This window comes from Tachysurus vachellii, chromosome 9 (genome assembly GCF_030014155.1).
Source record: "Tachysurus vachellii isolate PV-2020 chromosome 9, HZAU_Pvac_v1, whole genome shotgun sequence".
In the NCBI taxonomy this organism is placed as follows: Eukaryota; Metazoa; Chordata; class Actinopteri; order Siluriformes; family Bagridae; genus Tachysurus; species Tachysurus vachellii.
The window spans coordinates 7,220,772-7,292,860 of NC_083468.1; the positions used below are offsets into that span (position 1 = coordinate 7,220,772).

General features: G+C 38.0%; 4 protein-coding genes across 7 annotated transcripts in view; 3 read left to right on the forward strand and 1 right to left on the reverse strand.

Moving 5' to 3' along the window:
* The first annotated feature begins 6,480 nt into the window (after positions 1-6,480).
* prrg4 (proline rich Gla (G-carboxyglutamic acid) 4 (transmembrane)) lies at positions 6,481-15,291 on the forward strand. Of its 2 annotated transcripts, none has more exons than XM_060877517.1 (7): positions 6,481-6,827; positions 7,166-7,278; positions 9,302-9,465; positions 9,717-9,744; positions 11,720-11,846; positions 12,570-12,755; positions 15,055-15,291. In XM_060877517.1, the coding sequence occupies exons 2-7, from the start codon at positions 7,176-7,178 to the stop codon at positions 15,080-15,082; spliced, it is 636 nt and encodes a 211-aa protein (XP_060733500.1). In that variant the 5' UTR covers positions 6,481-6,827; positions 7,166-7,175; the 3' UTR covers positions 15,083-15,291. The 2 variants fall into 2 exon arrangements, with proteins under 2 accessions (XP_060733500.1, XP_060733499.1); XM_060877516.1 differs by having other exon boundaries at positions 6,482-6,823.
* A 1,107-nt stretch (positions 15,292-16,398) lies between these two features.
* qser1 (glutamine and serine rich 1) lies at positions 16,399-37,977 on the forward strand. 2 transcript variants are annotated; one of them, XM_060877518.1, is made up of 13 exons: positions 16,399-16,703; positions 23,082-23,185; positions 23,295-23,456; positions 23,730-27,224; positions 27,317-27,603; positions 28,451-28,567; positions 29,224-29,357; positions 30,327-30,544; positions 32,161-32,298; positions 34,446-34,543; positions 35,800-35,946; positions 36,117-36,212; positions 36,555-37,977. In XM_060877518.1, the coding sequence occupies exons 1-13, from the start codon at positions 16,585-16,587 to the stop codon at positions 36,693-36,695; spliced, it is 5,256 nt and encodes a 1,751-aa protein (XP_060733501.1). In that variant the 5' UTR covers positions 16,399-16,584; the 3' UTR covers positions 36,696-37,977. The 2 variants fall into 2 exon arrangements, with proteins under 2 accessions (XP_060733501.1, XP_060733502.1); XM_060877519.1 differs by having other exon boundaries at positions 30,402-30,544.
* Positions 37,978-41,904: 3,927 nt separating this feature from the next.
* Positions 41,905-62,822, forward strand: depdc7a (DEP domain containing 7, paralog a). 2 transcript variants are annotated; one of them, XM_060877520.1, is made up of 9 exons: positions 41,905-42,070; positions 50,487-50,896; positions 53,064-53,194; positions 53,291-53,483; positions 54,695-54,915; positions 55,972-56,114; positions 58,876-59,001; positions 60,596-60,674; positions 62,261-62,822. In XM_060877520.1, the coding sequence occupies exons 2-9, from the start codon at positions 50,487-50,489 to the stop codon at positions 62,473-62,475; spliced, it is 1,518 nt and encodes a 505-aa protein (XP_060733503.1). In that variant the 5' UTR covers positions 41,905-42,070; the 3' UTR covers positions 62,476-62,822. The 2 variants fall into 2 exon arrangements, with proteins under 2 accessions (XP_060733503.1, XP_060733504.1); XM_060877521.1 differs by lacking the exon at positions 41,905-42,070 and adding an exon at positions 46,567-46,630.
* Positions 62,823-65,372: 2,550 nt separating this feature from the next.
* Positions 65,373-72,089, reverse strand: part of cstf3 (cleavage stimulation factor, 3' pre-RNA, subunit 3) — a 22,016-nt gene continuing 15,299 nt past the window's right edge. Inside the window, exons 15-21 of the mRNA XM_060877529.1 lie at positions 71,452-71,554; positions 70,802-70,871; positions 69,856-70,051; positions 68,991-69,141; positions 68,553-68,647; positions 67,398-67,458; positions 65,373-66,048 (exon numbers count right to left, since the gene is read on the reverse strand). Of these exons, the coding sequence (XP_060733512.1) occupies positions 65,846-66,048; positions 67,398-67,458; positions 68,553-68,647; positions 68,991-69,141; positions 69,856-70,051; positions 70,802-70,871; positions 71,452-71,554 (879 nt within the window). The 3' untranslated portion in view covers positions 65,373-65,845. The remainder of the gene's footprint in view (positions 66,049-67,397; positions 67,459-68,552; positions 68,648-68,990; positions 69,142-69,855; positions 70,052-70,801; positions 70,872-71,451; positions 71,555-72,089) is intronic.

The following is a 72,089-nucleotide window of genomic DNA, read 5'->3' on the forward strand; positions in this document are numbered from 1 at the left end:
AAAATGTGCCTTTAGTGAATTAAATGGAATACCACAAAAACTCCCACTATCTCTCCCTTGCTCTATTCCTGATATCTGGCTAGTGGTTACGATTGCAATGATGTGCCATTGAGATTTAGCAGTTGTGACATATTTCTCCAGTTTAACAGTTTCCACTCAACTACAAACATTTGTAGAAAGGACAATATTCACATTTACATTATTTTCTGTCTAGTATCACCCAAATGAGGATGAGGTTCCCTTCTGAGTCTGGTTCCTCTCAAGGTTTCTTTCTCATATCATCTCAGTTTTTCCTCACCACCATTACCTTAGGCTTGCTCATTTTAGATAGATGTTAGAGATAAATAGTAACCTAATTTGAAAATTCTGTTTCTATACGCCTATAAAGCTGCTTTGCGACAATGTGAATTGTTAAAAGTGCCATACGAATAAATTGAATTGAACTGAATTCATTATAGGTCTAATGTTCTAAAGACCAAGAGAGTCCGGGGTGTACCATCAAGCACAAATGTTCTTGTCTTGTCAATGGGTACTGACAGAGGTATTATGATATTTTTGCATTTAACTATCCAGGGTGTTCCAGACTGCAACTAGTAACCATTATATCCTACCTCAGGTGCACAAAGAGTGCACACAGCTTTTCTCTCACATCCACCACCGATATAGTGAAAAAGTATTTTTATAGTCTAAATACAACTTGGAGGTACTTTCTAAGCCAAAATAAATGTATACAATCCTAAAACAGGGGAAGAAATCTAGCCGAATCTACTCATAATTATACGAACTGACGTATGACCTAGACGTATGTTCGTAAATATTTTTTTTTTCCTTTTTTTGCAATATTTTTACTTTATCTGTCAACCACAGTATATAGGAGTTTAAATTAAATAATGATCAAAATGTATATGTTCAACTTTAATTAAATAGTATTTATATCTAATTCAGGCGATCAGTTTTTAGATTACAGAGCTTTGTGTATGTGGTTCCCCTTTTCAAACGGCCAAATATCATAGGACAGGTTGGTCGGCCAGGGGCGTGTTGTTTTTCTCTTTATTTTCCTTCGAACTAAGAAGATAAAGGGCTTAGATTTTAGCTAGAAGTTTAGTGTTTCTGTTTGGAATCTGTTGCTGTTAACGCTCAATATGAAGTCCAAAAAGCTGTCAGTGCCAGTAAAGCCAACCATCATTAGGCTGAAAAATCAAAACCGACCCATCAAAGAGATATCAAAAACATCAGGTGTGGCCAGATGTACTGTATAGTATAGACTTGAAAAGAAATAATGCACTAGTCAGCTCTGGAACACCAAAAAGCCCATGAGCAATATTTTCAAAGCCAGTTCAGATTGGCCAGTTACTTTTGGTCATGTAAAGATTGACGACATACAAAAAGTGTTGTAATTCACCTGATTTGGATGTTAATACCACTTTGAACTCATATTCATTATTTGATTTCACTATGATAGTCAGTAGAAATAGAATTAACTTTGTCAATATTCACATAGTCTATAGCCCAATGCTCTCATTAGGCACAGTTAGCTTAAAATATGTCCTGCTCCTAAAAACATTCATTCATTCATCTTCTACCGCTTATCCGAACTACCTCGGGTCACGGGGAGCCTGTGCCTATCTCAGGCGTCATTGGGCATCAAGGCAGGATACACCCTGGACGGAGTCTCCTAAAAACATTGCTTAATAAAAGCATTGAGGGTTAAGGGTCTTGCTCAGGGGTCCAGCAGTGGTGGCTTGGTGGACCTGGGATTCAAACTCACAACCTACCAATCAGTAGCCCGACATTCTAACCACTAAACAGGACTTCTTTACACAAAGAAACTTCTGACAATGTTGTCTGGTCTTTCTAAGATAAGGAAGATGGAATTCATTCATCAAACGGCTTCAGCTTTGGTCTTAACAGTGTCCAGACGCGCTAAGGGACAAGGTGAAAAAGTGCAGCTTTTCAATTGGCAACAGGCTCCAAGAGAGCAAGAAATCTATCATATCACTGAAAAGAGTGCTGGCTCAGGATTGTATATTTAAAGCTCTAACAGTGGGGCTACACAGTGGTATGTGATAATGAAGATTATTCGTACCAGGATACCGCATGGCTCGTTCTTGTTATTTGTAAGATTTACTTGTGTGGTTTCCATGAAGCAAGTCAACAACACTTTAATAGTGGTATTCCTTAGAAATATGAGACACAGCCAGAAATCCTGCTAGACAGAGACTTCATAACAAAACAAACCATAAGAGAAGAATACTTTTATAAAGCACAACTTATGAGAGACTAGACAGGTTTAAATTACATTGATCATATCATTAATCATTTTAAAATGTGCTTCAACCTTCATGCTCTACACATGTCTTGTTTGGTGTCTGAATATGACATAAGGAAAAATTGTGGGTATATTTGTTTTGTGTGTATTTTGAATTGTGGTTATTTTTGACCTTAGATTCAACTTTTGGCATTAAACCCACATGAATTTCATAAAATAAGGTTGTACAATCTGCAAGGGGAAAGTCGGTTATGTGACCATTCTGGACAATAAAAAGTGTTAATCATTTAGAAATTAAGATTTGTATAATGAAGGCTAGTTTATTAAGTGTAATAAAGGAACCAGAAGGAAATAAAAGATACAACAGGTATCTCATTAATAAGAAAAAATGCCATATGTTGAAGAAAGTGTCAAAGGCATCTATCTATCTATCTATCTATCTATCTATCTATCTATCTATCTATCTATCTATCTATCTATCTGTCTGTCTGTCTGTCTGTCTGTCTGTCAGTCTATCTATCTATCTATCTATCTATCTGTCTGTCTATCTATCTATCTATCTATCTATCTATCTATCTATCTATCTATCTGTCTGTCTGTCTGTCTGTCTGTCAGTCTGTCAGTCTATCTATCTATCTATCTATCTATCTATCTATCTATCTATCTATCTATCTATGTCTGTCTGTCTGTCTGTCTGTCTGTCAGTCTATCTATCTATCTATCTATCTATCTATCTATCTATCTATCTATCTATCTATCTATCTGTCTGTCTATCTATCTATCTATCTATCTATCTATCTATCTGTCTGTCTGTCTGTCTATCTATCTATCTATCTATCTATCTATCTATCTGTCTGTCTGTCTGTCTGCCTGTCTATCTATTTCCTGTGTGAAAAAATAATAGAGAAAAAGTTTCAAACTGTAAACAGACAGAAACCATTTTCATACCTTCAGTGACACCTAGTGTTTTAGTTCATGGTGTTTTAATTCTGTGCTGAGGTATTTAACCCTTGAGTACTTTTAGCTATTTAGCAATGGATAATAAATGGTTCATAGGTCATACTGTCTTGAATACATCTATCATTCTAGGGGCCAGTAAAAATACAGCTGGACATTAAAAAGGTTTCATGTTGAACATGTATTGTATGTTTCCACTTACAATGGAAAAATACAAATAAAAATAAACAGAACTCTTGAATTCTTAATTTTTATTAGACACTGATTGTGTATATGTATTATATACAGGGTAGAGTCTTACAAAATGTGTATAGAAACATAAACTTTATGTCCGAATGCGTTTGTGGACAGCTGACTCTATCATATGTGCTTTTTAAATATCCCATTCCAATTATAATCCCCCTTTCTTTTATAATCACTCTTTTAAAAATGTTTTCCACTAGATTTAGTAGCATGCGAGTGGGAATTAGTGAGGTCAGGCACTGAAATCAGTTGAGGAAGCCTGGGTGCAGTCAGCATTCCAGCTCAATCCAGTGGGGTTGAGGTCAGAGCTCAAGTATGTTTTTATGAACCTTGTTTAGTACAGGAAAACTGTCCTGCTAGAACGTTTGCACACCTTAATTCAACACATGGAAGTAATTGTAAAATGTCAAGAAATGTTGTGTCATATAGTGTCGATGTTATACATGATGAGATATTCTGCTGCCGTAAACTACCTGCTTCAAGGTTTGACAAGTGTGTTTATACTTTTCTGCTCATCACATTTTAAAGTGTTTTTGTCTTGTTTGTTGCTGTTGTTTGTTTGTTTGACTTTAATTTTTCTTCCTGTTTTCTTTCTGTCATCTTAAATGATTATGGATTTTCATCTCTGACCTCTCTCTCTCTCTCTCTCTCGCTCTCTCTCTCTCTTTCTCTGTCTATATCAGAATCAGAATCAGCTTTATTGCCAGGCATGTTTTCACATGTGAGGAATTTGTTTTAGTGACAGAAGCTCCACAGTGTAACAGAATGATACAGTCTAGACAAAATTGTATGTACATATTTTCAGGTGTGAAATGTGCAGTTGAAATATATATATACAATATAGGCAATTGTATGTACAAGTTTGCAAGTGTGAGAAATGAGCAATTGAAGTATACAATATATACAATTTGTATGTACACATGTGCAATTGTGAAATGTGCAATTGAAGTAAACAGTAAACAGTATAGACAATATGTATGTATGTATGTATGTATGTATGTATGTATGTATGTATGTATGTATGTACAGATGTGCAAGTATGAAATGTGCAATTGAGGTATACATAGTACAAATGTACAAGTGTGAAATGTGCAATTAGGTGTTGTGTGTTCCATGGTGTTAATTGTTCATCAGATGGATTGCTTGAGAGTAGAAACTGTTCCTTAGTCTGGGCGTTCTGGTGCTCAGGGCTCTGTAGCGTCGACCAGATGGCAACAGTGTGCTGGGTGTGAGGGGTCCAGAGTGATTGACTTTGCCCTTTTGCTCACTCTGGAGAAGTACAGGTCTTGAAGAGTGGGGAGAGTTGTGCCAATGGTTCGCTCAGCAGTCCGGACTACCCTCTGTAGTCTTCCGAGGTCGAATTTGGTGGCTGAGCTGAACCAAACAGTCACTGAGGTGCAGAGGATGGATTCAATAATTGCAGTGTAGAACTGTTTTAGCAGATCCTGTGGCAGGTTGAACTTCTTCAGCTGACGAAGGAAGAACAACCTCTGCTGGGCCTTTTTCACAATGGAGTCTATGTGAATGTCCCACTTCAGGTCCTGGGAGATTGTGGTTCCCAGGAATCTGAATGACTCCACTGCTGTGACAATGCTGTCCATGATGGTAAGTGGGGGGAGAGCAGGGGGGTTTCTCCTGAAGTCCACTATCATCTCCACTGTCTTGAACGTGTTCAGCTCCAGGTTGTTGAGGCTGCACCAGACAGCCAGCCGTTCAACCTCCAGTCTGTAAGCAGACTCGTCACCGTCCTGGATGAGGCCGATCAGTGTGGTGTCGTCTGCAAACTTCAGGAGCTTGACAGAGGGGTCATTAGAGGTGCTGTCATTCGTGTACAGGGAGAAGAGCAGTGGGGAGAGAACACAGCCCTGGGGAGCTCCAGCGCTGATGGTGCGGGTGCTAGATTTGAGTTTTCTCAGTCGCACTAGCTGCTGCCTGTCTGTCAGAAAGCTGGTGATCCACTGACAGACAGAGGAGGGCACGGAGAGCTGGGTTAATTTGGGCTGAAGGAGTGATGGGATGATGGTGTTGAAGTGCAGAGCTGAAGTCCACAAACAGGATCCTCACATAAGTCCCTGGTCTGTCCAGATGCTGCAGAACATAATGCAGTCCCATATTGACCGCATCATTCACAGACCTGTTTGCACTGTAGGCAAACTGCAGAGGGTCCAGTAAGGGTCCAGTAATGTCCTTCAGATAAGCCAGAACCAGTCTTTCAAATGATTTCATGACCACAGATGTTAGAGCCACAGGTCTGTAGTCATTAAGTCCGGTAATTTTGGGTTTCTTTGGGACGGGGATGATGGTGGAGCTTTTGAAACATGAGGGTACTTCACACAGCTCCAGTGACATGTTGAATATCCGTGTGAAGATGGGGGCCAGCTGATCAGCACAGGCTTTCAGACAGGCTGGTGAAATGCTGTAGACTATACAAAGACTGTTGTGTGTGTAAATTCCAGTTGATCAGCAGTTTCTGAATTACTCAAACCAGCCCATCTGTCACCATGCAACAACCATGCCATGTTCAAGATCGCTAAGATCACAAGTTTTTCTCCATTCTGAAGTCTTATGTGAGCATTTTCTGATGCTCCAGACCTGTATCTACATGATTTTATGCACAGGTTCACTGACAAACTGGGGTGGAGGTTGAATATAGACAGTTTTGTATTGTCTAATATCTGTTTTGTACATCTGTATAGTTCATTCCCACCTTGGAATAATACTAATATTCAATCATTGCAGAAGTGAACAGGTGTTCTGAGCAGTTGTACACACAGTTCTACACACACAATGATTTTATACATAGCCTTTTTTGTGCGTGGGCGTTAGTTGTGTGCTTGTGCTCTTATTGCATTAGTTCATGGAGACAGAAAAGCTGCTCATTTCCTACAATCCGTTCTGCTTCTCTGTTCTGCTCTGACCTCGCAGAGGTGAGTCGATCGATTAATCACGTCTGAACGCGATTTCGAACGTGACAGGAGTTGTATGTTGGTGTAGTTGATGTTTTATTCATTTTTACATATATAAAATAGTCCTGAGTAACCGGTGCGGTTTCGGACAGAGCCTGGAGTTTGTTTTGTGTTTGTTTATATACGCGGTTCCAGGTTATATTCCGGTTTCTACACCGAGCTCGTGCGGGTTTACTGTTATACCCCGAACACACCATTTAAGGTGGATTTTATTTAAGGTGGATTTTGGCCCGTTGCCATGGAGCAGGTGGAGGTGGCGCTGCTTGATGTGGTCAAGATTTCATGACCTGAAGCGAAACTTCCTGAAACTTCGTCTGTATAGAGAGCTTGGGGAATTTAACGAAACCGAAAACAAACTTATCAGGAACAGAACTGAATGATTTCACTAGTAGGTTTGTTGTAACTCTTTAATACTTTCTCATTATTGACCAAAACAACGCTTTGCTAATTACAATATTTATGCTAATATCGTCTTTAAAGCCTGTTTTACCTTTTATTTTTTACTCCGTAATGGATTATATTTCGTATTTGGTAGTTTTTACTTATATTTTCTGTGACTTTGTTGTGTTCCTGTAATATCCGGACTAAACAAAAACAAGCCTTTTGTCACTATGCTAATGTAAATGCCTCAGATGACAGACAGGCCAAAGTGAGGCGTTTACAGTGACACACACTGTGTAGGTGAACAGCATGTGATCTGTTTCCCCTGAGACTGTTTTCTCTCTTACAGCCGGACAGAAATGCTGATATTTGTTTTAATGCTGTGGGGCTTCACCTTTAGTGGACTGTGTGTGTGTGACAGAGATACAGAAAGATCCCAACAGGTAGAGGACAGAAATGCAGGTTAGTGTGAACACATTAAAAGTGTTTACATAACTTCACCTATTACTAAACGCTGTTTTTAATGTATACTGTCCTTGAGAATCACAAACCTTTTCTTTTAAACCTTAAGTAAGCTTGTCAAATATCAGACTCCTTTGTTATATCATTTGTTTCTGTAATATCGTATTGTATTGTGTTGTATTGTGTGGTGTTGTATCGTATGTCTTTATTGTCCACCAAGGTGGAAATTTTTCTTTGGCTGACCACCACTTAAAAATAAGAAAAACAAAAGGAACTGGAAAATAACACACAAAAACAAAGACCAATATCTGTTAGAATATCACATTATCACATCACATGTCATCACATCACAGTATCTCAGATAACACTTGTTTTATCAATCGCTTGAGAAATTCAGAAATTGAATAGCGTTTTGGATAAAAGACCTCTTAAACACGTTTTTATGTGCTAAGGGAACCCTATGTCGCCTGCCAGATTTCATACAGTAGGCTCAAACTGACCAAAGAGAGCGTGAGAAGCATCTGCTAGAATGCTTCTTGCCTTCTTCTTTGTTCTTTCTGCATACATTTGTGTCAGGGGCTTCTGTGTCCTGCCGACAATTTTGCTTGCCATTGACACGACTCTGGAGAGCTTATTCTTCAATTTACAGTTTAAATCCTCGTACCAGGCGGTAAGATGAAAGGTTAAAACACTCTCAGTAATAGATGTATACACAAGTTCTAAAATGTGCTGACTGATAATATAATGGCTGTTTCTTGGAGTATTTTATTCCTGTAGTTTTTAAATGACTGGACAGAATTCATTGTCTTTAATAGCCCTGCTTGTTCTCCATCTATTTAAAGGTTTGGATTAAACCTGTTTCATTCATCCCTTCATCCCCCCCTTCCTTAACCCTAAGATAATGATGATAAAAACTCTGTAATAATAACTGATAATCGTGGTCTGTGATTTTATTTTATTTATTTATTTTTTTAATGTGCTAACAAAACTGAATATAAATTAGTCCCACAGTTAAGGTTGTGTTGCTCAGTAGGTTCTAATATTCAATACGTTTACGTTAACGACTTCTCAAACGTTACTTTGAACCACCCATTTATCTGCAAATAAAATGCGGACCCTATCAGTACAGATTTATTTTACTTAAGCATAAGCCATCTATTCATGTAATAGGCACAATACGTAAAGCTGTACAGGAATATTTTAGGCATACAGATCTTTATAATATCTAAACTTCCTATTCACAAAATTAAGATTCCACTAGATTCATGTTTGTTTTATTTATATGCTTATATCTGTGTTTATTTTGTTGTTTGTTTGTTTTGTAAATTTTTAAAAATTAATTTTGTACAATGACCGGTCGAGTAGGTTAATAACTATAGGAAGAAAATAATAAATCTAATCATTTTAATAAAGCTAGATTGTGATTTCCACTACTGTACCAAATGAAACACATTTTGGACATTTCTAAATATGTTTCGTGGAGGTCCTCATATACTGATTTGAGAAACATGGGTTTAAATGATATACAGCTTGGTGCCAGAAGAGTACCCAGGTTTATATATTTGTGTTTAAGCACAAATAAAGCACAGTTGGTGTTCATTCATCACGTAAAGTCTTAAATCAGTAGGTGTTCATTAACCACCCTAGCAGTATATAATACACTATGATGGGTTTAATCCAGCAGTGTTATATTCTATAACAGTAATGAATGCTGTAGTTGTTAATTCACCACAAACATTCGTCAAACACTTTATCGAAATGTGACGAACATTAATACAAATAAAATGTAAATTACCCACTTGGGTCTGTGTCTCACTGCAGGCATTGAGTTCTGATGAAAATGAAACATTTATTAATCAAATATAGGAGTCATTTTAATACTCAGCAGCAGGTTTGGCCCAGTCACATGAATTTGACCAAGTATTCTGCACTAAAAGCACTACTAACTATATTTTTTTTTGTTTGTTTAGAGATATTTGAGTTATAGCGTATATAAAATGTCGGTCATTTTTGCTTTGGACAGTGTTTACAGAAGAGCAGGAGGCCAATCAATTTTTAGGACGCCACCTGCTGTACAACCGATTCGACTTTGAAATCTTCACGCCGGGGAATTTGGAGAGGGAGTGTATCGAGGAAGTGTGCAACTATGAGGAGGCGCGCGAGGTTTTTGAAAATATTCCAGACACAGTTGAGTAATTAGGCTCTTTCCAAGCAATACATTCTTTCACTAGGCACTTTGTCATCAATCCAGAAGTGCTGCTTTATGACTCATTACTAAAACTCTTACGTAGTTAACGTACATGTTGTTTGGTTTACCTGCTGCTACCTGCTAACTTGTTTGTCACAATGAGTCACATGTTAAATATGTCATGAACTGATGTACTGCTGTTAAAAACACATTTTATTTGGTTTCATGACGTTTTGTTTGTTCTCAACAGGATGCTTTCTGGAAAAAGTATACGACCAGTAAGTTGGAGCATTTTGTTTTTACTGGTTTTATCACCTGTTTATCTCTTGCTGTGTGTTATACTTTTTGTGTTGCTTTTTTTCCAAACGTGGTTTTCAGCACTACAAAATAGAAATCCTCTTTTTGAATGTATTTATAAAATACAAATATGAACCCTCCCATACATACTGTACATGCAAGGAAAAGCCAAATTACCGTCTGATTGGAGTTTCACATCTTCTCACTGTGTCCGTGTGGGTTTCCTCCACATTCTCTGGTTTCTTTCCACCTCCCAAAAAATGAATTTGGTCAACTATGCTAAATTGCCCCCAGTGTAAATGAGTGTGTGCATTGTTTCCCATCCAGGGTACATTCCCACTGCCCTGTAACCACAAAATGCACTCTGGATCCACCACAAACTTCACCACGATAAAGCTTACTGAAGATGCATGAAAGAAACTACACGGTTGTTTATGTGATGTGTTTACAAAAGATGATTACGCGCATATAATATCAAATAGTCATTTAGCTATTCCTACAAATATATTTGAGCTATATATTTTTTAAAAAGTTTAATGGGGGCACGGTGGCTTAGTGGTTAGCACATTCGCCTCACACCTCCAGGGTTGGGGGTTCGATTACTCCGGTTTCCTCCCCCGGTCCAAAGACATGCATGGTAGGTTGATTGGCATCTCTGGAAAATTGTCCATAGTGTGTGATTGCGTGAGTGAATGAGAGTGTGTGTGTGCCCTGAGATGGGTTGGCACTCGGTCCAGGGTGTATCCTGCCTTGATGCCCGATGATGCCTGAGATAGGCACAGGCTCCCCGTGACCCGAGGGAGTTCGGATAAGCGGTAGAAAATGAGTGAGTAAGTGAGAAATGTGTTTAATATTTACCCAGTCATCATCAGTAACTGCTTTATCCTGGCTATGGTTAATCAGGAGGCTATTCTAGGAACACTGGACGTGTTTTTGGGGTGTGGGAAGAAACCCAAAATGATGTGGGGAGAATATGTGAAGCTCCACACAGGCATTATAATGTTTTAGATTATTATTTTTTCAATTTCTCTCAAAAAAGCCACACAGTAGGATTCCTTCATTATTCTCATCTTATCTGTGTACAGATCTTGTCTCCTGTTTATCTGTAGTCCCAAACCAGCTCCTCCACTTTTTATGACCTGATGTGACGACATTTGTACGTGGCACTAGTCTGATATCGCTTATCTAAGATTCAAACCGTGTACTACATGGGGCATACAGTTATCTGTTTACAACATAAAACCCTGTAGTTAAAAGCACATGGTGCAGTTCCAGTATTTGTTCAGGGAAACTTGGGAGTCTTCATATTCAGTGGATGTGTCATACCTGGGAATGTTTCCATGCCTGCTTTATCTATACCGTTTCGCTATAAAGCTATAACTAACCAGTTTTGTTTCGTTTAGTTTCGTTCTACACAGAATATTTTGTTCTTTACACCATGTATATACACTTTTCATTAGTGCTCACGGAAACAAGAAGCTGGGAGGATATCCTCCCCGTTTTGTTTATAGAAATGTAGCAGTACAGTTTAAATCTGTTGCCAAATAAATATTACTTTGTGTATCATCAGTTATTCCTCTGTTGTGTTTAGCAATGAGCATTAATTTGATTAACACTCTACAGCCTGTACCCAGTTCAATTAAAACAAGTCAGTCTGGTTATTTGTGTCCTTAATACTAAACTGTGCATAACGTGACAATAAATAAATAATATATAAAAGAGCATTATCCACACACGTGGCATTTTGTATGAAATGTTTTTAAATAAAAAAATTGAAGAATGCAATTTCCAAGTTGAAGTGATTGGTTTGGCAAACTACTGGAGGCTATTCTTAGAGGTAAATGAATATTTTAGAATTATATTTTAGCTTTATATTTATACGTGGTTAGACAATGACGTATGTTGTAGTTATACGTGGTTAGACAATGTTGTTTTTTTTTTTCTTCTTCCCCAAAGGTCATACGAATCAGGAGCAGAAAATCGACGTAACTGCTCTGTTAGTGGGCCTTATCGCAGGTGGAGTGGCCATTGTCATAGTGGGTCTCCTGGTCTGGTATACCTGCCAAAACAGTTGCAGAAATAAGTAAGGACACACTGCACAAGTGGGCTACAGAAATATATACATGCAATACTTTATCTTTTAAACAAAGCCATCAAAATGTTTATGTTGAGGTCATCAGGTGCTAGCAAAGATTTGGAAAACTTGAATGTTTGAAACCTGACATGTAGCTATGAGACATGCTATTTGATATATTTGATCTAAATGCTAAGGATACACCAAGGGAAGCTCTGAACTGAAACGTGTTATTTTTAGCATCGGTATATTTCATTTTAATTATGTGTGCCATTTGTTGTAGTACTTTTTTGTTCTTCCCTCAGGGTAGGGTGGGTAGCATGATCGCTATGTTTTCTCCAGTACAGTTAGGCTTTCAATAGAAATCATTAGTATGAGTAACTGTAAAACTGCATTATACAAATCTATGTAAATAGATTTGTATTCACAGTAGATGATTGGTACTGGTGAAATGTCTCAAAGACTACAGTAAATGTCAAACCAGCGTGGGAAAGTGACTGGATTACAGTGTGAAACACTTTGGTGCAAGCATTGAAGCACTGTCCCCTACGTTAATGTGTCTTGGACAGTGAAGCACTGTAGAAATGTTGTTTTCTCTAAGAAACAAAGTAAGGGCTGTGTCTTGTATTCCAGAGAAAACTGCTGATTTAACACCATAGCTGCTTCCAGGAATATCCATATTGTAATATAACAGTTGGACTGTGTGTGTGTGTGTTTGTGTGTTTGTGTCAGGCCCATTAGGTCTCGTTCGAGCCGCAGTAATGCCTCTGTGATCATTAGGAGGTTAGAGGAAGTATCACTGCACCCTATCCCTCCTCCTCCTTTATCAGATGAAATGGAAGCACATGGTCTCCCCTCATATGAGCAGGCCATTGCTATAACTGGACCACACGATGCACCACCACCGCCATATCCAGGGTACTCAAACACACACACCCTGGTGCACACATACACAACCCATGAAATGTTGTGCCCATGAAATTGCTGTTTCTAAGGTTCTATGTGACAGACAGTGCTCTTGTATATGCTGTGCTGCATATACTGTACGTGTTTAATACAGATCATCACATGCATTTAAAGGAAACATTTCATAACAAACACCAAACTGGAACTCAGTATGGCAATAGTCTCCGTTTAGACGCTCCATCCACAGGCTATGAACCATCTCATATCTTTTCTGTACATTTCTGGCCACATGTTTCAGGATCTTGAGCATTGCCGTCTAACTGGTTGTCTGTGTTTATGTACACACACATTCATTCAGACAGACTGAGATGGTGATGTTCCTGAGAAGGATATTAGTTTGTCATGTTGAAAAACAGATTCTACTTCAAACTCAAGTCAAACTTTTTTTTCCTTATAACTTTGAGTAATACCTAACAATAGCTATTTTTGTAGTATAATAGTTATAGAGTACTACACATTCATATACTGGGTTTGGATAGTATGTAGGTCTCTTGGGTTTTTGTACACTTGAGTGTGTTAGATTTCATTTAAAATGATGAAGCATCTGAAATATATATTTTTAAGTCAATATTCAGACCCTTGTCTAAGGCATACCAAATAGAGCTCAGGTGCATCCTGTTTATCTTTTGAGAGGTCTCTAGAGCTTGAATTCGTTTGTTTGGATGTGACTTAGAAAGGTGCATGTGTGCGAACAAAAAACATGCTATAAAGTATAAGGAACTCTCTGTAGCTCTCCATGACCAAAATGTGTAAAGACCTAGATCCGGACATGGGTTAAAGGCTTGATAGTTCTAAAGAACACAGTGGGTTCAATCACTGTGAAATGGAAGACGTTTGGAAACACCGCTTCATTGAGCCTTCCATCTGGGCAAGTAACCAGACAGGATCGCCATTAAAGGTAGGGTCTCCGATTTTTGATAAATGCTTCGGGCTGAAAACTAAACAAAAATAAAAACAAACGTGTAGCCATTGAGCAGAAAGGGGCATGTCTTGTCAATATGAGAGAGAGAGTGTTCAGTGAGCATGTGTGACATTAGCAGAAAGCAGTTTTAACATTGACATGGAGGATAAAAACAAAGAAAGAAAGCGAAGAAAGGCTTACGATAAGGCAAGAAGTAGGACCGTGTTAATATAGGATCAGCTTTCCAGCGCTAGAGAGAACTGAAGGAGCGGGAAGTTGGCGCATATTCACAGAGTGGAGTTTCCCGAGTCAATAACTCCTGAGCTACACGCTGTTACTACACAAATATAACACCTCTTTTCTATCGTTGTAATATAGAGACGCAGCTACAACCATGTTTTGCTAGTGACAGTGTTTAGCTCAGGAGTTATTGACTCGGGAAACTCGAATCTGTTAATATGCAGCCAACTTTACTTAAGATGCCGAGGTCGCTTTTTTCCTTCTCGATAGGTAACGTTGGTTTTGCTTTGTTTCACAGAACTAATATATGCTGTCCTTTGCATGATTATGCTTGTGTGTCATTTTTTCTTGTTTGTTTATCTGCAATCGTATTGTTCTTCCCTTCAGCTATGATAAAGACACATTTCTTTCCATTAGTTGCCTGGGTTACGTATGTATGTGTGGGCGGAGCTATCAATACAGGGGTGGGACTCATTTGGGTTAGGGGCGTGTTTGTTTTGGTGATTTTATATGTCAACATTGGCTTTCAAAAATCGGAGACCCTGCCTTTAAGTCAGTGATTGGATCAGGAATCCCATAGTCAGAGTTTTATAAGTCCTCTGCAGAGAAACTGCTGGAAGGAGAACTATCTTAGATGTCTCCATACTATATTAGTCAAGTCTTTATGGTACAGTGGCTAAACAAATGACAATCTTTAGTAAAATACATATTGTAGCTAATTAAGGACTCTGAGAGTATGAAGAAAAAGATTCTCTTGTCTGATGGAAAAAAAATCTGCGGAAAACCATCAACTGGAAATGCCATCCCTGTGGTCAAATCCATGTGCGAAACTTATTGAGAAATGTCCAAGAAGACAAATTATAGTCAAAGCTATAATTACTGAATAAAGTGTATGAGATAAAATCATTTAGATAACATTTTGTTTTTGCTTTGTCATTATGGGCTAATGTTTGTAGATTAATGGTAATCCATACCCACTGTACATACATAGTGAATACATCCATTCAACCATACATACATGCATGTGATGTATCTTATTTGTGATATTTGTGATTATATCTTAATGTGATTAATTACAAAACTATCCTTTTTTTTTTTTCTTTTTCACAGGTCGAGACCAGGCACCATTCGACGATAACCCAAGTCTGTCAAAGCTGTATTGGGTGTTTTTTTTTTTTGTTTTTTTTTTTGTTTTTGTTTTTTATTGAAACCAGAAACTGTAATTTCAGAATCTCTTATAGAGCTGGCTTGGTTATTAATTACTGGTTTTACTTTGCTTCATTGCTTCACATTTTGCAGTGCTATATAAGTAAGTAGTTGGCCAGGTCATTTCTCTTTACGTTTGTGTGAAAGAAGCACACTAAGATTACACTAAATGCAAACAGTCTATAATGCAGATGAAGGAATATGGTTAAGAGAGGTTTATGAAGGAATTTGTGAATACTGCATATAGACATTTTCCCCCTATTAACACTAACTTACCAAACAAAACCAGCTTTACCTCGTTTACCTCTTACCTTTTTGATAATGGTTGTAGATATGTTTATAATTAATGACTAAATATTTTTTATATATTTTGTCCTGTTGGTAAATGTGAAATGTAGACAAACAAAGCAGAGAACACCTATAAATTGAGATTAACGTAGCTCTTTTTTTTCCAGGGTAAAAGGATGCGGTTTTGGGTTAATGAGATGGTCAACCAAAGGCTTTTCCTTGTTAGCTGACCTTTTAATGTTTTGATAATTATATACGTTTGTCACGATAAATAGAGCTAATTTATGTTTAATACAAAGTAAATAAATTCCAATTAAAATACTTTGTTTTCTGTATAACAACACAATAACAAAAAAAAATCAACTTTATGCATGATATTCATGATTCGAATATTTCCATTAAAAATAAAATGACCATGTTATTTCTTAGAATTATTATTATTACATTACACATTATTTCGACATCGGCGATTATGATGAACAGAAGAAACGAACAAAATCGGACAAGCAATTAAAAATATCCACAATCATAAGAGGATACTTGAAGATAGTTTTTTTTTTAGTTTTTTTATCTTATTAATAATTGTACTGTAGTCATACATACATGCATCGATTTACTAGTACAGTTTGTTCCAGTTTGCGTAAAATGTTCTAGTGTTTTATAATGCTTTTTATTTATTCATATTGATCATAAAATGACATTAATATATTTTATTTCACTTGTAATTTATACAAAACCCAAATACAAACCCATCACTCAGTGCTTTTGTTATAGAATTTGTATTTCAGCTACAGTATTATTTTGACCTAAATGACAGTCGTGATTTTATAAAGATATTTGCACGTTTTTGTAAAGAATATCCTGGATATTATTTTAATATTAATATTATTCAATTGAAAAAAAAAAAGTACAAAAAAACTTCCAGCTCGAGTCGGAAGTGGTCGCTGGGAAACGAGCCAAGATGGTGAGCAGCAGCAGCAGCAGCAGCACATCTGAGTGTGTTTGTGTTTTATTTTGATCACTTTATTACACTCTGGTCATCACACAGCTTTGCCATCTCACATGCAAATCCTTCACCGCGGATCTCCACCGAATCCGACGCATTTCGTGTTAATATGTGAACGCGTTGTGGTTATTTATGTGTGAATGTTACACAACACAGCCCTTAGCGGGAGCATGGACGGACGCTACGCGGGCTCGGGCTTCACAGAGCGGCGGGCCGCATCAGGCGAGACCGCGGATTGGGCCTACAGCAACCCGAGCAGGTAGGACAAGACGCAGGGAGCGAATAGGACAGAGACGGGGAAAGCTCATTAGGAAAGGCCGGTGTAGGAAAGGCCTGATTCTAGTACACATCTCACTCTACGTTTTAGACTTGTGCACATTTTTAAGTGTGTTTTTTTTTTTTAATACGAAACAACTTTTCAAAGTCGTTTCTTGCTAAAAAAAAAAAAAAATAGTTTTCACACCGATTTGTTTTTTTTTTATTTATGGCAAAGCGACTGGATTGTTTTGTGTTTATTTTCTGATAGAAGATTTAAAAGACATCATCGGTGTCATAACTATATAAAATAAGTATAAACCCGGACTGCACTGTTTGTGTAGTAATCGCTATAGATTTAGCTTCATGCTGTTACTTTAGCTATTAGCTGCAAAATGTAAATAATCGTCCATGAGCCACGTGTCTGCAACTTGTCTGGTATTGTTATTGGTTTAGTTCAGTATCGACTCAACCACAGACCTTAACACAGTCACGTGTGATCTGTTACTGCACAAAGAGTGTGTGAGATAAAGGTACAGTAGTCAATATTAACTTAGTTATCTAGACTAGTGGTTAAGGTGTTGGACTGCAGACCAGAAGGCCATGGGTTCGAATCCCACGTCCACCAAAACCTGCCACTGTTGGACCCCTGAGCAAGAAAGACCCTATAAATTATATATCAGTCTGGATAAAGGTGTGTGCTAAATTTTAAATGTTTAAATGACTTTATAATGATTGTAATATAATGTATAAGGAATCTTAGCATTTTAACAGTCAGTATGTTTCCCCAAACAGAGGACAAAGGTGTTTGTTTTATTGTCTTTATAATGAGTGTAATATAATGTCTTAATGAAAGTTTTTCTGGCTTTAAAAAAAAGATCAGAATCCTGCATTCAGGTCCAGAACGTTTGTTTATATTTAGGTTCATTTCATAGACACGCCCCCAAGTGGCACTTTACGTTTTTGTTTCGTTATCAAGTAATCGATTACAGTTGCATTGTTTATGTTTGGATTTGTGAATAGGCTTTCACCAAACCGAATGTCCGAGTGCGCTTGAAAGTGATGTTGTGACGGTAACTCTGGTTAGTGTGTCATCGCTTTGTTTGTGGTGACTTGTGAGTTGTAATTTGCGAGGTTCGGTAAGGTCATTTCGCACTTTGGGTCGAACTCCAAACGGTCGTGCAAATTTTTAGACAGAAATTGCAGAGTAGTTTCGTTGGACAATAGTGAGCAGTGTTAGCATTTAGACTGACAATGTTATAGATTTTATAGATTTAACCAAGTTTTTCTGTCTCTGTTTATTAATTGTTGAAAATCCAATAGTGCGCTGAGAAGATTGCCCCAAGTTGGCGAGTTGAAATTCAAGTTGAAGGGGCGTTTTTGATGGTTTTTACCTGGTTGTAGGTGCAGACTTACAATTTGCAAGTTCACCTTGAATGCAGCATAGTACTAGTTGAACCACCGTTAGGCTCACTGAAAAAATCATTTGAATCATATTCAACTCCACGCATTTAACTGTTAGAGACATTTTTATTACCCCCCTAAACTAATGCACCTTTAAACAACGTAGCCAGACGACTGAACGGTTTGGTGTAATATATTGTGTATGTCCACTGTTTGGGGATCCAAAGATGGATTTTTCAGGTGTTCACATAGATCTGAGAATCCCCTTAGTATAACTGTATGTTATATAAGACATAAAGATGAGTATAAATTTGCTGCCCCTGACTAAAATCACACATTGTTAAAGAATTCTTTGCCCCTAGAACATGAACATAAGTAGAGTCCAGTTCAGTGCCATTGCAACCAAAGATACCCAATGTTCTGCATCTATAAGCAGCCAATAGAAGGGCTGAATAAGACTGAATAGGATGACCTTACAAGTTACATTAGTTCATTGTAAAGAAAAAAATCCTTATTATTTTGAGTTTACTTTGCAGAATGTTTCTGTTTTACCCGAGCCCATTTACTTATCGTATTTATGTCACAGGTCTATTGTTAAAGGTGTGGTGCACAATGTTTGAAAGCCAATGTTGACATTTGAAATCACCTAAACAAACACGCCCCTAACCCAAATGGGCGTCACCCCTGTTTTGATAGCTCCGCCCCACACATACATACGTAAGCCAGGCAACTGTTATGGCGGGACCTGCTGGGGCAGCTGGCCGAGGGGATATTTTTATCAATAAATGAACTCAATGAGTAATACTATGGTAATACAAATGTGTTTTTGTAGTACTGTGTGTTGTACCGTGAAAGGTTTAGCTCCGTTTCACGCGGAAGACGACGTTCAACACCTAGAACCCGAGGCAGAGGTAACGGCAGGTATCCGCCATGTTAATGTTTCAATCGCTTTCTGCTAATGTCAGACATGTGCACTGAACACTCTCAGCCGCATATTGACAAGACACACCTCTTTCTGCTCACTGGCTACACGTTTGTTTTGTTAGTCGGCCCGACTCAGTTTTCTGAAGCATTTCTCAAACATCGTGCACCCCACCTTTAAAGGATCTTCTTCATATAAACTGTTATTTATAACTGTACACATTATTGCACAATCTGTTATAGAATTAGGCCAAGATTTTAACAGGAACCAGTAAACAAGTAATGATCTTAAATGGGTGCTGTAATCTCACAATCTAAAACCAGCTTAACTGTGAAGATCTCATCAGCAGGATCAGCTGGGGAGTATTGCAAAACCTTGGTCCTGTTCAATTGACAAATGCTGTAGAAATCAGCTACTTGTATTTGTTTAGAGTCCTATTTATGAACCATCTTGAGCAACGGGATCACTGATGTCCCAATACCTTTATAATGGATCAGTTTAGTGTGGCAGTTACGAATGTTACAAAAGGACAGATCCCTCAGTATTTCTGAATAAAGAGAGGGAGTAAATTTTCAAATAGTTACATTTTGTACATACTGAGCTGTTCTCTTTTGTTTGCACAAAATGGTAAATGAAACCTTAGGATTTGGTGCAAACGGACCCATGAGCCGAAAGCAAAATGACTCCTCTCCTGAACACTTCCTGCGGTTCAATATGAGTGTTTATTGAATCCACAAAATCCCCATTTGAGTTTGAATATGCCAATTCTGGGTCAAATCCAGCCCACACACACTTAGACACAGCAGGGCTAAATCTGAACCTTTTAAACATTCTTTCTCATGCACAATTAAATTTACCCTCTTATGACCTACAGTACACATTACTGGAGCTAGTACTCAGAGCACGAGATACAGTTATCTGTTCCATTTAGCTTCACTTATTCACAAGTGTTTTCCAGAAACAAACATTTTTGGTGGCGTGATGCGGCCTAACGTGAAACCTTACGCTTAGTCAGTGTTACCTTAGCTGAGTTTATTACTTTTCTGTAAATGTGCACCCTAAAGTGTTCTGATCCCATGACAATTACATTTACATCTACATATAAACAACATTTACATTTATTAAAGAATGACACATTGCGATTTTTATCCATTTTTATCCACTCCTTTCATAAGTGTAAATGCCTCCTTACGGAACAATTCACTATATCAACTATTATTAGTTTTTCATTTTGAATCATTTTATTAGGCTTCGATTATGTGGATATAATAATTAACAATCCAAACCCTATAACTGTTGGTGGTGATAATGTTTAATACCCCTTTTCCACCAAAAGAACCGGGTGCTGGTTCAGAGCTAGTGCTGGTGCTGGTTCAAAGTTGGTTCTACTGGCGAACATTCTAAGAACCAGTTTGCCTTTCCATCGGCTAGAGAGCCTTCACAGAGCTGAGTCTGATGTCACACAATGGCAGATGTTGCTTTACTGTTAATGCTCATGGCTTTGTGAACCTACATTGGCATCCAAACGCGGCAAATCCAACGTGTACGTGCAGCTCCATGTAATTTGTATAAACGGAGGTTGTAATGGAGAAAGTACATAACATTATTTTAATCATTAACACAGAAAAAGTTAGCCTTAGCATGTAGCTACTTACTATCATGTGTGCTGATATTTGATCATATTGCGGTAAAGAAAAAGTGTATTAAACATTGGTATACATACAGTAAGGTACATTATCAAATGTGCTAACAGTAGCCCCGCCCACAGCTCCTGACACAAGCGGTTCTTAAGTCTAGACCAGCAACGTTTTGGTGCTACTTAAGAACCACTTTTCCTGGTTAAGAGCCGGTGCTTTAGCTGTCGAAAAAGAAAGAAGTAGTTCTAAATTAGGCTCTGGCTCCGAACCAGCACTCAAACTGCCTCGGTGGAAAAGGGGCATAATAGATTTATGGAAGTAGTGTCAGCATTTTTAACAGTCAGTATGTTTCCCCAACAGAAGACAGAGGTGTTTGTGCTTTCCAGTCTATTTGGAAAGAAAAAACAAACCAACAATAAATTATATATATAAATAATTTTTTTGTCTTATTAATTGTTTTTATTGCTTTATGTAAATGTTCGTACACAGCATTCAATGTAAATGGAGAATTCCAGCAATTTGGCTATGACATTTCAATTTGTATTGACTTGCAAAGTGTATCTTTGCCTGCAAAAATCCTGAACTGAACCAGTTTTTTATATAACTTTTGAGGGGAATACAGACAAATATGCAAAAGTAAGATAGGTTGAATTTTAAATATATTTTTCTTAGTAATATCCTTGAGAACTGTAATGAAAATTTAAATAATGATGAAAAGTAAGAAATAACAACTGGTCCCTGTTCTGAAATATATGTAGTGAATTATAGCTGGTTAAAATGTGCTGCTTTGTGTGAAAGGTCCTTTAATATTTTAGAATTTCCCCAACTCCTGAGCTCACATATATACATTTTGACATAAGCATAAATTTCAGTACAACTGTAATCAATTCCTTTAGCCAGCAATCGTGTTGTAAAAGGATCTATTGTAGCTGCAGTCTGATGCTATTTTTTTATAATCTTACTGATGAACCTATCAAGATTTGTATTTAGGAATCGGATCGACATGAACTAAAATGTTGAGGAAACCAAGAGGGATGGTACTGTATGGTGATTTTAAGGGCTTTTAAGATTTTAAGGCGACATTTTTCATTAAAAATGCCAAGTGCTTTTGGATGTGATCATAACGGATTTGCCAACAGATGATGATTGTGATTATAGAGTATTAGATAATTGATCCAAGGTTCTCCATCTTTGCAGTCACCATACAGATGAGTTACAGATGAGTTTATGGGATTTGTCTTGACTGCACCTTGGTTCTCTGTACCAGAAAGATTCTTGATGTTGTAATCATAAAACATTACTTCTTGAACATTCTCACTAACAACAAAGTTGTCAGTAGACAGTAGACGTTGTTATGCTTTTAATTTCTCTCTTATAAATGCTCAAAGTTTCTATGTAAGTGTATATGTCTGGTCATTGATAGGCTAGACCACTGCTTAAAGTAATTTCTCCACTGATGGGTCACCAAAGCATATTTAGTTTAGTTGCAATTAGTTGGCTAATGTCAATCTTATTCTTAAATAACCTTCTTGATAAATTATGGCCAAGTAAAGTCCAGTTGCTAGGCTAAACACAGGTCGTTTTGCAGGCAGGTTAAGTCTGCATTTTATTCTTTTTACGAAAACCGAAAGGGGTATATACATCTATAGCAGTTCTCATATGTAGTGAAGAAATCCTGGATAAAGCAAGGTGGATATTTCCCCCACATCACTGTTATTTCTGTAGCACACAGCACCTATGTTTGATGTAAATGGTCTAATATTTTACAGATTGTTTAATAGAGATTTCAGGTTTCAACGGTTGCTGACGGATGAAGTTCATGGCAATTTTGGGATAGGATTATCAGAATAATGTGAATAGTGTTTGTCTATTAGGAAAGAAGGCAGCTGTCCACTTTTAATCCTTTCCTGCCACGGGGGGGTGGTTCGGTGCCTTGCTCAAGGACACTTCAGTCGTGGTGTTGCCGGCCCGGGACTCGAACCCTAAACCTTATGGTTAGGTTAGGTGTCAAACTCTCTAACCATTAGGCCACGACTTCCCCCCAAATGTGTAAATGTGTGTTGTGTCTGATGCGAAACCCACTTAAGTCTGGCATCTGGATAAAAATTGGACAAATATATTACCATAATTCTCCTGAAGTTTCACATCACAGAAGCTTACGGAATGTTGGCTTGGCTGCTGTAAGGTTTTCAGTTCGGCTCAGTACCATGGATTGCCCAGTATAATGTAAAGTGCTCTGTATAATTATAATAAAAAATTGGTGAAATCAGTGCATTCCTACTTGCATTTACAATCTATTGACATAATGTTTATCCTATATTTACATTCAGGATCATATCATTGTTGATATACCAATGTTTGAATTTCCACTTTGAATGCATTGCCTTAACTATATGTTGTGCAACTGTGATGCCGTTAGCTCCAGTTACGGTGCGACTCACATAGAGACGGACCTTCCCCAACGGCAATCCTACACCTCAAGTCATACACTCACTACCTACACCACCTCTCAACACCCCACAGGTGAGGATATTAAGGGAACTGTCTCAAACATGAAACAATAATAAATTTAGCTTGTGCAAGCCTTTCTGTGAAAGTGTAATTTTATTATATGCCATTCCTTTTCTGGTAGGTGTGTCTGGTGTCTTTGATACTGGTGTGCACACCACAGGAAGCAGCAGTGCTGAATCATCAGTCGTGAATTTCATCTCTCCCATTGAATCCCGAGGCCATCAGGCTGGACCTGGAGCCACAACTCTACTTCCCCAGTTCAGGACTTCACCATGGCAGACTGGTAAAAGAACCGTTTCTGATATATATTTGACAGTAAATGTATCCACTGAAAGAATGTGCAAGTGAATAGTGATAAATACCTTTTTCACAAGTCTGTTTCTTTAATTGAGGTGGTGAGATCTATTGTCTCATGCAAACTGTTGAACAGTTAGTACGGGTTACCAGGCATCTTTGTCATTTGCGTGTGTGCCATCATTTTGAAATAGCTTTATGTGACAAGGTTCATATGTAGCTGAATAGCTTGTTCCATTTTCTTTTACGGTTCCCTCTGTAGGCACAAATTCTTCCACAGAGCTCTTTCTTACTGGAGCTCTCCCTGCTTCTGGAACGTTTCCTACCCTATCAGCTCTTTCTTCCTACCAGCATTCCAGCACCTTTCCCACTCGGAGTTTTGCCACCACATCACCATTATCTGTACAACACACTACGTTTAGCTCTTCAAATGGCTTGCTTTCCAATAATGAGAGTCTACTTCAGATCAAACCTTCTCATACCACTGTGCCAACAGCTTTTGCCTTTGACCGCCTGGGCGGTGCTTCCCTCGGTTCTAGCCTTCCAATACAGTCATCTACATATCGTTCAGCCCAGGAGTCTGCGCCACATCTCCTCCAGCCACAGTTCAGCCTTCTACCCTCTCCCTTAAGTAACTCGCAGCAGATTATGCCACCTTATGGAGCCCCAGTTTTCTCCAGTTCCATCGAACGAGCACTTCAGCGTGAATGTAGTGTCATCAAGCACCATCAGCGGCCTTCTAACACCCAGCCAGTCCAGCAGCAGCTGTCTGTCAGTGTGCAACACTCTTTGCAAGATTACCTACCTGACAATGCTGATGTCTCTTTCCAGGATCCTTCTCGTCATACACCGGTTTCCAACAGCCCTAACGGAATTCCCAATCAGTCCATTAATAGCACTGTTCAGCAAAAGACTCCCACAGTGCAGCTGCAGCAAACACAGACACATTCCTCATCTTTGCCCTCTTCAGGGTTTTCCTCCACGTGTGGAATGAAAGCCAAGGATGAGTCAAACAAAACAGCAGATGATCGTGGTGAGGACTCCGAGTTGCATGATCAGGAAGCCTCATCACCCATGCAACAGCATAGGTATGCTTCCACAGCCCAGAATCAGAGTTCTGTGATTGCTAGCCAGTCACAGCTGTACACGTCAGCACAGCTTTCCAGTTTGATGTCTGTTAGCCCTTCACAGACACACATTACATCTCAAAGTCTCATGAGCAACCTCAGTGAACCACAAGCCTTCTCTCCCAATCAGCCAGAGAAACTACCTTCTATATACAAAACATTGCCATTGTTGGCTACACATTCAGAAAATCAGACATCGGTTAGCCACTCTCTTATGTATGCTTCTGGCCAAAAGCACATAATGTCTTCAGCGTCAAACAGAGAGGAGTATGATGAGCAGGCACAAAGACTTTGCATGGGCAGTGCTTCTCACAATTATTCTTCCAGTCACTCTCAGAATTTGTCCACTGTCAGTTATTATGCCCAGGTACCAGAATCTGTTAGTCCCTCTCAGAGTTATGCATCAGGTCAGTCTCTCACACCTAGTCCTCCTTTCACTTCCTCCTATGGCCACAGCTTACCATCCAGTAATTCCAACCAAGATTACACCCTAATGCAGCCTTCTCCAAGCAAGTCAGATGGCATGCTGCTGCATCAGACTCAGAAATACTTGCTGTCTGACCAGTCATCATCCTCCACACCCACTTATACACAAGCCATCCAGATCAACCTGTCCTCGGTAGAACAAAACCCAGGCTATGACAAAAAGAAGGAAGAGGAGAGTTTGTTCCTTACATCCAAAGAAAACTGTGGAGAGCTTTCTATTCATGATATGCAGCGATTACAGCAGGCTTCAATAAGTAGTTCTATCCAGAGTTCTGTCAGTAACAGTGTTGTTGGGGTACAGAGCAATGTAGTATATGTTGTTTCAAAATTGGAAGACAGACAAGCACATAGTGTGATCCGAAGCAACTCTCGATCCGAAGATCAGTTAATAGGTCTTGCACCAACGTCATCCACAAAGGATGAGCGAATGAGTACTTTAATTGGGCAGTTGGTAAGCCCTGCCCATTCTTATGTAACCTCTGGCACAAAAAACAACTCTTTATTAGTGCAGTCCTCCCATGTAGCCTTGAGCACTGACCAACTAAAAGAACACCCTGTGCTTCTCAAAGTTCCTACTGCTCAACAAGTGGACCAGCAAACTCAGAGTAACCACAGAGATCAGAGGCAGTTGTCAAAGGAACAGGCACAGTTTGTTCAACTACCCAGTGCCCAAGTCCTTCTGGAGCCCTCACAGATGATCCTTGTTCAAAAACCTTTGCTCCAGACATTGTCAAATCAGTCTAAGCCAGTCCAAATGCAGCCTATTTCAGTTCAGTTCCTGCAAATGAATAATGAAATCCTGAATTCTACAGTCAGTACGGTTGAGATCCCACAGATAACCCACCAAGCTGTGGAGTCCATGAAGCAACAGCTGGTCCAAAAAGACATTTTCAACAGTGTAACAAATCAGCACGATTCTAAGCAGCACTTTACCTTAAGTTCCATCTGCTTCCCTGATTCCATGCTAATGACAGATGAGAGGAACATTCTGTCCAACGTGGATGACATACTAGCTGCCACAGCAGCTGCCTGTGGAGTCACACCTCAGGACTTTAAAACCTCGTCTTCTGAAGTGGACTTGGCATCGATATCCAGTCCTTCAGACTCTAAGTGCCGCTACGAAGTTAATAACAAGCACGAAGCTAATAATTTCTCTTCACAGCATTTGATCTCAAGCACGCAGACCATTACATCATCTGTAAATGGTGTACAGTTGACAACAGACATTCACAAAGAAGCTGAAGGACACCAATCATTCACACCACCAAACTCTCACACACAACAAAATAACTCTCAGCATGAAATATCTGAGAAGGTGACAAATAATCACAAGAAAAACGAAGTATCACCCAAGGGCCTTACTAGCAATGGTTCATATGTAAATTCTAATGGAGGTACTATGAACACATTTTCCAACAACCACACTGATTTTCACCTTACCTCACAGGAATATAATCCCACTGGGTTCGAAAAAACAGACATATCAAAAAATAAGATTCAACCTAAAGTAACGAAGAGTGTTAAAATGGAGGAAACGTTTGCAGAATGCTCCTCTGATAGTCTTTCTAAAAAGCGAGTCAGGTCAAAAGGTTCTTCCAAGCAAGCTATCGAAGATGCAAATGGTCAGCCGAAACCTCAAAAAAGAAGTGGCCAAGTAAAGCGACAGAACTCCAAAGGAAGTGAGACAAGTTCATCCTCAACCTCTGAGGGCTGTATTGATGGCTACCAGCAACAGGAAAGAATACGGCAAAAAATAAAAGAGGTCGAAGAGAAACAGCCAGAAGTTAAAACTGGGTTCATTGGATCTTTCCTGGACTTTCTTAAATCTGGGCCTAAACAACAATTCTCCTCACCACCCATACGGCCACCCAACCGCGCAAGAAAGTCTTCAGTTCCCAAAAGACCTTTTAACCAATTGTCAATGCCCCCTACACCCATACCCTCATCAACTTCAATGGTTTCACCAGATATCAACACTGTTAGCTCTTCTAAGAGACTGGACGAGGACCTTCAGAAGAATTTGGAGACACTCCCATCTTTCTCCTCAGATGAGGATGAATCAGTTGGTAAAAACCAAGACCTTCAAAAGAGCATCAGTTCTGCACTCTCCTCTCTAGACGAGCCTTTAGACAAGCAACAGTCAGGTGTGTATTCACTTTTAATGGTTTTAAGTTTCATGTTTTTTGAATCTCTTGTTTTACACTATGATTATATAAATATGGTGTCCTGTCTCTAGTCAGCAAAGGTTCAGGTGAAAGCACAAGTCAAGAGCAGTCTGCGAATACAAAGCTAGTCAGCACACAGTCTGAAGATACAAAGCTTAAGGAGCAGCAAAACCCTGGTCTTGAAGTGCCAGTGGAGGATCTGGTGAAGAACATACCTCTTGGCCAACTTGCGGTATCCCTAAACACAGTAGCTATTGAAGGCCTCACTGATGAGGAACTGTCAGACAGTGGCGAGGAGGGCATGTACCGTGAACGTGACGAGTTTGTGGTGAAAAACGAGGACATAGAAAGCTTGCAGGTATGCAACTCTCTTAAAATGAATGTCTTTGTCATATATGTGTGTGTCACATTTGAATAGGAAAATGGATATCTACAACATGTCACTCTACAGTAGGCTTAGAATGATACAGTGCTACTTGTTTCAGTTTAGACCTTCTTTTTATGATTACTAGAATCTTTTCAAAGATTATTCTCATTCTATACAATGATCATACTGTATTTTGTACATTTTAACTCTATTTTATTTCCCTCTCTATACTTGCATTCAGATACACTATTTGGACAAATGTTTTAGACACCTGACTATCACACCCATATGTGTTTGTTAAACATCCCATTCTGTGGAATCCCATTTTGGACCTTGGCTGTACTATAGGCCTTTTTGTTCATTTAGCAACAAGTGTATGTCGGGTGAGGAGGTCTGAGGTGCACTTAGTGATTCACTTGCGTTTGAGGTCAGGTCTCTGTGCAGGTCGACTGAGTTGTTCCACTCCAACCTTGACAGACCACGAACCTTACGTGAACCTTCATGAACCTTACTTTGTTCACTGTCATGCTAGATAACTTTTGTGCTCCTTAGATCCAGTGAAAGCAAATTGTAATGTTACACCATACAAGGACATTCTATACAACTGTGTGTTTCCAATGTTGTGCCAACAGTTGAAGGAAGGCGTCCACAAGCATTTGGCCATCTAGTGTCTCCATGGTGTGTGTGTGTGTGTGTGTGTGTATAAAAAGAAAAAAATTGTCAAGCTTAGCCTACACACAGATACTCCGTATCACATGTAGCATTATTAATGCTTTACTTTTGATTTTTCATTAGTTTTTATGTGTCGTGGGGTCTGTTTGTGTTTTATTGTATGTAGGTCACCCTGAAGGCAGGAGTAGAACCTCCAGCCATTTGGAAGGTACAAAAGGCCTTGCTGCAGAAATTCATACCCGAGCTAAGAGATGGAAAACGAGTGTTTTCAGCTACCAACAGTGTGAGTGAATCAGTACTGATCTCAGATAGCACATCAGTGTTTATTTTTACCTAGCATATAAGGAGTTTTTTTTATTTCCTTACAAATCATTTCCTTTTTTGTTTGCTACACATTTTAAGCAGCAACGATTAATTTATAACTGTTCAAATATCAAGCTCATTAGACAGATATACAGTTATAGGAATTTATGCCACAAAACTTTATTTCTTAAATCCCTTTGGCCAGAAGATGCTCTGACAGAAGTGCCAGATCAAGGCATATCACAGGATTATGGAAAAAAAATGATTGGAAAATCATATAACAAATTTAAAATGCGTAACTACTGATATGCTTGATATGATGAGATGTTTATTTAATATTAAAGGAAGAAATACTATTAAGTTAGTTACCACAATGTAAAGTCTTCAGGATGTATTGTATTCACTTAAGTCAACTGAGCAGTCAGTTAGTTTTATATTTGTAGTATCAATAACTACCACAATAGTTTAGATAGATAGTAGGGTTAATTCTAAAACTGATTTATTAGTAGTTGGATCTGCTAATCATTTTGGCCCAATTTAACTGGGCAGTTATTCATATTGTGATAATGTGCTTGATGTGATTGAACGTGTCATAACATGTACATTCTGGATTTTATTATGTCCCTTGTTGTGCAGTATCTGGGTTACTTTGGAGATGCTAAGACCATGTATCGGAGAGTATACGTTAAGTTTCTGGACACTGTGAACAAGCGGGAGTATGTGCGAGTCTGCAACAGAAAACCAAGGTGCAAGCCCATGCATTCCATGAGGTACTGTTGCCTTTCATTTTTTTATTTTAACTTGCTTGTTCTTGCCTGCACACACCTATATGTCATGAGCCAGAGCAGAATCAAAGCAGGTTTCTCCCCCCAGCCATGTTGCATGCACTGGAATTCTCCATACTCTCACACACACCAGCAACAACGTTCTCAATGCAGCACATTCCCTTCTCATATATCAGGCTTGACAAAAAGCAGACAGATAGGCAGACAGACAGATAGGCAGACAGACAGATAGGCAGACAGACAGATAGATAGATAGACAGACAGACAGACAGACTTATAGATGACAGGCAGACATATAGACAGACATATAGATAGACAGACAGACAGACATACAGTATAGATAGACAGACAGACAGACATATAGATAGACAGGCAGACAGCTATCTAGGCAGACAGATAGACAGGCAGACAGACAGATAGATAGACAAGCTGACAGACAGATAACTAGGCAGACAGCTAGACAGGCAGACAGCTAGACAGGCAGACAGCTAGATAGATAGATAGATAGGCAGACAGGCAGGCAGACAGATAGATAGACAAGCAGACAGACAGACACCTAGGCAGTCAGACACCTAGGCAGTCAGACAGCTAGATGGGCAGACAGCTAGATAGGCAGACGGACAGACAGACATAGGCAGGCAGGCAGGCAGATAGATAGACAAGCAGACAGACAGACACCTAGGCAGTCAGACACCTAGGCAGTCAGACACCTAGGCAGTCAGACACCTAGGCAGACAGACAGATAGATAGATAGATAGATAGATAGACAGATAGGCGGACATACAGATAGGCGGACAGACAGATAGACAGACAGGTGGACAGACTGACAGGCAGACAGATAGATAGGCAGACAGATAGATAGATAGATAGATAGATAGATAGATAGATAGATATTCTAAATCCAAGTAGTTGGATCTGCTAATCAGTTTGTATTTTCATATCTATTTTGCATAGAGGCTCTCAGAAAGCTCTGCTTGTCCAGAGAGCTGCAGCATCAGCCATTTCTGACTCCTCTGTTCTGAAATCCAGCACAAAACAAAGCCTGTCCAAACCCAGGCCAAAGCAGCCAAAAGCCAAGGCTGAACCACCACCGAAAAAGAGGAAAAAATGGAAGGAAGAGTTCACAGAATCTGCACAGTTGGCTTCTTCAGAAGCTGTAGGTGAAGATGATGGTGAGTAATTCTGCTGGAGAAAGAACCTGAAACCTGTCCAATTTATTTCAACCATCAGACTAGCTTTCTGGCTTTAATGAAATGATTTACATGAAGGTAATTAATTTTATATTAATACACTTGTTTTTATATATTACTGTTTCTATGGTAACAGCTCATAATCTAGGGCATATAAAACTTATTTTTGTGGTGAAGATTTCTGTAAGCAACCATTTAATAAATGTTTACAGAAGGAGTGTCCAGTATCAGCTCTTTGTAAAAGTCCAGTTTCCCAACTCTTTGGGTTTCCCCAAGTCTTTGGTACAGATGCGTTTCTGCTTTCCAGTTTCTTGGTTACAAAAATGTCCTTTTGTCTTATTAACTTCATGAAAGTGTACAAATATGTTTGGCGCATGATTGACTGTTATAAGATCGATAGGCGAATGTTTCAGTAATCAAAATTATTGTGGTTACAGTACCTTCAAGGTTGCTGATTTATGTGTATTTATATTTTTTTTTTAACTCATTGATGTTTCAAACAAATTCAGTCAGTTGATGCATGTGTTGACTTTTTTCAGCATGTGTTGAATTTCCGGACTATTAAGCGCACCTGAATATAAGCCCCAACCACTGAATTTTAAAAAAATTATTATTTTGAACATAAATAAGCCGCACATGTCTATAAGCCGCAGGTGCTTTAACTTTACACAGGCTTTAGCGAAACACAGCTTGTAACAAAAATAAATAGGCTTTAACGAAACACGGCTTGTAACAAAAAATAAAGAATTAGTAAACAGTAGCCTACCAAGAAAGTCATCGGTCACTATCTTCCTCTTCCTGTGCACTGAAACCACTTAAGTCATCTCCTTCGGTGTCGGAGTTAAAGGTAGGGTCTCCGATGTTTAAGAAATGCTTCAGAAAACTGAGTAGGACCCGTGTTAATATAGGATCAGCTTTCCAGCGCTGGAGAGAACTGAAAGAGCGGGAAGTTGGCGCAGATTCACAGATTGGAGTTTCTCGAGTCAATAACTCCTGAGCTAAACGCTGTTACTACACAAAAATAACACCTCTTTTCTATCGTAGTAATGTAGAGAGGCAGCTACAACCATGTTTTGCTAGTAACAGGGTTTAGCTCAGGAGTTATTGACTCTGGAAACTCCAATCTGTTAATAAGCGGCTAACTTCCCGTGCTTTGAACCTTGCGGCTTATAGTCTGGAAAATACGGTACTTAATATTTATTAATGCTGATGATTATCATTTGTCATGTTCACTAACGCATAAAATAACGTAAAGACTCGGCTTAAAAATATTACAGATGGGACAGATGGCTTCATACAAATGAAGCCCTGCTCGTAGTCTGTCTCAGTAACCTGAGGTAAAGGGATTTTATTGGTGTATTGATTACAGGATGTTGCTTTACATCTGGAATATTCCCAAGTTGCTGGAAATGCACATTTCTTTTTTCCAACCTATTGGAATGTTTTTGAAAGTTTTTTTTTTCTCTGGAAATAATACCATATTTGTTTGTCATACTGTTCTCTCGTACTGTGCACAGCAGAGGTGTAACTCGCTGCAAAGTCTTATAGTGCACCCTTTTCTGTGTTTAAGTGTCCTTCTGTGTCCTCTCTAATCTCAGAATTTATACCGCCAGTCCCGTTTACTTCTCGCTTCCTCAACACCAGGACAATGAAGGAGACCTTCAAGAGTTTTGTGGAGCTGCTGATCAGCGTTGCTCTGGACGCAGACGTCATGATCACATTGGAGAGAGAGAACGGTAAGGACATCAGGAGCACACAATTTGACTTAGTGACCGATTTTATATCAGTTTATAAATAAATAAATTCCTATATAGTCCGTAGACCTTGATATCAATCCAGTTCACTCTCACTCACTCATTTTCTACCGCTTATCCGAACTACCTCGGGTCACGGGGAGCCTGTGCCTATCTCAGGCGTCATCGGGCATCAAGACAGGATACACCCTGGACGGAGTGCCAACCCATCGCAGGGCACACACACACACTCTCATTCACTCACGCAATCACACACTACGGACAATTTTCCAGAGATGCCAATCAACCTACCATGCATGTCTTTGGACCGGGGGAGGAAACCGGAGTACCCGGAGGAAACCCCCAAGGCACGGGGAGAACATGCAAACTCCACACACAAGGCGGAGGCGGGAATCGAACCCCAAACCCTGGAGGTGTGAGGCAAACGTGCTAACCACTACGCCACCATGCCCCCCTTTCACTCCAGTTCAGAAGGATTATATTGTAAAAAGCTTTGTTCTGCAAAAGGCACATTAGCACAAAGTGGGACGGAAGCAGTGGAACGTTTAAAAATAGACTATTGTGTACTTTTACAGATGTTCTTATCTCCTGCTTCACCCTGAATTTTAATCACAGTGCCATTATAAATATTCCCTTCAGCATTTTCATGCCATGGCTATTATGTTAATATTGCAGTTCAACCATGAGGGGTGCTGACAGATTTCAGAGGTGCCATGATTTATCGATCTGTTGATTCATTGTCAACGATTTCAGCTTATGCTGCAGTCCAACCAATCCACAATAACAATATTGTGCAAGCTGAATATTAACCATTCCTGAAATAACCATGCCTTTTAAATATCTGAAACTGTGATATAACTATCTGATAGTAGCTATAAACTAAGACTATTTACTGTCATACTGTGCAGATCTGTTTCACAGATAGTCTCTTGCTATTTGGGGTCAATATTAAGCAAAATAATGGTCGAAAACACATTCTGTGATACTGTGAGAGTTGATCTGATAATTGAGAAAGGGATGATTAACATGCTAGGCGTGTTGTCCTTTAAGTGGGGTCTCTTGTTTGAGAAATGCTTCAGAAAACAGCCAACAAACTAAACAAATACAAAACAAACGTGTAGCCAATGAGCAGAAAGGGGTGTGTCTTGTCAATATGGGCGGAGAGAGTGTTCAGTGCGCATGTGTGACATTAGCAAAAAGCGGGTTTAACATTGACTTGGAGGGTAAAAACAAATAAAGAAAGCGAAGAAAGACTTACGATAAGACAAGAAGTAGGACCCGTGTTAATATAGGACCAGCTTTAGAGATGGAGAGAACTGAAGGAGCGAGACGATGGCCGCATATTCACAGATTGGAGTTTCCCGAGTCAATAACTCCTGAGCTAAACGCTGTTACTACACAAATAACAGCTCTTTTCTATCGTAGTAATGTAGAGACGCAGCTACAACCACGTTTTGCTAGTAACAGCGTTTAGCTCAGGAGTTATTGACTCGGGAAACTCCAATCTGTTAATATGCGACCAACTTTACTTAAGACGCCAAGGCGCTTTTTTCCTTCTCGATAGGTGAGTAACGTTGGTTTTGCTTTGATTCACAGAACTAATATATGCCGTCCTTTGCATGATTATGCTTGTGTGTCATTTTTGCTTGTTTGTTTATCTGCAATCGTATTGTTCTTCCCTTCAGCTATGATAAAGACACATTTCTTTCCATTAGTTGCCTGGGTTACGTATGTATGTGTGGGCGGAGCTATCAATACAGGGGTGGGACCCATTTGGGTTAGGGGCGTGTTTGTTTTGGTGATTTTATATGTCAACATTGGCTTTCAAACAACAGAGACCCTAACTTTAACACAGAACGACCCACAATTTCAATTAGGAACGTTTACTTTTTTGGAAATTTCTTTCATTTTTTTTTTTTTCAGATCATTTTAAACCAGGGTTAAGTGAAGCCACGGTAACCGAAAGAGCAAATACATATTACATAAGTAATGCATTAAACCTGCTTACATAAGGAAAAAGCAAGAAACATGTCACATATCGTTCACATCACAGTTTGACATCGAGTGCATAGGTGTGTTTACAGATAGTGAGAGTTTTCATGTGTCTGTATTGTTGTTTGAACTTTCAGATGAACTTCTGCTGCCTCATATGAAGAAAGTAGACGGTATGATCACAGACAACAGAAGGAGGCTGCTGCCCAAACTGCGAGTGGGTCAGGTGTTTAAAGTGAGCAAACCTTCAACTTCCACAGACACCTGACTTACTTTAAGCGCTCCTTAATGTACATCAAGAGTAACTTCCTGTTGATCTGCTTTGCACTGCGGTTAGTGCAGTTTATTTTAGTGAAGACATCGAGTACATGCAAAAATAGAGCAGACAATATGCAACATATCATATTGTTCAGCACAATTCAATCTTGATTTCATTGATCTGTGTATCAGACAATACATTCAGTAGTGTGTATGATAAGGTAGGTAATTCATCATTAAATACTGCTTATATTATTTGAGCTGTATCATTCAACTCAATAAAGCACGAACATCAATAGCTTCTCAATGTTGGCGAGTATGCATTACTGTATTAGCTGGGGAAAACAGTAATGGCTAAGATCCAGAACAAGCAGCAACTGGAAAATGTCTTCACATATTTAAGTTCTGGTGTAACAGTTTGGCTTCTCTGTTAGTTGCAAGATTGTTGGATCGAACCGTTACACTGTGCCAGATTCACCAAGACGAGTTACAAACGCTGGCGTTAATACCAAATCAGGTTGGGTTAAAATTCACTTGAGAAGTTCATACCTGTTGATTTATGAAATTTGGTACGCTGGAGAAAACGGACATCAATTTGGGAAATAAGACACATCTCTTGAGTCACACCAGTGAAATCTTGACCAGAGATCTCATGTTTCATTAGCCATGTTTCATTTTATGTACAGCATTTGTCTCCTTCTTCATATGCATCTAAGAGCATCATCTGAACAGATGACACACACACTGTATTATTGTAAAGTTTCAGTTTACGGTTTTGTTGATGGTTCTGATCAAAAAATATCTTAAAGCTCATATTCCGGCAGTGCTTATTTTTGCTGGTTAGGAAATGCATAATATAAAGACATCATTGTATTGTATTGTATTATAATTTAGTTTTGGGTATCATTCCACCCCTGTTCACTATATTTGTGCTAAACGATTAAATGCAGTCTGCAGAAGCAGCATAATGACAGAAGGACGGCATCTTAATTCAGACTCATTTGAAAAAGGATCGCATTTCCTTAATGGAGGAAGCAATTACATAATAATGTTTACAGGATACAAGAGAACATTAACAGGCATAACACAACTACACAACTGTGGTGGCCCATTCTTGTGATCAGGAATTGGAATATATTTTAATTAAAGCTCTCCATTTGTGTTTGTTTTTTGCGTTTGTTTTGTCATCCGTTGCTACGCCTGACCGACTCTGTCTTTTTCCGTCCCCTTCAGAACGCTTTAGACATCTTTCCTGAGTTGTCAGTGGTGACTGAGCTGAAAACAGACGGAGAGACTCCCACTTTTAAAGTCAGACTGAGTGGGAAGGCGTATAACAGGAAGACCATGAAACCAGCCAAATCTCCTATTAAACTTCCCTTGGTGAGTTGCACAATGAATCAGTCTAGTGATGTGTTCACTGAGCTTAGCGAATGGATGGTTTGTAGTATTTGCTTTTAACCACTAGGTGGACTTGTTTTTATTATTATTTAGCATTACGTCTCTCTCTCTGTCTCTCTCTCTCTCTCTCTCTGTCTCTCTCTGTCTCTCAGGAGTACACAGTGGAGCAGCAGAAAACACATTGGTTTTCTCTCTATCATTCGCTGCAGCACTACAAGTACCACACATATCTGATGTGTATGGATGAGGTGAGATCATGTGGGGATTTTTTTTCGGATGTCGGATTCAAAAGGTCATGCTATTATGTTGTTAGTTATATACCCAGGGTTTTTATAGATTCCCAACAGCAAACACATACATTTCTATAAACCCCTGCATATCAACTCCAATCACTTAACACACATAGTTTTTGGCTCTGGAGAAAACATCATAACTGTTCATGTGACAGAGTAATGAATGTCAGTATGTAGGTATATTGTAGGAAATAAAACATGTATATGCATTTTGGTGGTGTTACTCCTTCAGTGAAAGTTTCCATGTTGTTCCTCTGATGTATGTGTGTGAACTCTTGTGGGTTTTTTGTGTATCAGATTACACTGTTGCGCTCACGTGGCATGGATGTGGGACAGGAGGAGACTGTTCAGACCTGCATAGGAAACCGAGCGTGGGTGGAGGGACTCTTTGACCGTTTCGGAGAGCTTCTCACACAGGTCCAGCAGGCCTGCCTTTAACCAGACAGTAGAGCAGTAGAACATCAAGTGGATGCAGTTCATAGGTCCTTTTTAAAGCACTAACTGACAAGATGGAGATAGTAAAGCAGCAGAAGATGAAGAAGCACCAGAAACCTGAGAATCATGTCTAAAGCCTGAGAAGATGATTATTCATGAGGAGAGACACTAAAAGCTAGAGAAACATCCCGAAATAGGAAAACTGTAAACTATGTAAAGACATGAAAAGATCTAGAAAATGGAGATCCTCAAAGGATGAAATAACACTGAGAGGACGAGGAACCATGTGTATAAACGTTAGAATATGGAACATTCGAATGAGAAGCATTAAACAAGAACATTTCACACCATTTGAAAATGAAAAGAAAAAATGTGAAAAAATGCCAGACCACAATGAGAGTACTATAAGATTATTGAGAATGGTGAAACGATTATGAAGCAGATAAGAAGATTTAATAGAAATATTATACAAAAAAAATACAGCAGCTGATTGTCTGTCTGTTCTTGGAACCACCGATACAAGGGATTTTAGTCAGGTTTTTTTTTTTATGATTTGTTTTTGTGTTTTTTTGTTTTTGTGGTTTTTTTAAATCACATTTTAAGCTTTTTATTATTATCTAATCAGCCAGACTGAACAAACATGACAAGTCTTGGTTATGAATGTGTGGAACAGGTCGATTTACCTTGAGATTTAGCAACACTAATTTTAAATAAGAACAACATTTTGAGATTGGAGAAAGAGGGTTTGCTAACGGTTGTATAAATATATAAATACATAGATATATATGTAAAAAATTTTCTATATGATATTGTACATTTTGTAAAAAGAGCTCTTTGGATGGATTTGACTCTTTTTAAACTCCTTTAATATGACAAAGGTTATAAAGATGGAGTTGGTGCAATTCTTATACTTCTTTTGTGATGATGTAATAAACAGCATTGGAACTATTTTCTTGCAGGAACTATATTTGATAGTCTCTCAAAACCCTTTATCTTAAACATAAATGTATTTTTTCCACAAAGGAAATATTACTTTCCTGATCGACTTTGCGGTACACTCTGTTTTATATATATAAAAAAAAAAGCTTCCCAGTGTGTTTCTATGGCAAATTTCTATCCTTGAATTAAGTGTATCTTAAGATCACTTCTTTACTGTAGAAAATTACATTTGCTGCAGTTTTGCACAGATTTGATGCTTTGGCTTTTCAAGTGTAGCTGTGATACAACCTTCGAGGATTTTTTTTTTTTGATATGCGAAAAAATAAATTTCCTACCATTGAATCAACTGAGTCTGAGTTTCATTTAATGTTGCGGCTAAGGTTTCGGATCCGTTTACATTCGTGCCACGTTCGTGTTATACGGCCGTACAATTTACCTCAAAGGAACAATTTAACAAAACAATTAAAAACCTATTTATTCTTGACAAATTATCAAGATATCTTCTTGGTAAAAGATACAATAAAACAAGTAATCAAGTAAAATCCAGCCACAATTATTAAATGTTATGGCACATTGTCTCCAATTTCTTTCCATTTCAAACCTTATTCTTTTGTCTAGTGGCAGAAATCTAATGAGTTCAGACCCTGAGGCTGACAGAAAGCCCTATTTTAACCCTTGAGCAAACCCATAATCCTGAACTGCTTATTTGTTTACTTGGTTTTCACATTGCAAAATGAATTCATATGAAAATGGATTGCAATTATTCCAATTAGGATCTCAGTGATTATGTATATTCAGTGGGAATTTGAGCAACCTGGAAAGGAAGTCCAGATTCAGCTCATCTTTCCCCATCATTTTATGTATTTATTCTTTTTCACTTCCACTTCCTCTTAGGTTTATCTATGTGCAGGTACAGCATGGAGATTCCGAGGAATTTTAAGTCACCTTGAGCTTTCATACCTCTACAAGGACTGGCTGGTTAATGCTTAACTCCTGTACACAAATTACACACAATAGTAGATTAAATCACTGTGTTTGTATGTGTGTGTCACTTCGTGCTTAGGCAGATTGTAGATATTTTAACTGTTTATAGATTATTTTCTTGAACATTTAAATTCATATTTATTCTCCATGCTCAAAGTCAAAGCAAATCAAGAAGCTTTTATTTTCATTTCAGCCGTATACAGTGAAATGAAACGATGTTCCTGCAGGATCATGGTGCAACATAACAATACAGAGCTACATAAAATGAGGGATTCAGAACAACAGTACAGTTCCACCTAGCATGCATGTTGCAGACAACAATACACTATACACTACAATAAAGAACTCTATCCAGAGTAGCGTTATTTGTACTTGGGCAAAACAGTGTTTAGGTAATTCAGAAATCCTGCTATGAAAATAAAATCTCTATATTTGCGTATCCTGTTCATTACGTCTGCATTAGGATCTCATTTGAAAATGCTTGCTCATGACCTCAGACTTTAAAGTATTGTGTCCTGCGCTGGTACTTTCCGATCCGTCCCACGACTGTTTCATGGAAAAACTGTTCAGCCTGTGACAATATCCTCTGTTGAACAAAATATGATTGTCAGAAAGGCTCTGTAGCGTTTAAAACAAAGACGGCAATGTCCAGCACCAATCCTTGGTGAAGGAGGTCACTGTGCAGCGGGTTTCGATGAGGGGCGTTTGGGATTCCACAGAGCACATGGCTAGAAGAAACTGATATTTGTTTCAGCACACACCAAAGTCTGCCCTAGAGCTGAAAAATGTATGAATATTGATAACAGCACGCTCATCTGTGGGAACAAATCTGAGAGGACTCTTTGAGGATTGTTAACTCTGCTTTCTGGTTTGACGCAGGGAGGAATTTTGTTTTTGTGAACTGTCGATACTGTCGTTCCTATTGTCAGAGATTGAGCTGGTGGGTTTGGGTGGAACAGCTTCAACCCACAGAAAGTCAGTTTACTGAAAGTTCAGTAGTGTGAATGTGGCAAAGTTATACTATCTTACATCTGATCACTTGCATCAGCTAACACTCTGGTATTGTCTAAATCTATTTTTTAAAGAATACTTGTGACTGTAATTTCACAGTCAAAACAATTTGAGTATCTGGACCAAAAGTATAATCTTGCTAAAAAGAATATAACCTTACCTCCCAAATTATACACATCTAAATCACCACACGTTCACCTAAAATTGTTTCAAATTTGTTTTGTATCACAGCTGGTTTTGGATACTGTATGACTGTGAGCTTTTAATTTATGCTAGTATTACAAGAATGTCTTTGTATAATGTAGTATTACAGTTTCCCTTCCCTGAAACTAAGAAGTTCAAACTTGTTCCAGCATTACAAAACCTCAGAGCTTTGTTCAGTAAAGACACTTTCCGCGGTTGGATCGGAAGAACGTAAGTGTTCAGTACAGAGCGCTTACCTTCAGTCCACTGAATACCTTTGGGATGGACTGGAATCCTGATTGTGCCAGGCTTCCTCACCGAACATCAGTGCTGACCTTTCTATTGCCCTTGTGGCTAAATTGTCATCACTGCTAGAGTCCAAGAAACCATTTTCAGATTATTAGAGTATATTAGGTATAGATATTTACCCAGCATTCCGGAGTCTGATGTTATGGTGTCCATATAGTGTAAGTACATAGTGCTAGGAGAGGGGAGGTGTTGATTTTTTTTTTTTTTAAAAGGATCTATTGCTTCTCTGGAAATGTGGAGGTAAAGGATCTAGTTAAAAAAAGTGGGTGATTATGAAGAGAAAATTAGTGAAATGAGTTCAGCCTTTTGGATCAGAGTTAACAGTTTTAATCGCTCTTCTGAAATAAATAAAGTTTTGGACATAGTTAGTCATTAAATTGTCTGACTTTAAGGTAATAATGTGTAATATTTTTTTTATTTTGTCATTGGAAACAATCTATGCCAGTCTTGTTCCTATTTAACATCCTACTGTTTAATAAAAAAGAATCTAGCATTATTTTATCATCTATTAAGGTGGAGAAATTTGCTGATCAAGCAACACTGAGAGGCTTTCTATAGCTCAGGATGCTTTTCTTCCATGCACTTTGGAATTTGAACTACCAGTTGAATTCAACAATATTTAAAGCTTTATCTTTATCATGTCTGTTTTATGGTGCCAGTATGATCAGTATACAAGTGTGCTAGTTTTTGCTGCCCTGTTGTTTTTCTTTTTGTCCTTTTTCTCCTGTTTTTTTCCCTCTTCTGATAACAAAATATACACAAACACTGTTCTCATAGGCTCTTGCAGATTATTAAAATGAAAATTAAATTCCCTTTAACAATTGCTGACTTTGTTTACAGTCAGGTTTAAAATTCATTCTAGAAAATCATGTAGAAATTCAAAATATAACCCTGGGCATCTGCAAATACTAATTAGCGATAATGACCGTGTAGGCTTTTTTTTTGTGGCAATGTATGTTACATTGGCTTAACAAATTTTACGAGTTGTTTGTGTTTTTGTGATGAATCCTCTTTGCGCATTCCTTTTTTTTTTTGTTAAAAAAAGCACATTAAATTCTTGATCAGTATGCATTTCATTTACAATAAGATTGTAAATGATTTATGGTTAAGAGATCTACTATTTATTTGTCCTAAATACAGATCAAACATGCTATTTTTATGTTAATTATGTTACTAAAAACCTTCCTGAATGATGGTCAGTTTTGCCTGCTTGTCTGCTCCCTGGCCTCGGTTCTGGATTGTCACTAGGCCTGTTCTGAGAATTTCAACAATGCCCACATTTTTTTTGGGCAACAAAATGAAAAATACATTTTACAGAATGGGATAATTATTTTTTAACATATTGTCTTGAATTTTTCAGATGATTTTCTACATAGCAGATTATTTTTTTCTATCAATTTGGTTAATATTGTTCCTTATGAAATTAATTGAATTGTTCAATAATAGAAGAAAACATTCCTTAGTCCATACTACTTTTCACCATCCTGGCATCCCTTGCTTCTGTTCTCCTTTTGATGCAATATAACATGCCATGTAGACCTTTTTAGTGCTGAGCTAATAAACTTCTCTGGGATGAGAACATAGAGGTTAAAGAATATACATTTTCTGATAAAAAGGACAGAATAAGGAAACAAAGTCAGTTATAATTTTGCCAGGTTTAAACAGGTGCCTTGATGACGTTTCAGCTGAAGCCGTAATGTGTTACACTGATGAGTGTTATGATACCAGTAAACTCACTAAACACAGGGAGCTGCTTTTACATAACAATGCCATTGCAATCATTCCTTCAGAGAAAAAAGGAGAGCTGTAGAACCAGTTTTTAGTCACGTGAGCAGGTTGTTCAGTTGAAGGAGCTTTTTAAGCACTCGTTTTTCTTTTTTCTAACATACATTACATTTTAGGAAGGATTAATCCTCCACTCAACAAATGTTGGTTTAATTGGCGACATAAAGGTAAGTCTAAAAATTTTTTTTAAAAACACCTGTCGAGTAGTGCTGGAGCATTGTAATGTTAGATATACTGGACTAACTTGTCTTTCCAACTCTTCATAATCCAGCATTTCAAACAACTGGCCTTGTGACTCATTGAAAAGTGTTATATCGTTTATTAAAGTTGTGTTAATATGAAGTTTACTCTATATCATGCTATTGATATATTTTCAATTTTAAACACAATATTTTAGCACTGTTGTTTAAATGACCTCATTAAAGCAATCAGTCAAGGCACATTTATGACTATAAATTTAATGGACTGAAAAATGTGAGAAATTTCATCTCATCTGATATGAAAATACAAAATGTTTATACTTTAATCACGTTAACCACACTACATATTTATATTCTCTAGGCTTAACAGGTTTAACATATCTTTTGTATACTGTATACATGTATAAGAATACTTAAGTACAAGAATACTTACTGAAGGCCACACAAACTTTTTTTATATATGTGCATATACCTCAGTGACTGTAAAATCAGTTCATGTTTATGTTTGTAAATTACTTCTTATTAAACCCAGTAGTGTATAGTGAAATGCTAAAGCTCTCTTCATACTGGACTGAGGAAAGAACTTTAAGCTCAGCACTGTGCCGAGAAAAAGAAACCCCCGACAAGAAACGGCACTGCTGCATTGAAAGGCAAATTTACTTTGCCTCCTTTCCTTGAAATCCTCAACAAAGCACCTTGTTTAGAAGAAAGAAACGAAAAATCATCCCGTTCCTCCCCCGTCCAACTGGTTTCCCCACAACTTCACTTTATTATCCAGAGCACACATGCTTTCACACTGTTTACAGTGCTGTATATGGTCTTGTTTGACACTTCTGTCTTCATAGACCTTGTATGTCTATTATCTTCAGGGAGCATACTGTAAATAGGAAAGTGCTTTTGTGCTTTTCTGTGCCCTGGTTTCTTAACGTGAGTCTGTTGTCGTTCACGATCACATGCTTCTTAGTCAAACATGAAAAGGTCCTGCTGTATGTTATCACTCTGTTACGTAGGCACAGCCTTTCTGGTGCCTAAAAGGAAGCACAGCCTCAGTCTGAAGATTAATACGAAGGAACAAAAAAAAATCATGAAAAATAAACGGTGTATCTGCATGTTGTAATGTTATGGGGTGGCCATCTTGTGCAAACAGAATTTTTCTTACCAGGTGTTAATTAACCCCTCAGGTCCCACTTCCTGTGCCAAAGTACTGTGCCAACAGCTTTAATTTATAAATATTTTGAATACTATTCCTGTTATTTGACAAAGCGGTCAAGTATATGAAAGTATGCACTTTAGATTTTCAACAGAATCTTATGAGATAATGCTATTATGCTGCTATGGGACACTTTCATAGCATTTTTGCTGATGTAATTTTCTCCCTCTAATTTTCTTTATTGTGTTGTAGTATAGAGTCTATCTTTATAGTCAAAAGTTGTTACTAGTTTCCATTATGTTCTGTTGTTATGCACTATTTTGTCTAGTTGTATATTTGACACTTGTCATTGTCCTGAATTTACACTTTATGTAGTCCTGTAAACTATGTCACAATGTGGTTCTGAGGAAATGACATTCCATTCAAGTTATACAGAGAAATGAGACTAATAAAACAGATTTTATAAAATTATATAAATTATATTTTATTATGTAATTATATTTTACTTTATATACTTACATTAATTATATTTTATAGAATTATAGAACAGATTTTAGGTAAAATATGGCATTGCATTGGAAACAAAATATCGATAAACTGACAGCTTTTGGGTTAGGCAAAACTGTGTGTGTGTGTGTGTGTGTGTGTGTGTACGTGCGTGTGTGTGTGTGTGTGTGTAATACACATTTTGAGTATTTCCAAAGGAAATGGTGGCAGCAATGTTGAGATGGTACTTAGCATTGTTCCCAGAGATATTTGCCCTCACTTGCGTTTGTTGTTTTATGCACTCAAGAGGTGTGAATGTCCTCGTGAAACTTCAACAACTTCCTGTAGTTTGAGACTGCTGCCATGTGGTTGATTGGACAAGGCTAAACGATAACATGAACCAGTATAAAGTTTCTCTGCAGCACATGAATGCACTTTCATGCTCATTTTAATGTAATGATGAGTTGTTAATGAGCTGACAGGTCATGTAGTCATGGAGTTTAAGAGAAGCACATGGAAACTTTCAGTATAAAGGAAATAAAAGATTTGGGCTGGAGAGACCTAGTTATGAAGGGGTAAAACATTTCTATTATTGTCTAACGTCACATTGTTGGGAGATGGCCACTTATATTTATATAATTTACATAAAATGCCTGTAGATACATGCATATTAAAGATATAATCTGAAGAATGACACTGTTGTCCTGTGAGATGGATCATAGTCTGGAGATTTAAGAAAGTCAGTGGGAATAAATATGTAGTAATTAAGTAGGAATAAATGTATGATTATTCATTTTAGGAAAGCTCCTAAATGATTGTTATAATTATTATTTAACCAACACTGATTAGGATTAATGAAGACTAATACAGTACATAGAGATAGCTTTGTATGTCTATCCTGTTGCTTGCTAGAAGGTCTTTTGTATCATTTGAACTGATTCAGGATCTTCTGATTTGTAATATTCAGGCAGTGACATTTCTTGTATAACTCAGAATATCATAAAATGCCTTCTTCAGATCAGGTCTGGTGACTAACAGGCCATGACCGTGGCTTAATTTGTAAAACATGAGGTACTGAAACACCAACTAGCAAGTGGGCAGAGAGAGAAAAAGGTCCCATATAGACACAACAACCCTCAAAGTGCTTTATGTAACAGAACTACAGCCAATAGCATCATTATGATGACCACAAAACAATGAGAGATTGCAACCAGATTGTTACAGTGACGCCATGGGAGGTCTAGAAGAAAGGACTGTCATACGATTTATAATATACACACATCCTCAGTCATATTGCACAAACACTGGATGTTACAAAATAGATAATTTCCTTTAAACAGAATAACACATATATAACAACAAAAACAGTTATAACAATGGCAACAACTCGTGTGGTACAATGGCGAGTGGTAGTCTAGTGGTTAAGGTGTTGGGCTACTAATCAGAGGTTTGTGGGTTTGCTCCCAGGTCCACCAAACTGCCACTGTTGGGCCCCTGAGCAAGGCCCTTAACCCTTAATTACTCAGTTGTATAAAATAATGAGATAATGTAATAATGAGAGATAATGTAAGTTGCTCTGTATAAGGTTGTCTGCCAAATGCTGGAAATGTAAATGTCATTTGTAGCTGGTATAATTATCCAGATTACTCCACAACACTATTATTTACATTATAAGTCAAGAAGCTTTTATTGTCATTTCAACCATATATAGGTCATGTGGTACACAGTAAAATGAGACAATGTTGCATGGTGCTACATAAAACAAAACAGAGCTACAAAGAACAAGTCAGAGCTGCATAAAACAAGATAGAGCTACATTGAACAAGACAGAGCTAAAAAAAACAAGTTAGAGCTACACAGAACAAGATAGAGCTACACAGAACAAGACAGAGCTACATAGAACAAGACAGAGCTACATAGAACAAGACAGCGCTACATAGAACAAGACAGGGCTACATAGAACAAGTCAGAGCTACAAAGAACAAGACAGAGCTGCATAGAACAAGTCAGAGCTACATAGAACAAGACAGAGCTGCATAGAACAAGACAGAGCTACATAGAACAAGTCAGAGCTACATAGAAAAAGTCAGATCTACAAAGAACAAGTCAGAGCTACATAGAAAGGGTCAGAGCTACAAAAAAAAAAGACAGAGCAACACAGAACAAGTCAGAGCTACACAGAACAAGTCAGAGCTACATAGAACAAGTCAGAGCTACACAGAACAAGTCAGAGCTACACAGAACAAGTCAGAGCTACACAGAACAAGTCAGAGCTACACAGAACAAGACAGAGCTACATAGAACAAGTCAGAGCTACACAGAACAAGTCAGAGCTACACAGAACAAGTCAGAGCTACACAGAACAAGACAGAGCTACATAGAACAAGACAGAGCTACATAGAACAAGTCAGAGCTACAAAGAACAAGACAGAGCTGCATAGACCAAGTCAGAGCTACATTGAATAAATTAATAATAATAGATCAATTAATAAATGTAAATAAAAAAATTAAAATAGGATCTGCCTCAATTAAGGTACTGACCATTGGAAAATATTGATTTATTTCTATTTAGCTCTGTTTGAAATGTTTTCCTTTTAATTATACCATATCATCTTGTCAGAGCTCTTTTGTGCTTAGTTACTGAAAGTAAGTGAAAACTGAAGTCATTGAAATCAAGTGAAACTGTTTGACCATTTTAAAGCTAAAAGTTTCGACAGCTCTGTTTTGTTGGTCTATTGTTATTATTATGCAAATTAGTTTAGTATCTTGGCTTGGGGGCGTATCTAAAGTGCGAGTGGGCGGAGTCAGTGCGTGTGAGCGACGCACACATCGCTTTCTCTTGGTGAATCAGTTCGGATTTACATGCGAGTGTGTCATGCACCGACCTCCAGGTAATATAAACTCAAATATAATGTGATGCTTTGAAACAATAAGTTTTTTGTGCTGTTTTAGTCTTTTTTTTTTCTGGAAGCCTTTGCAGGTATGTGATTATGTGTGTATATGTGCGCGTGCGTTGTCAGTGAGTATATAATTATTATAATATAATATATTATATACATATGATATAGTGGGTGCTAAAATTCATTATGAATGTTGTTTTATATGAGCATACGATAAATAAGAATTATAATGTTGGATTAAGTAAATGTAAAGTAGATTAGTGAAAGCGTGTGTGTGTGTGTGTGTGTGTGTGTGTGTGTGTGTGTGTGTGTGTGTGTGTGTGTAAACATCTGTATTTTGATATATTGCTGAATAATTGCAGAATGATCTGTATAGATGTAATTCGTATTAAAGAATCAGTCTGGAATCTGAGCTGCTGCTCTGTTTATTAGTACAGTGTTGTTTGGGGCTTGAATTTGAAATTGGTTGCTATAACATGCTTTTAAGATTTACAGCATGTACTCAAGCTTGTGTGTGTGTGTGTGTGTGTGTGTGTGTGTGAGAGAGAGAAAGAAAGAGAGAGAGAGAGAGAGAGAGAGAGAGAGAGAGAGAACTCAAACAGAACCAAATAACTCTTCTTTAGCGTCCCCCCTAAGGATATGCCATTCACACCTGTCTCTGCTTGAAATAACACGAGATATTCTGTATTTCGTCATAGCATCTGCTCTGTCCTTGTCACCATTGCCTGTGTGCTACTGTTAGGGTATTGTTGTGGAAAAGCTTTGTTATCCCGTCACACTGTCTTGTGAGTCATCATGGGAACAAACCCCTCAGTGGTTATTTACTATCTTGTTGGCTAAACACAACAGTGTGTGTTGCTTGCGACTGAGGAGTGGCATTCCCACCTGAGTGTGACCCAGGGGGTAACCCTGTGAACGCTTCATAAGGTGCTTCTGGTAGAGATGGCAATAGTTCCACTTTTATCGTTCTGATACCAATGGATTGGGCATTGTAACAAAAGGAAGGATCTGAGGGGTTTAAAAATTTGTCTGGAGATGCATGGGACTGCTGTGGATAGTCCACTTGGAGAGACCTTGGAGGCTTTGGACTGCTGTTACCACAATCCTTGCACTCATGTGTCAATCGTTGAACTACGTGATAACATCAACAGAAAGACTTCATTTTAAAACTAGAATTAGCCGATATATAATGCTGACTCAAATGAAATGAGAACAAACAAGGTATATTTCCTTAATAATACATTTACACAACAGTCTAACCTTTGTATAAAAATACAAGTTTTTGAGAGATGATGGTTGGACAATTACTGTAGTTTTTTTTATTATAGTGTATATAGTATGTATATATAATATATATGTATAGTGGTTTTAACAATGGGCATTGCAGAAATATACAATTTCAGGATATAAATTAATCATTTTAAATGTATCCTTAATGAGCAAGCCAGAGGAGACAGTGGCAATATAAAACTCTCTGAGATTATATCAGGATGAAACCTCGAGAGGAAACAGACAAAGGGAACCCATCATCATTTGGGTGATACTGGATGCTCAAAAATGCAATTTTGTAACCACAAAACGCTTCATAAGGTGCTTCTGGTAGAGATGGCATTAGTCCCACTTTTATCGTTCTGATACCAATGGATTGGGTACTGTAACAAAAGGAAGGATGTGAGTTGGGTTTTAAAAATTGTCTTTTTTTACAATTGTAAATATTTATATATAATGAGACTATTGAGATATTCTTATAGTGGTATAGAGCTATCTCTATTTGGGAGAATGTCAATAATATAGTCTTCTGGGCTGCAGGACGTTTCCTATTTATGCCAAGTAATATATATGATAGCATGAAATATGATAGCATGAAAACACCAACAATTTCAAGATTCCCCTATTGGGTCCATAATCAAGATCCTTAAGCTCATTTGTTAAGCTGTAAGTAGTTTTGGATTAAAGTGATTCAGAATGAAAGTGCATATATATCGAGGCAACAGTCATAAATCGATTCATGTTTGTAATTTATATACAAATAAATAATATTTTTGAAACCAATTGGCGAGGTGATTTGCTCTTATCCTGAAGTCAGTCTCTCTCTGTATCATTATAAATCAGAAATTAACAATTCGCATACGCCGGAGTATGAACAATTTTGATACCATATGAGTTAGAGGCTATCAAATCAAAGTAAATCATTGTATTGTATCCTAACAGATTTAGTTGTATTGTGAAGTATCACATATTTTTTTTTTTAGAAATTGAAATCTTATTGTATTGTGTGGAAGGTTTACACAGCTGCTGCTCTGCAAGTAAATGTTCAGTGATATGCAAGCTGTCTCCCTATATATAACATTACTCCATTAACAGGAAGCGATTTAGGTGGAAGGAAAGAACTAATCTAACAACACACACTGTCTGTATAGACCTCAGTGCTGGACAACATGATTTTTTATCACATTTATCTAATGACCACTCTTTTTTAAAGTTAGAGGAATTGGCATCATAGTTCATTTCATAACCGTTCATCAGATTTTAACTGAAATAAACCAGCTTCTTTATTTAAGTAATTGATTCTTAAACAAAGGGAGCATGTTCATTCTGTGTGCTTCAGCAAGCTCTCAGACACAGTTTTGCTTTTTTCCCCACATGTGGTACTGATCTGCAGAACCTCCTTTGTCTTGCAGCCCAGTTCCTTTAATGAGTGGGTGTTTGCTGGGAGGGTCGCTGAAAGTGAATTCAATATGCACGTGTAAAGAGATTGTGGGACTCTGGCTTCTCCTCTATGAAACTAGTGCGGGAGATTTCTGAGGGACCGAACACACCTTCAGAGCTTCATGTCCCAGCGCAAAGAGGAAATTTAGCTTGTGAGAAATGATTAGCTGGTCTGCTATGATTTGTATGGCTTTCTCAATATTGACTTTGGCTACAAATGATCTTTATATTGGAGCCTAAATTCTTATAAAGCTGTCTGTTTCCCAGTGCTGCTCTACTGAGTATAAATGATGTGGGAAAACATATCCTGCTTCATCTGTTACAGATAATTTGTGACAAATTAGGTTTCGGCATTGAAAAAAAAGGTGGTGGCTAAGATCCATTTTTTTAAGGAAATGTCTACAAATCCAGTATCCTATTAGAGAACTTGGGCGTTTATAGAATTATCTGATAAAAGCAAAAAAAAAAAGTTTACTGTTGTTTTGCTAAATAATAAAGTTAGGTAGTTAAATGAGCTATGCTTAGGGTGAGGAACTCTAGCTTGGTGATAAGTATTACAGAACGCTAGCTAGCTAGTTTCAGTGTTAGCTAATGTCCTAATGACAAGGACTACTACTATTATTCCTATTTCTTGACTATTTTCCAAATGAGCTCTAAATATGATCAAATATTATAAAAAGGAGGGGGGCACGGTGGCTTAGTGGTTAGCACGTTCGCCTCACACCTCCAGGGTTGGGGGTTCGATTCCCGCCTCCGCCTTGTGTGTGTGGAGTTTGCATGTTCTCCCTGTGCCTCGGGGGTTTCCTCCGGGTACTCCGGTTTCCTCCCCCAGTCCAAAGACATGCATGGTAGGTTGATTGGCATCTCTGGAAAATTGTCCATAGTGTGTGAGTGCGTGGGTGAATGAGAGTGTGTGTGTGTGTGTGCCCTGCGATGGGTTGGCACTCCGTCCAGGGTGTATCCTGCCTTGATGCCCGATGATGCCTGAGATAGGCACAGGCTCCCCGTGACCCGAGGTAGTTCGGAAAAGCGGTAGAAAATGAATGAATGAATGAATTATAAAAAGGAAGGAAAACATTTATTTACTTTTCCTAAGCAATAATTACCGATATTCTTCTTTCATTTCCTTCCACACCAGATGGCCGGGAAGCCGTTCCGTGCCACCTATATCTGGAGCAGCATCATTAACAACCTGCAGGCGCAGGTGGAGGTTAAGAGACGACGCCACAACCTGAAATCCTACCAAAACTGCTTCCTGGGCTCTGAGGCTGTGGATGTAGTGTTGGCTCACATCATCCAGAACAAGTTCTGCGGCGACAATGACGTGCCACGTTTCAAAGCATTGCGTCTATGTCAGGCACTCATGGACTCACGAGTGTTCGAAGCAGTGGACACCAAAGTGTTCGGGAAAGAGAAAAGGCACGCCAACGCCAAGTTTGAGGACAGCAGCTGTAGTTTGTACAGGTTCCTGAATACAAGTGCTGGCAAGGATACGATCGAACACACGTATGATATAGCATCCATCAACAGGACCGCTACACCAAAAAGGTATTTAGATTTGTCTTAGAGGGCAGTAGAACTGAATAGACAGTAGAACTGAATAATTTGATTTAATTGTCTTGTATATATTTTAAACAGCATTTATTTTTTAAAAACAATTCAATAGTGTTAAAAAAATCATAACTAAGAAATATATTCTAAGCGCAGTTTTATTTAAACAGTTGGTAAAAGCTTCTATAATATTGTTCGATTATATGATTCCATTATCCTTATTGAAATAGGTAGAAAAAAATAACTTCTGGCTGACTAAAAAAAAGGTTGTATATCATTTTAATTCCATACTTCTGGTTGGGGTCCCATTATTTGGAGGCTTCTCACTTCTGCTAAAATGTTTCCACATGTCTGGAGATACATGGGACTGCTGTGGATAGTCCACTTGGAGAGACCATGGGGATGGATTTGGACTGCTGTTACCACAATCAGTTTTACACTCAGTACATGTGTCAGTCGTTGAACTATGTGATAACATCAACAGAAAGACTTTATCTTAAAACTAGAATGAAGGTTACAGAAAGGAAATTACCCAGTTTCATCCAGATGAGGAGTTTAAGACTAGTTCCTCTCGAGGTTCCTTCTTATCTCATCAGGTAGTTTTTCCTCTGGCTTGATAAATTAAAATGTATTTTTTGCTCATTTTTATTCAGAATTATTTTTTAGATTCATGTTAAAAGTGCTTTAGAAATAAAATTAAATTGAATAGAATGTTTAACTTACAGAGGAGCAAACTGACAGAATCTGAATGAGAGGATGGTATTGATTATATAATGCTGCCTCAAGTGAGCAAATGAAATGAGAACAGGATATTCAGCTAGATTTCAATCTCAAACGAGGAATAATATTTCCTTAATAATACATTTACATAACTGTCTAACCTAAAGTTTTTGAGAGCTGATGGTTGGACAATTACTGTAGTTTTTTATTATAGTGTATATAGTATGTATATAGTGTATATATGTATAGTGCTGGAGTTTGCATGTTCTCCCCGTGCTTCGGGGGTTTCCTCCGGGTACTCCGGTTTCCTCCCCCAGTCCAAAGACATGCATGGTAGGTTGATTGGCATCTCTGGAAAATTGTCTGTAGTGTGTGATTGTGTGAGTGAATGAGAGTGTGTGTGTGCCCTGCGATGGGTTGGCACTCCGTCCAGGGTGTATCCTGCCTTGATGCCCGATGACGCCTGAGATAGGCACAGGCTCCCCGTGACCCGAGGTAGTTCGGATAAGCGGTAGAAAATGAGTGAGTGAGTGAGTGTATAGTGCTTTTAACAATGGGCATTGCAAAAATATATAATTTCAAGATATAAATAAATAAATTTAAATGTATCCTTAATGAGCAAGCCAGAGGAGATGGTGGCAAGATAAAACTCACTGAGATGATATCAAGATGAAACCTTGAGAGGAACTCAAGACTCCAAAGGGAACCCATCATCATCTAGGCGATACTGGATGATCAAAATATGCAATTGTTTAACCACAAAATTCATTCTATAATATATTTCTATCTATATATACATTCTATATATACCTCCAGAGTATGTGGTTCTACTTCCACCTTTCAAAACAGTGTAAAAGTGTGTGCTCACTGTGTCCGGTGATGGACTAGTGTTATAATCAGGGTGTATTCCCATCTTATACCCAGTGTTCCCAGGATGTACTTTGTATCTCCTATTATATATTTTAAAATGGGATGCATCTGATATTTAATTGTTTTTACCAATATGGAATGGAAATCAATGTATGGGACATTTTCAATCAGTATAAACATGTGAATTATTTCAGGGCTGCAAGTCTGATATAGTCAGGACACTGTTGGGTTTCAGTGCGAGGTGCTTTTGTATCTGTTGAGATAACCTTACACAGAATTTTAGTGGTTAAAGATAACACCTCCAATTTTTTGATGCTTATGAACAAGCACTTGGGGCATCACAGAGAGCAGAAATAGGTTTGATATTAAGATTTACCTGACAAACAAATTCAATGGTGACATTGGGCACCTCAGAACAGGCACAAATTCCATATTTGAACACAATGTGGAGTTCGATATGAGATTTGAACTCAACAGCTTCAAGCTACAATGGCCCAGAATACTGATCTCATATAGCTGCTTATCTTTATGTTGAAGAAGATTCTAATCTAATGAAACTTTTCCGCCCATTCAGGGAAGAGGAACCTGAGTATTCAAACACCTCGCCAGTCAAAACAGATAAATCTCTAGAGGACGTTTTAGGGAACCTGAACTCAAACACAACCATCACGCCCCAGCTGATGAATTTGGGTCTGTCGCAAGAGTGTAAGTCACTTTAAAGCAAACTACACACTTGAGTGCAATGTTTATTATTTTCTAGTGGAAGACAGGCTTTTATATCCCATGTCCTCTCTATTATAGTGGTGGATGAGATTTGGCAGCAGCAGGCAACACTGAGATTACTGCAGCTGATCGAGTTGCCTTTACTGGAGAGTCTTTTAGAAGGAAAGGAGAGTCCCCGTCCATCTCTGCACGGTATGGACAGCGACCCAGATCTTCTCTACACCAGCAACTATGTGGACCGAGAAATCCTCAAAGCCTTCAGTGAAGCTCAGTATGTATCCTTCTTCACCTTCTTCTTAAATATTTAATCATCTTCATGTATTTCTTTTTTATTTATTCTTTCCTCTTTTCTTCATTATCTTGATCATCTATAGAAGTTCAAAATTTATATTTAAGACTAATATGCAAACCAGGGGGGGCACGGTGGCTTAGTGGTTAGCACGTTCGCCTCACACCTCCAGGGTTGGGGGTTCGATTCCCGCCTCCGCCTTGTGTGTGTGGAGTTTGCATGTTCTCCCCGTGCCTCGGGGGTTTCCTCCGGGTACTCCGGTTTCCTCCCCCGGTCCAAAGACATGCATGGTAGGTTGATTGGCATCTCTGGAAAATTGTCTGTAGTGTGTGATTGCGTGAGTGAATGAGAGTGTGTGTGTGCCTTGCGCTGGGTTGGCACTCCGTCCAGGGTGTATCCTGCCTTGATGCCCGATGACGCCTGAGATAGGCACAGGCTCCCCGTGACCCGAGGCAGTTAGGATAAGCGGTAGTAAATGAATGAATGAATGAATGAATGCAAACCTGGGGAAACGGTGGCAAAGAAAAAAATTTCCTTAGGCGATACAAGGAAGAAACTCAAAAGGGAACCCATCCTCATCTGGGATAACAGGCACTATTTCATGGATGCTCCACAACATGAAATGTAACAATAAAAGGATAAAAATTAAAACAAATTCAGTGTCACCTAATGGCTGGTTGCAAGGAATAAAATACTTCAGGTACTTCTAAGTAAAATACTTATTCTATACTTAACAAATGGTAATATTATTGATATAAATATATTATTACTAATTAAATCTTATCATGAGGACAATGTCCCTTTGATTCACTCTGCCACCTGTTTTCCACCAGTTTTTTAGATGTGACAAACCAGATGTAATTAAACTTAGAGGTGCGATCTGAATGTTGTTTTAGTGAGGAATCGGGGACATCTGTGCACACAAGCAAATTCATAATACAAAACACACTACTCGTCACACTCGTTCTGCTGAGATATTGTGTCCAGACAAATGGAGGCTGGTCATTATATAAAGAGCTCTGTTTGAAAGTCTCAGCCCTCAAGCTGTGCGATTTCTTCTGCCACATGGCTGACAGCACGAAGGTCAAGAGTACAGCCGAATGTCTTTGTTTTTCTTTTTCCGCTTCTCTGCTTGTGATCATTTGTCCTCTTTATTAACCAGTTGTTTTTATTGTTGTTTTTCTATTCTGTAGTGCCGATGCCTGGCTCTCAGCAGCTGTGGACTGTCTGGAGTTCCTCCCAGATCAGTTAGTAGTGGAGGTGAGCCGAGGGCTTGCTAGGTGTCCAGAGGATACGGCACAATATAAACGTCTCCTCTATAGCATTCTCATCCAGCACTATGGCCAAACGGACTATCCTCCACTGTTTAGCAACCATGTCTTCGACATACACAGCGGCATCTCGGAACTGTTAGGTAAGACGGAGGAAGGGGTCTTGGTCTCAGTATTTCTAACATGGCTGAACTGATTTGGAAAAACATGTGCATTGAGCAAAAGTGTGGGAAGTGCAGGACAAGACATAATACTGGGGTCTGTTTATTGGTACCACACATACAGATGTTTTTAGCTATCTTATTTCCTTTGCCACTGTGCATCACTCTCTCTCTCTCTCTCTCTCTCCCTTTCCTTCCTTCTTTATGATTCTCTGAATTAAACTCTGACATACAATACGTGCTATTGTTGTATTACAGACAGATCAAATGTAGTGGTTGTGGTGGCACAGCAGGTTGGTTTAATGCCTTTGAAACTCCCCAAACCACTGGATAAAATATGATCAGATGTAAATAGGTTTAAATATGTGGGTGAATGTGTGTGTGCATGGTGCTCTGCGATGGACTAGTATGGAGTGTATTCCTGATTCATCCGTGGTGTTGCTTGGGTGGTTAGTGAATTTAAGTAAATGTAGTAGAGCGAGAGAGAGAGAGAGAGAGAGAGAGAGAGAGAGAGAGAGAGAAACAGGGAGGGAAGAAAGGAAGGAAGAGGCAGTCATGGAGATCAGGAAAGGAAGGGAGAAGTAAGAGACTGTCTTCATAAAATATTGAATACTTAATCGAGACCAAGGAATCATGACCAGTGAATTGACCATTTCCTGTGTCACATTAGTATTATTATGCATTTTAGTTTCTAACTCTATTTTACAGGAAACAAAGGCTATAGTAAAATAATAATAAATACATTTTATTTCTCTCTGCCAGTTCAGTAGAAACTTTAGAGTTTTTACACTGATACCCAATTAGTCATGTATGTCCAGAATCTAGTATAGAACATCTGCTTCAGCTAATCATATAATAGCTAGGATTTGATCCTCTCCAGCAAAGCTCTTCTGTGTTTATTTGCCAAATTTTATTTCCTTGGGCCTTCCTAAGTGACTTATATGACCCATTTGGCCAGTCTATTTGCATTATCTATGGCCAATATAGCCAGAATGTGTGCTTTTCTGATGCTGTGTGTCTGTGTATGTGTGTTTGTAGTTAATGGGAAGCTGGAGCAGGCTCTGGAAGCCCTGCAGCTCTGTCTAAAGCTCCAGGACTCCCGAAGCAGAGAGGAGCTCCGCAGACTCCTACGCTTCATGGCACTCGCTGCACAGCCAAATGAAATCAAGCTGCACAAAGAGGTGAGACAGAACGATTTTTTTTTTTAGTTTTAACACACGCTTGAATAATGTACCAGTGTGCCGTGGATCATTATTATACAATAAGGTGTATTTATATACCAGTAGATCTGGGATACATATATCAAACAATTAGTCATCAAACAGCTAGTCTTGATTATATTCGGTGGCAGGATACGGTATCTGTTAAACAGGTGAAAGGTCATATTGGTTTCCTATTACAATGCAATAGCATTTGTACATGTATATTATACACAGTATTAATGGAATATGGTCATAATAGAATATCAGGCAATGATTATTATATGTGGGGCTTTTTGGTCAACACATTTGCCATGCGCCTCTGTGTTGGGGTTCAATTCCTGCGCCGCCCTGTGTGTGTATGGAGCTTGGGTGTTCTTCCTGTGCTACATGGAGGGCCTTGAGGTATTCCAGTATTCTCCCCAAGTCCAAAGACATTCATCGTAGGCTGGTGGGCATCACTAAATTATATATATTGTGATGGGGTTTCACCCCGTTCAGGGTGTCGCCCGCCTTGTGCCCCACTTCCCTAGGATAGGCTCTAGGCTCCCTGCGACCCTGTGTAGGATATGAGGTACAGAATATAGATGGATGGATTATACTGTGTATTAAATAAAACACCTCATATCATGCTCTTGTAAGAATACAATGTGGAGTTACTGTGTCACCACCCAAAAGCTGATTCTTTTCAGTACGCTCCATCACAATCCATGTTTTATTATATTACTGTGAACTCTAATGTATGAGAAAGTGCAGTTTGGGACTCAGACTGACTTTAAACACCCACTGCTAAGCAACCGATCAGTCAAACAGAAAAATCCCCTCATCATTCATATTCTGATTCAGCTCTCTCTTTAAGCTGGAAATAGTAAAATTGCATCTGCTGCCAAAAATCTAAAAATTATTCCTTAAACTAGGATGTAAGCTGCTACACAATATCTACAAAAGGGATATTGTAAGCAGGCATGGAAATGAATATATTGCAACCCAGTAACGCTTTTGATTTAGGAGATAGATACACCATTGATCCCGAAAGGCAGCTGAACAAAGCGGCGCAAGAATAAAGTGTAGTACATATATGACAGAAAGCAAAACAGAGTACATGTGATGAATGCAAGAAAGAAGATTCGTGTTGCACAGAGATAATAACGTGTTCTGTGTTACACCATAAATCAGGGCTTTAACTCCATGAATGGTTCCAGGATATTTCTGCTGTAACGCACTTGATTCTGTTCATGAAGGGTTTGAATCAGGTGTGTGAAAGCAGAAAAACCATGAACATTTGCTGTAGTAGGGTCTGAGACCTAGAGAATTTTTTGCTGAGTAGAAGACACAAACACATTGATACTGTCAAAGTCCAGACTCACAAAATCAATAGCAACTCTAACAGACAGTCATCAGGAATCACGTCCTCTGCCATGCCTTGCATACGTTTTCACCCCTGAAAAGTTTCCCCAAGTTTATGTAATGTTACAACCTGGAATAGAAACGTATTTAGTTTGGATTTGTACCATTTGATTTATACAAGACAAGTCAAGATGCTTTTATTGTCCTTTTAATTACATAAAGCTGGTACAGTACACAGTAAAATGAAACAACGTTCCTCTGTGGTCCACTCTACAGGAGACAACACAGAACTACATAGAGCTAAAGAGAGATCGAAAAATCTTGAATTTTTATTGTGACAAAAACAGACAAACTTATGTGGGTTACATACACAGTCACCCCATGGGATCAATACTTAGAAGAACCACTTTTGGGTGTGACAACAGCTGGATGTCTTCTTGGATATGTCTCTATCAGCACATCTGGATTCTGATAATTTACTCAATCCAAAATTGGCAAATTGTTCAGTTTCTGTCTCATTTGTTATATTGTTTTTCAGTTTTTGGTTTTCATGTACATTGAAATGTTTGGACTGAGCCATTCTGATACATTCAGGTTTTGGTTTTGAGCCATTCCACTGCTTTGGGCACTTAACCCTGTTCAACTACATGGTCCCTGCTGATGAAAAGTGTATCATGGTTAAGATGCTACCACTACTAGGCTTCACTGTGGTGATGGGTGATGAGCACTGTTTGGCTTCCCAACAGTCCAAGGAACACTTTCATTGTTTCTCCAAATAGGGTTTCATATGGATTTTCTCAATAATATCTTTCTTACCATAAATCCCAGCATTGTGCATTTGTGTCACAAATATTTTGCTTGTTTGTAACAGACCTTTGGTGGATGTACTCTTTTAGGCTATACAGAAAAAAATGCTATATTACCTCCCAATAGAGTTTTTAGTCTGACCTAGTGAAGCTACATCTATGTTTTCATTGGAAAGCACTTTTTAATGTCACTCTGGATAAATGGATCTACCAAATGCTGTAAATGTAAACTAGCAGTTTCACTATATTCTTTCTGTTTTCTAACGGATTAAATGGTTAATAATGGATATGTCTGCAAGACACTGTAACTCTCCTTGATACAACAGTTCTATTAAAAAGGATTTACAGTCCAACCACCTCCTCATTTAAAGGTTAGGATCCCAAAAGCCAATAACAATGATTTAACATTTTAAAGCATTTACTTAACCTTGTCTCACAGTACATTATAGGAACTGACCCACATTATGACAATGTGGATAGAACCTGAAAGCTTTTATGAACATGCTGTACAAATACACTAAAGAGGCCATGATAATGCTAACGAAGGTATTAATCCTGACCACATGCCACGGTTGTTGTTTGTTCCTCAGATTGAGAACAGGATGGCGGTGAAGAGAGCGTTCTCCAGTGCTATCGTGTACAGTGCCAGACTTGCCAAGGGAAAGGTGGATCTTCTGGTGCTTTTCATGATAGATAACCACTTGGATCTTTTCAAGGTAAGGCGCATTTAAAAACATCTCAGATTTCAAAACATTACCTTTCATTTTCATTTCAAACCCCAAGATCTCATTACATTCAGCACACACTAATATATGGAGCAAAATATATATATATATTTTCATATTGGCAGCATTAAAGCAGCTCAAAATATATTATTGCTCAATAAATTTCAAATGAAAGCAGCAGTGATTTATTATAATGATTAACTCCAAATATATGGTAGAAACGGGGGGCACGGTGGCTTAGTGGTTAGCACGTTCACCTCACACCTCCAGGGTTGGGGGTTCGATTCTCGCCTCCGTCTTGTGTGTGTGGAGTTTGCATGTTCTACCCGTGCCTCAGGGGTTTCCTCCGGGTACTCCGGTTTCCTCCCCCGGTCCAAAGACATGCATGGTAGGTTATGATAGGTTGATTGGCATCTCTGGAAAATTGTCCGTAGTGTGTGATTATGTGAATGAGAGTGTGTGTGTGCCCTGCGATGGGTTGGCACTCCGTCCAAGGTGTATCCTGCCTTGATGCCCGATGACGCCTGAGCTAGGCACAGGCTCCCCGTGACCCGAGGTAGTTCGGATAAGCGGTAGAATATGAGTGAGTGAGAGTATATGGTAGAAATGCACCATCAATTCTATCAGTTACACAGGCAGTGAGACAGTAGCAGAGTCACCAGTGTAGATATCTAGAGATCATGTCATGAAAACTGACCAACTGTTGATGAATAATCTGTGACTTCATGTTTTTGTTATATATGCCACGTTACCTATGCTTTGTCCTGAAATTTATAATTATGCTGAAATCAATAGAAATAGTACGATGGGTTTTATTGGATTTACTCTATAAAATTGGTTCCTTACCAATAATAGATAAAAGAAAGAATTTAGCTGTATACCATCATTGTTCAATAGACGGTCAATGAAAATGCAAATATGGCAGAAATTGAGTTTAGAGTTGCATACAGTTGTGCTCAAAAGTTTGTGCAAACACTGAAAGGGTAACACTTGGATGTTCCAACATGGCAATGATCCAAAGCACAAGACAAAGACCATCCAATGCCTAGAGCAGAAAAAGGTGAAGGTTCTGGAGTGGCCATCACAGTCTCCTGACCTCAATATTACTGAGACATTTTGGAGAGATCTCAAACATGCAAGACAACCAAAACATTTACAGGAACTGGAGGCGTTTTGCCAAGAATTCTTGTCAGCTATATCACCTGAGACAAGGACCTTATGCACAATTATTACAAAAGTCTGCATGCCATCATTGATGCTAAAGTTGGCAATACACAAAATTAAGAACTAAAGGTATGCAAACATTTGAACAGGGATTATTTCCTATTTTTTGTTATGTTTTGTTTGATTATTGTGCCATTCTGTTATGCCTTAGATATTAACTTGAAGAAATAATACATTTGGATTTTTTTACCAAAATTTACCAAAAATGGTACAAATCTTGCAAATTCTTATGAGCTATGCAAACTTTTGAGCTCAACTGTATATTCCTGTTCATTTTCTTTGGAAATTTCATTTCATCAGGCTTCTGTATTTTTATAAATGCAGGAAGACTCTAAGAATACATTTATGAATATTTCCCCAGATTCCTGCATCTTTACACAAGCTTGTCAGTGATAAACTAGCCAGTATCATCAGGGGCAAAGATCCTGATGTCGTTCCAGGTAAGTGCATGAAAATGAATAATGCTTTTCTAAATATGTGTTTCAGTGACACACCAACAACCAACGATAAAATAAATCAGACCTCTTCTTAAAGTTCCCCGCTGGAAAATCAACCTCTGATCACACCCAGCTGGTGAAGGGATTATTCTAAAGCTTATCAATGCTGCTATAAATGATCATGTGTTTAAATTTTAAACAATTCTGCAGCTCCTCTTGACTTAATATTACAAAATCATTAGTCTATTATAGATAGGCTGTCTCTGTAGGCACAGACCTAAAACTATCTATTTATTTACTCATCCAAATGCACGGTTTAAAATCATTTACTTCTGCTTGCAAAAATGTAATAAATAATCCACTTCAGGATATTTGATGAGAAGAAAATCCTTTTGCCAGATGATGATGATGCTGGCAAAATGTTTAACCTTCTTTGGAGGTTAGGGAAACTTAGCTCTGCTATCTCATTTACACCAGCCGACCCTGATCTTTTGAGATCTTTAAAAGAAATATAAAACATATTCAGTTCATTATATTGTTCCATTTCTATTTATGTACATAAATCCACTTTAGTTAAAAAAAAAAACGTAGGTGCTCTGCAATGAGATAATTCACCGTACCAAATGTGACTGTATTTCATGTTTCTAATTAATTTATGTTCTGTTTTTATTATTATTATTATTATTATTATTATTATTAGATATGAGATTATTGTGACACACATTATATATGTGTATATAAATGTGTATGTATATGTATGTATAAATTTGTATTTTCTCTCTGCATAATAAATGTTAGAAATGTTTTCCATTTAAGCAAATAGAAGCAGGTGGCAGGAAAACAAATACAAATTGTCACCGTTTAAAGACGACAATTTTTTAAAATATTCTTTTAATGTTCATTTAATTACAGTTCAAATGAACACTTTCATGCATAAATAAAAAAAAACAATCCTTACTTAATATTGTAAACCACACAAATTTCTAACTTTTAAACTGTCTAAGACTTTTTCGTATCACTTAAAAGATAAAAAGATTAGTATAAAAAGAAATTCTGAATTGAAATGAAAAATTGAAATAAATAAAAAAATCCAGTGTGTTAATGAACATAAATTGTTCACATTAAGGCCTAAAAATTAGGAATATTACTGATTTGCGGTGTGTATGTAGGTTAGGAGTGCTTCATGATATAGCATGATAAGTTTTAGAAAATCTATAGCATTAATTAAAATTAAGCACTTTTTCATTTCAATTATGGTTTTTATGTCAAAAGCTTGTAAGGACATGATGGAATCAGGATAATGGTTCGTTTACATGGTCTTGAGTGATTTTGAGGAAATTGTTGTATGACTTTTAATAAAAACAGCCTGAAATTGTTTGTAAGAATGAATACTGTTCACGATAAGTTCTTAGCAGTTAGTCCTTGTATAAAAATTGTCATACATTAATAAATAAAATAATTGATATTTGCTGTTGTTTTAATATGAATATCAATACATACCTAGTATCCAGCTGTCCTAGTTTCCAGCTCCATTTTTGCTGTCCTTTTGTTTTTGCTCCAAGTAACAGCGGATTTGTTTCTTCCTTCAGGTCCGTCTTACTGTACACGTCTTACGAGAACCACTTACATGCAGACGGTACAGAAAACCACTAAAGAGGAACTGTTCGCTTTACTCCGCACCATTCACGAGAACCCTAAACTTTCTGTAAAAGAAAAGCGGCGACTGCTCGGACAGTTCTACAGAGGACATCCTGAGATATTCGTGCAGTATTTTGGCAACCAGATATCCAGTGCTTATCTGTAACGCAATGCTTTACTGAAATTCTATCGCACAATCTGTACAAACTAAAATGTAAATGCTGTAAAAAGTTTTGTAAATATTGTAAAAAAATATGTAAATGTTATTTACATTTGATGCATGGACGAATGAGTTAAAAAAAAAGGTCAAAGTGTGATATCGTGCACATTTTAATGCCTGTATTAAATATGAATGATATTTATCAGGCTTTTTTAAAACTTATAATATTCTGATGTGACTGTTCTCACATTGTGACCCTCTTGTTGTTGTTTTTTTGTTTGTCTGGTTCCTTAAACAATTTCAATGAAATAGAGCTCTTTTTTAAAATAAATAAACTTCAACCTAAGACCCCAGCTTTCTCCTTTTAAGATCTCCACTGTACTGTTTGAAATTTAAATATCTTTCAATTTCCACTACCGAATGAAAGCAAACTCTACCCAAAATATTAACATGTACATTTTCATGGTCTTTGGTAGACACCCTTATCCAGAGCGAAGTACAAAATGCTTTAAAGTCTCTATCAACGAGTACGCTGAATGATTGACTAGGTCACTTAGTATGGATACCATAAGTCTAAAACTCAGGAAGAAGTAGGTCTTTACCCATCGTATGAAGACAGACAGTGACACAGTTGTTCTGATATCTAGGTGAAGTTCATTCCACCAGAGAGGTGCCAGAACAGAGGAGTTTAGATCATAACTTCTTTGTACCCTGAGAGATGATGGGACCAGTCGAGCAGCACTAGAAGTTCGCTGCTAGAAGAACAAACACTCTTTGTTTCTACTCTTCTTCCTCATATTTGTTTTTGCTCAATTCATGCCTAAGTTCATGTTCTAGTGAATCTCATTAGACAGTAGAATGTTAAGAATTCATGACTAGTTCATATGAACCCATTTGTCATTTAATGGCTTTTTACCAAATAAAATCTTTACGAATATTGTACTTATTAGATTTCTAGCCATTTGTTTGTGTCCTAAAAACATTCTAGGGTTCTTTCATGACATTTTGGCTCCATCCAGTATATGGTCTATTTAATGTGTATTTTAAATGTTTCATTTTAAAACCCTGTCCCAAGCTGTAGAGTTGATGAATTGTCTAGAACTGATATCTCGCTGCTGCTCTTTCTAAACTGTTAGTCACTTTAAAAAAGGCCAAATCACACTCATTAATGACTAATGTCTATTCACCAACATTTAAGGCTACACCCCAAGCACTAAAATCCATGCCTATGTATTACTCCTACTATACCATAAGCCATCTTGTGGCTCTGTCCCTAATGGTAGACTTCAACACTAAATTATCAAGTTCCCACTAGAACACTGGCTAAAAACATTACACTGGCATCTAGGGTTCTTCCAAGACCATCATTCATTCATTCATCTTCTACCGCTTATCCGAACTACCTCGGGTCACGGGGAGCCTGTGCCTATATCAGGCGTCATCGGGCATCAAGGCAGGATACACCATGGACGGAGTGCCAGCCCATCGCAGGGCACACACACACTCTCATTCACTCATGCAATCACACACTACGGACAATTTTCCAGAGATGCCAGTCAACCTACCATGCATGTCTTTGGACCGGGGGAGGAAACCGGAGTACCCAGAGGAAACCCCCGAGGCACGGGGAGAACATGCAAACTCCACACACACAAGGTGGAGGCGGGAATTGAACCCCGACCCTGGAGGTGTGAGGCGAACGTGCTAACCACTAAGCCACCGTGACCCCCCAAGACCATCATTTTAAGTTTCAATTGAAGTTTAAGGTCCATGCTCAAGGGCTCAGCACCTTGGTGGTCCTGGGATTTCAACTCCAACCTTCTATTCAGTCCAGCACCAACTACCACTTTATTAGAGCACCTAGCAGCAGTAAATCAATCCGAGCAGACTTGGACCAACTGTAGTTGGTATATCCGTGAACTAAACACTTATACAGGCTGTACATATCAACACAATGTTGTACCAGTGTGTCTTTAATGTTCACAACCCAGTGCATGAAACTTGTAAAACGATCCCTAAGTCGTGACAAAATCAGAGCTTAGTAAATCCTCCAGACATTACATCACAGATCATTCCTATAGCAACGCCAACCAAACAGGTCACCTAGAAGTGACAAATTGTATAAAAAAAATAATAAAAAAAAAAAAAAAAAGCGCCAAATGCACTTGGAGCTCCAACACGACAAAAAGCTATCTGTAACCATTTAAGAAAAGGTCAGTGTCTGTCTTGTCTGAGTTCTGCATATCCTGCTGTGGAAGAATGAATTCTTTGTCATTATGGAACTAGGATGAGGTTCGGAACGGGAATATTAAACATAAGGAAACTGCGTTTTGGTCATATTTACATCATTTGACACAGGTTTAATGTGAAATATGGAGTTATGAGGCTATTGATAATGCAGTGAAGAAGCAAATTTTTTTAGAAATATATGTAGTACGAGTATCTCAGGACACTGTCCATGTGTAGTTTCATATGTTTGTCCCACATTGGTATTGGTTTCCTTCAAATTCTCCAGATTCCTCCCACCTCACAAAAACCACCATTGTTGCCAGTATAGACACCAGGACTACCAAGAACCTGACCAGAACAAAGCAGCTACTGAAGATGAATAAATTTATGCAAGCAATTTTTAAACAAGCTAGAATCCAATCCAACTTTAAAGGTACTTAAAGATAAGCTCAAGAGACAAACAGTGACTCTCAGGCCATCCTGGGATGTAAAATACAAGTAAAAAGGGTTTAAAGACTGATAATTCATTTTGAAGCATTTTAAAAGGGTCTTTATTAAATGTAGTTAAACTGTTCTAAAAGTTATTATACATTTTATGTAATGCACTTGTATTGGTATGATTATAATAAATTAAAATAAAAAAATAAAGTTGACAGGGAGAATTTTTTTTCTTTCTTTGTTTTATTGGAAGTGAAGTGAAATTTCCATTCGACTACAAAATGATGTTTGTGGTGTTTTCACTGGACTACACATGGCAAGCTCTGAACTGTCAATCAACATCCAGAATAAAACTTTGTACAATATAAGCCACTCAGTTTTTAAAATAAAACTGTTTAAAAATCAAACAAACAAAAAATAAACCTTCAAAAACACAGGGGGAAGAAATGAGAATCAAGATGAGACTCAAATGATCTGAAGAGTCGAGTCAACCACAACGAGTCAAAAACCTCTTCTTTGAAAAAAGAGGTTGAACTGCAGGTGACTCGTTCCTCTTCTTAACACGCAGGACGTGCGTGTGTTTGTGTGTTTATGTTCATAAACCCTCACAGTAAAAACCATCCATGGAGGGAGAAGCTAAAAAGCCATCACTGGAGGAACATGGAACAGTTAGGAGAGTCCATAACGAGTATCAGTGTTTGTTTGGGACTCATCGGATGCGTTTCTGCTGCCTTGCACGGTAGATATCGTTGACCGGTGGAGCGATGGCTCCTTTTTCCTCCTCCTCGTCTGAATCAGCGTTCGGCCTCTTCAGTGATTTGTTAGCTAGTGCGTGGTTCTCGACAGGCCCATTTCCTTCTCCGGGAACATCACTACGGTTGCCTGTGATTAACTCCACTGCAGCTTCTACAGCTAAACATACACATAGGGAATGAGTGAGAACTTTACAGCACAGAATTAATAAAAGCAAGATAATGAGATATTTTAATTTCAAACAATACAACGATCCCAATTTAATGAAGCCATGTAAGGAACAGTGTATAGACTGATTCTGTTGATAATATTTAGGTACTTATAGCCAGGATACTCTAAAATAGCTAGCTTCAATCGCAAAACAAGCCAAGCCTTTCCAACAACACCTTCAAAAACCCACCACTAACATTCACTAAAGACAAACACCAAAAATCAGGCTCAAACACTATCAAAACATTCGCCATCTAACACTAAAGCTGACAATCGGCATCAAAACTAACATTCAATACCACAATTCATCAAACATCAATTAAACACATTCGGCAGCAACACAATCATTCTTTAATATAAATACATTACTCATAGCACCAACAACCATCAAACACAGACATTCTCCATTTACATAATAATCAACAAACACCAATCAAACATGATCGAATATTCACCAGACAGCAAAATATCCAATAATCACGCAGCATCAAGAAGATTCTTTACCGAACACTCTTCTGAAACATTCAGCAACCAACAGACCAGTACAGCAACTAAAACAGACTTCTAATAATATTCAAGACAGATATTGAATAAACACTCACCATCCAAACTCAACAAACTATAAAACACCAAAATACACCGTATTTTCACCGTATTTCAACACCATTTTCCATAAACAAGAACAGTCGCCAAATATCCACTTTCCATTTGCTTTTAAACATCGTCCTTTAACAGCAAACACAATCCATCACCACTGAACACCAAAATGATAATCAACAACATTCACAGAAAAACAGCAAAATTCACCAAGAGCCAACCTTCCTCTAATATCCGCTACCAAACATCAGATATTAACCAACACCAGCTAGCAACATTAGCGAGTCACACCAAAAGAAATAAAACACTAAACACTCCACCGACCCATCAAAAATATTTCCAGAAATCCTTTATTATCTAAGGATAAACACTAACAATTGCCATCAAACAATGTTCACTCGTGAACAACAAAAACTTCCAACAGACGTCAACGCCGACATTCATTATCGAACATGACACGTAAAATTCATGATCATTAAATAATATCCGCCAAAAAACTCTACTTTTTGTTTTCTTGTTTTTCAGCTGCAAACTTCAAACACCGTCAAACACCACAACGTTAATGTAGCCTCATAATGAACTAAATAAATCAGTGAACGTTCTAGAAAACGTTCTAACGGCATTGAGGTACATCTAAAACACCTGGTTTTGTTTCTTGGTAAATATTTAATCAGTAGAAATGTACATTACGGTGTACGTACTCTCAGGCAGATTGCATCTTCTGAACGACTCTATCAGCTCATCCACCTGGACAAATGGACCCTGTGAGAGGAAGAAATATTTTAATGACACTGAAAATCAGATGATACTCATGATAACGACGAGTCTTACGGATTTAACACCTACATATCGGTTTAGGGACGGCTTTATGATTAACTGATTCTTTCCACAAGAACTGGGACTTCTTAATACTTACCTTTGCTTAAAACTAATATTTTTACTTAAGATTATAGTGAACACAATGTTCCCTATTCATCAAAGGTGCGTTCACAAGAATACACAAACTCCAGTAGTTTCCTTATTCGTTAGTGTGGAAAAAAACTCACTTGTGGTCAATGTGAACTTGAGAGTAACATCAATATATTATAGAAACGCTGAGCTTGCAGTGTTTCTATAATAAATAAAGTACATACTGTATAAGGCTTTATTAAAAAAAAACGGATTATAGAGCGGATACACACACAGGGGTTTTCAGGAGACACATAATGTCATTTGTAAACATGATCTGGATACACAGATGGGGATCTTTATCAATCTGCTGGCCCTTAACACATTTAACATTTTACTCATCCGATCTGATTCATTCACTGTTTTGTTCATATGAAAGTGTGTTGTGTATTTGTTCAGGCTGGAAATTTGGCGGACTTATTTATATATGTCATATATATCATATTTATATATATATATCATATTTATATATATCATATTTTATACTTTAAAATTTAAAGTAAAAAAAATAAAATAAAACCTCAAGCTATAAAGATGATTTAAAAAAGAAAGAGAAATGGAGAAAGACAGTTTAAACAAAGGAGTACAAAAGACAAATGTACTCAACCGTCCTTTCTTATCATTGTTCCCTCTATGTAAGTTTTATGATTTTATATTTTGCACTGAAATATTAAGGCTGAATTTAACACCTGTGTCAATCACGGCATGTTTATTGTATGTAAATGAGATGTATAAGACATCGGGGTGCGCTGTGTGTATGACGTGTCATCACGTATATCTGGGCTGTGAAACTGACCGGCATCATCGTGTTTGCTCAGATCTGCACTCGTTTCAACACAATGTTGAAGAATAAAGGCTAATGTTTGTAACGTTTACTGATTGGGGCACCAGCTGGTGATGATACTCACTGTGAAGCAGTTTGGAGGAGGCAGCAGCTTCATGAGGATCACAGCACCAGGGGGAACAGGAAACACTCCTCCTGGAACCGGGTGCAGGCCAGGGGCTGTCACACACACAAACACGTACACACACACACGCACGTACACACACACACACGTACGTACACACACACACGTACGTACACGCACACACACGTACGTACACGCACGTACGTACACACACACACACGTACGTACACACACACACGCACACACACACACGTACACACACACATGTACACGTACACACACACACACAGCCATTATAAAAGAGCACAGGATAGAGACATCAACATGAAAATGGTTTTGTTTCTTAAAACAAGGTCCATCTGGTGTTAGTAATGATTTGTTTCACAGGTGCAGAGTAAAAGCAAAGAGGACATTTAAAAAGTTCATTCTGATTCTTACGGGCAAGATGTCGAGGCTGAAACGGGATCATCTGGTTGGTGTCTGGTTTGGGATACTCTGGTTTGCGGTCTCCATCATCCTTCATCGTCGGGGCAGAAGGGGCAACAACAGCCTCTTGGATCATTGAGGCGTATTTGGCCCGGGATACGTCCTAATAAACAAAAGAGGGCAATTCAAATATATTATCTACTGTGTGGTTACAAATGTATGTTTATTATACTGCGCTGCCCTAGTCAGTCTAACGATAATATTTTGTACATCACTGTGTTGTCTGTCTTGTTCCTTTTGGGAATTTTGTTTTTTTGAGATTCTGTATTGTCTCATATATACACACAACTGTTAGATATTATTACACTCTATATTAGGCTTGTGCGATATTAAGTTTTCTCTGCTCAAGATGCACCTATTTCTTTTTTTTTTTAAATCACAATTAATTATCACAAATAATTATCTAAATAAAATAAGGATGGTGGAATTTTACAGTCAGTGGCAGCCATGAAAACTTAGTTTGATGGAGATTTAAGTGATTCTGCTGTAATGAGCAGTAAACATGAATAAATCTGGAGTGAAATGCACAAATCACTTTCCGGTTATCGCCACCAGTGATAATTCACTTTAAGTCTTGATTTTAGCCGATTTAGCAACATCATTGGATACCGAGGCGGTGTAATATCGTGTGGCAAGGTTTAAATCGTTTTACTGCACAAGCCGAGTGTTTATACACAATCTGGACTGGATGAGAATTAAAAGTTATTCAGACTGGACTTGTGTGGTGAAACATTAAAAGTTTACATCATATGAGTTGTACAGGTTTCAAAGTGTGGCAGCTGAAACATGGTGAAAGGAAAAGCAAATCTAATCGCACCTTGTAGCCAAGAGCTTTGAGCTCGCTGGTGGAGCAGGGGTACAGATCCATGAACTTGTACCTGTCCACCAACAGAGCAGTCTCCTTGCCCTCGTATTCCTCCTTAAAAGCCAGGAAGCGCCTGCGCTCCACCTTCAGGATACTGGCCAGGTCTCCAATGTTGCTCTCAAACGACAGAAAGCGTGCCCAGATCTCCCTGTGCATCACATGAGTAAAAGATACACAAAATGCACTTAAATGTGGCTTGTATTTGATAGAAGGTATTGGGATTCTATGATTGTGGTGCCAGTTAGGTCTCGTACAGCTGGAAAATTAGACTTGACTTTGTTAATGATCAACATCTAATCTAAGTGAACACGCTGTTAGACATTCAGATGCGTTGTGTGTGTTTTTGTTGACAACGGCTGCATATTTGACCCTGTTGCTACATTATTTTCAGGTGTTTAACTATTAATAACGTATGTAAATATCAAGCAGGCATTTTTTTTATTAACAGATGTCTACATTTTGCAAAAAAAGGTTACATATTAAAGATTAATATTGTTCCAAACTAATGGCCATATCCATGCATGTTCAATTTGTTTTCTTTTAACAGAGCACAAAAGTCAACTTTATTCCAAATGTATTCAAACACTAAAAGAACATGAATCAAATATGACTGAAAAACAGTATAGTAACAAGGATAAGACAAAATTATGAGACACAACTAAATTTGGAAATTAGATTTACAAAACAAGCCAAAAATAATCGATGTATTTAGTGTTTAGTATTTTTGTTTACTTTTTCAATTAAAGTGTAAATGTTTTTTTCTTACATGTATGTTGTTCTGAAGGTAATTTACCTTAATTTAAATAGGCTATAAAGTTAAGATGCATCATATAAGCATTTACTCCTTTCATGTTATACACAACAACGCAAAAAAACGACACAAAAGTAGTTCGCTAACCCTGATTTTTCAGGAGAAAGACTTCCAGACGTGAGAACCCTCTCAAACAGCACTCTTGTGTTGTTGTCCTCTGTGAAGACAAAGAACAGAAAGAACATAAGCAGAAATATTTCCAATTGAATTGCAATACCAGTAATTCCTGCTGAACTTCCTACTTTTTATTTATTTATTCTTTTTTTAGGACAAAGCCAAAATACGCAAGCTGGCAAAGTGACCAGATTTATTTATGGCAACGCAAACAATCTCTTTATCCTCGACTCTTAAACATGTTACCACAAGGGCAGAACGAGATACTAACAATTGTCGAATTAAACGTAAGAAATAATGCTAATTAAAATAAACGTAAAGATGGCATCAGGACGCATCTCCCAGTAAACATCAGGAACAGAACTTGACCAACAAATTATTATCATTTTCTACTAATAAAAGTTTTTTCAGTAATAAAAAACAAAACAAAAGAGGAACTTTGGGCCAGCATTTATAACCTCGCCCACTAAGGATTAATAACTGCGGACAGGACAAATATTAACAACAAACATTTTTTTTTAACGTGTGTTTGGCAGCCGACCTGAGGAAACAGCGAGGACGAAGGATTGGGTATGTAAAGAAAACTGGACATGATGAAAAGGTGGAAAACAAGCAGATCTTACCATTGAGGTGAGAGAGGTAATCGATGTACGCCAGTATATACTCAGGGATGTCTCCGTATTTCTTTAGACCAAGCTCGAAGATCTTAAACGCCACTGATTTGTCCTGATGAAGAGAAAAAAGAAAGAAGAGTCAGATCTATCAGTCAAAACACAATGGAATAGAGCTTCTTTGGAGGTAAATGTTTAGTCAGTGTTTTTTTTTATTTTTTTTTTTATGACATTAAAGTACTATTATTTGTCTGGCTGTAATTTAAAATCACAGGTTTAAACAAATGCAGATGTTTTCATTCGTTATTGTTTGTTTAGTAGAAACGGATTCAAAGAGCCTTCGACATAACAGCAGATCCACATAATACAAGTGTTCTAATAAACATAATGATGATGCAATTTAAGAAAGAAAAACACATCATTGATACGGTAACGCTTTCTGTAAGATGTTTATTTAACATTTATGCAGAAAGTAGGTTTTCCACCATAGGAGAGTCTTCAGAAATGATTGGTTTGTGGGTTTAATATCACCAATTAATTTATCAATATCTGTGTGGGAAAATGATTGTGTTTTTTGGAAAAAATATTGCCCCTACAGAAATACTTGTGAAAAAGTACAAATTCTTAAATCCCTGTGTGTCTACTGTCTT

Coding starts and splice junctions, on each gene's coding strand:
- prrg4 (XM_060877517.1), top strand. CDS start 7,176: ATGCTGATATTTGTTTTAATGCTGTGGGGCTTCACCTTTAGTGGACTG. Junction 9,466..9,716: donor TTGAAAATATTCCAGACACA/GTTGAGTAATTA, acceptor TGTTCTCAACAG/GATGCTTTCTGGAAAAAGTA. Junction 11,847..12,569: donor CAAAACAGTTGCAGAAATAA/GTAAGGACACAC, acceptor TGTTTGTGTCAG/GCCCATTAGGTCTCGTTCGA.
- qser1 (XM_060877518.1), top strand. CDS start 16,585: ATGTTACACAACACAGCCCTTAGCGGGAGCATGGACGGACGCTACGCG. Junction 29,358..30,326: donor AAGCCCATGCATTCCATGAG/GTACTGTTGCCT, acceptor TATTTTGCATAG/AGGCTCTCAGAAAGCTCTGC. Junction 36,213..36,554: donor ATCTGATGTGTATGGATGAG/GTGAGATCATGT, acceptor TTTGTGTATCAG/ATTACACTGTTGCGCTCACG.
- depdc7a (XM_060877520.1), top strand. CDS start 50,487: ATGGCCGGGAAGCCGTTCCGTGCCACCTATATCTGGAGCAGCATCATT. Junction 53,195..53,290: donor TTTGGGTCTGTCGCAAGAGT/GTAAGTCACTTT, acceptor TCTCTATTATAG/TGGTGGATGAGATTTGGCAG. Junction 59,002..60,595: donor ACCACTTGGATCTTTTCAAG/GTAAGGCGCATT, acceptor ATATTTCCCCAG/ATTCCTGCATCTTTACACAA.